The sequence below is a fragment of the Haemaphysalis longicornis genome, unplaced genomic scaffold, assembly GCF_048455015.1.
Source record: "Haemaphysalis longicornis isolate Haplotype H1 unplaced genomic scaffold, Haemaphysalis longicornis Haplotype H1 scaffold_1, whole genome shotgun sequence".
NCBI classification, from domain to species: Eukaryota; Metazoa; Arthropoda; class Arachnida; order Ixodida; family Ixodidae; genus Haemaphysalis; species Haemaphysalis longicornis.
In genome coordinates, this window is record NW_027526203.1 from 12,047,864 (window position 1) to 12,119,952 (window position 72,089).

Below are 72,089 nucleotides of genomic sequence, written 5' to 3' on the forward strand. Positions count from 1 at the left end.
ACTGAACTCTCCAGGCCATGAAGTCACCACTTACTACGTAGACCGAGGAGTCCCTCAAGGCTCTATACTCGGACCAATGCTGTTCAACCTTGCAATGAACCGTGTGGCCCGACAGCTTGAAAAGGATACCTCCGCTCGATTCGCCCTGTACGCCGACGATGTCGTCGTCTGGACAGAAGCGGCCGATACGATGGCAAGAAAGCCATGCAGTCAGAACTTCAGGCTGCCGTTTTTAGCCTAGAACGCTCTTTGTCCGCCTTCAACCTGGAACTCTCACCACAGAAGACGGAATTTGTCAGCATCAACGGCAAACGCAAAACTGATCTGTCTCATATCTTGACCCTTTATTTCGGCGGTACATCAATCTCATCCCGAAACGGAACCGTCCGACTTCTCGGTCTCCAACTGAGCAGCTGGAATAGCCCTCAAGCATGGATTCGGAGCCTTCGTACCACCTGGCGTGCTACGATGCATCTTATTACTCGTATCTCAAGCAAGTACGGTGGTTCACAACAAGCCTCTTGTTAAACTCTCGCCAGAGCAGTGGCCCATGGCCGGCTAGCATACGGTTTTGCAATATATAACTTCAGCCCCCGGCATCTGCGCGATTTGGAAATACTAAATCGTTCTATGATTCGAACCATCACGGGTCTCCCTCGACACACCAGAAATGATCTTCTAGAGTTGGCAGTTCCTCTTCCCCCGATACGACAACTCGTGCAGGAAACTCAGCTACGTTTTCAAACGCGCCTAGAATGCTCACCGCAAGGACAAGCAATCTTAAAATGGGACGCGTTAAACAGCGTCTTTGAGGAGCCACCCTTTCAAGGTACTATCCCGCCATGGGAACGTTCACCGCTTGGACTCATCAGACGACGGCCTATACGGCGCTCCAACCCGGCGGCTAGAGAGCGTCTTGTTAGGCGTATACGGCAAGACAAAGCCATTGACGAACTAGATGTTTTCACAGACGCAGCAGTGGCCAACAATGCCGCAGCGGTAGCTTGGACTTGCCATGAATTTCCACCCCTGGATGGGTCCTGCAATATCTCACAGATCCATGGCCTAGTAGCAGAAGCCGAACTTTTCGGAATTCTAGGTGCCCTTCAAAGCATCCAAAAGAATCGCCCGTCACTTCCCCAAACAAAGCTACGCGTTATCACAGACTCCCACGTGGCACTTCGTGAATTAAATCGTTCTTTCACCCCAAAAACAACTGCCACTACTATACTGAGAAAAATTCAGGAGCTACAGCAAGAATTCGTATCTGTTCGTTTGGTTTGGACCCCGGCGCACACCGAGGGTGACACAGGGAACCAGTTAGCCCGCATGGCTGCCCGGGAGAGTCTCTCACATCCTCCCGTGGTTTCTTCTGACCCACCCCCACAGGATGCGACCTGGCCTGAAAACTACCGCAAAGCAAATATCCTTAGTCGTCAGCGCCTCCAGGAATCCTCCCCTGTGGGTTTCCTCACACCTCTAAAACGTCTCCCCAGTAAAGTAGAAGTTATTGCAAACAAGATATACGCAAACTGTGCATATACCCCCGACATTCTCTTTAAATGGACCTATCCTCGTACAGCATATACTCCAAAGTGCATATTTTGTGGGGACTGCATGGGGACCGACTGCATCGCCTCTATCACCGATCCAAATTCATTTCGCGAACATGTGTGTAACCATTTTTCATCGCACTAATATCGCTTCAACTTCACTGATGTTTGCAGCTGCAGCTGTGTCACTTGCCTAGTATCACACTTCTCTTTGGTTATCTTTAGTTTTTGCTGTACTCACCGTTGTCTTGCGATTTATGTTGGTAAAGGCCTTCGTACGGCTGGCAGTATGCGTGTCTGGAAAATGCGTGTGTATGTTGTACAGCTGGGCCTTACGTGTTTTTTTTTTTTTTTTACTGTGCATACCTCTGGTGTATCTAAGTTATTGTTCTCCCAGTCTTTGTCGCTCAGTCGCACTGCCGTTGGTGCTTACTTGAATTCTATACCTTGGCCTTCCGAATGTTTTTACTGTGTTTTTTTTCTTGTACCCTGAATTTCTTGTTATCCAAGCTTACTGCATATCGGCAAACCTTCGCGTTATTACATTTGTTTGAGTTTCAGTGACTAGACATGCATTGTACGAAGTTGTGTTACTTTCTGTGTTTTCTATGCTATTGATGACCGCCCTATTACTCTTTGAAGTGTGTACCCCCCTTACTCAATGCTCTCATTGAGCTTGTAAGGTATCATAAATAAATAAAAGAATCAGTCGTTTCCAATCTTTACCACCTTATCTGGATGTGCTCTGCCTTTTCACAAGGACGATCGGAACTTTTAACACTACACTCCATCCCGTGTGATGAACAGGACCATATTAGACAAATGCGTGCTAATCCCTCTTTATTAGAGGCAATTGTAGAGTTCTCTCTCCAGAATGGTCTCTATAAAGCAGTTTGATTCGTGATTGACTCAGCCCTGTATGGGTCAGAGATTCTGTGACAAGTGCGAACTGACTTTCTAATGGGACAAAAAGTGCAAATGTGTTATCGATTACTTTTATTTTCATTGTTTTTTTTCCTTTCCCACGCTCCCCCATCCCCTTCAGGGTCTTATGACCTCCTCCAATAAACAGCCAATCAATCAATCAATTTGTTCGCGGGAGTTTTCTTTTGACACCAACGGTCGCGAAAGAACCCTTGGGTGGTAGAGGTAAAAAGCTTTGCTTTAAAATATAGTCGCCCAGTGTGTTTTGGTTCAAATCGCAATGACTGGATATGCTGCGCCGTTGACTACTAAGATGAAGTAAGCGCGCTCGCTGCAAATGTACGGCAGGACGTGTAATTAACGGTCCTCTGTGCATACACGAAAAAAAGGGCGTACAGCCATTGCGATGCGAATATGCATTTCAAGTGCCCATTCAAACGTGTGCAAATTTAGCAAAGCGAAAACAGAAATTGCGAATCAAACGTACGTCAACGGCATGGTCACTAGATTAGTTGGCCTTAATGTTTTACCTAGTCGCAATTTTTTTTCTCGTAACAGCCTCAATTTGCGCCGCACCGACCAAGCACATATTACGCAGCAAATCACTCCAATGTCATAACAACGGGATTATAATACCACCGGGGTCGCTAACACACAAAACATGACTTCACGCTCCAAAGAGCTTACACGCACTCAGAACGCACACGCTACATGGTCAGACGCAAGCTGCCGTCGGCCAAAACAAGCGCGAATTCAGGTGAACAATTCTCGCATCACGAAAACCTTACGACAACCGACTGACCATGCTACGCCGCTGATAATTATGCTGGAAGTTAAGAGAGCGCATGACAAATACACGGCCTCTTATCCAAATCAAAGCTTACGACGGAACGAACTCGCCGCTACGCGCAATGCCTACTCAAAACAAAGGGTGGACGACGGTCACGGAGGGAATACGCATTTCTTCGTAAGTGACTGCTCAAGCTTGCGCAGAATTGAACAGAGCAAGAACATGCATTTAGAAACTTACGTCGCAAAAGAGTGATGGCAGTGTCGGCCTGTAGTATTCCCGTACAAATCTATGCAACCAAACTTTCCTCCTTTCTGAGTCAAATTTCCCGGGCGGAATAACGAAGTCTTTTGCCTTCCCTGACGATATTCGCGTTGCTAATGGCCCAACACATCGGCACCGAGAAGAAACATGAATCGACACCAATGCGACATTTGTTCGGAACGAGCAGCCAATTCTTACTTTGCTATTAGCGGGCGCCTACGATAAAGCCGGCACTGAAGCTCTGTGGCTCGGGAGTCGGCAGCCAGAAATGGCACCGCAGCGGCGGCGAGGCATCCGCGAGGCGACCCGGCGGCGGAGGCAGAAGAAAAATACCACGTGACTTTTCTGTTGGCCAATGGAGGGCGGCGCTGGCCCGGGGAACGACGCCGCCGACGCCCTGGCCAAGGGTGCCCACCAGCCAGTCACCCCTGTCTCCCGGGACGTCACAGCATTCGACGCTGCACGCCAGCAGCTCGCCAAAGTGGCCCTTGCCATTCACCTAGACCGCCGTGTGGTGAGTGGCCAGACCCCTCGGGTCCTCCCGGGGCGTCTGAGCAGGGACGTCCGCAGCCTGCTGCTCCGGCTGCGGCTGAATTGTGTTGACGTGGCAGCCCGACTGCACCGCCAAGGCCGCCGCTCCTCCCCCACCTGTGCCCACTGTCCCGAGCCTGAGACGCTGGAGCACCTGCTTTGCTCCTGCCCGGAGTTTGCGGCACACCGGGGAGTGCTGCAGACTTCGCACCAACGTCTTGGGCTGCCCCACCAGCGCCTGGAGAATCTGCTACACCCAGAAGGCCCCGACGGCACCCGCCGTGACGTCTTCCGCCTCCTGCTGGCCTACTTGGAGGCTACAGGACTTGCTCAGCGCCTATAGACAATAGTCTGCTGGACGTGCCATTGCTGCTGCTTCACGGAGATTCACGTCGAGGCTCCTCGCTCTTGTTGCTCGCCTACCTATCCTTTTATCACCCCCTTTCTCCTCTCTAATCTTTATATACCCCTCCTCCCCCTCCCCCCCGCACTGGGTTGTATGCAGGTGAGCCCCCAGCTGGGCTCAATAATATCCCCAGTGCATCTCCTTTCCTTTTCACTCGAACCACTTAGTAGTAGTAGTAGTAGAAAAAGAAAATACCAAAACACGTAGGAGGAAAGGAGCGCGGGTGAGGGCGAAAGGCGGCTAGATGATAGAATGGCGCTACCTTAGTAATTTTAGGGGTTTTAGGCCAAGCTCAGTGACATCCCCCTCTGGCAAGCGTCAGTTCATGTACACTTGGTGAGATAATTCGCAAGCATGTGACTTGCACGTCCTCATGAAGCACCAGTGAAAAAAGCTTCTCACATAACGGCTTGAAAAAAAACCTGTTTTGGTTTCGGTTTTGATTTCAACACAACGGCTACCGTCCTCTGTTGTAATGTTCTAAAACGAAATTAAAAACGATATTTTCAGGGCAAAAATATCACTGTCCTATAATATTGCGTAATATGTATTGTTTTACCTACAAGTTTTTATTCCAGTTCATCAACTTGAGAACCTCACGCGCTGCAGTTTATTTAGGTGGTAAATTCTGCCTAGTGAGAACACGGCGACAGCGATTACTGCATTCCACTTCTTCCAAGCTTGCGTCACTTGCTTTCCCACATTTGCAGATCTCTACGGCATCGAGCTGCGGTGTACTAGGGGAGAGAGAGAGAGACAAAGCTTTTATTGCCGCAAGGGCTAATTCTGGGGAGGGGTGGTGACCGAGGGAGGAAGGTCCCCGGTGACTTTGGCAGCCCGGGCGACCATGGCATCCATCTTGCACAGCCGAATCCGAGCTGCCTAACGCCTTCGCCCAGAAAGGTGCGTCGTCCAGAGCTCATCGCGTATCATCCCCATTTTGCGACGAAAATTTCTCCTAAGGAACTCCTCTTGTGAGCAGCGCCTCTGGCGGGGGCTGCTCATCAATTGAGTCGCAAGTTTTGTTTCTAAATTAATGAATCTTTACTACCTAAGAGAGTTTTATTTCTCCTATTTTTGCGCGTTTTTTATACAAACATCTTAAATAATTGTTGAGTTTGGTTAAAAAACTTTTAGGTGGCGCTGGCTGCAACAGGAGTTCTCCGAAGAACGCCGGCACTACATAGACGGCACTACTTACAGTTTGATCGGATTCGATTACGGGTAAGTGGAAAACGGTTGGCATGCTGCTGAGTACGTTTTTTTCGCCTTTAACGTGTGTAGCCAGGTTTAATGATCATGCGAATGATGACGTTCACGGCTGTTCACTTCGTCGAGCAAACGTTTTCCATGTCGGCGTCTAACACCTTGTCGCGGCGACGTGCTGTTTGGAACGCTGCTAGTGCGTCCGTTGTTACCATATCGACAATGAAGCACTGGTATTTGTTTATATTCTGTGCTTTGGATTCCGGGTCCTTACGAAAACGCGTCCTCAAGCCGTGTAGAACAAGAAGTGGGTTCATGATATCATGTACGTACACTTGCGATAGCATATCGATTCTCGGATGTTTGTGCTGTGGCCGTTGTGCGTGGAAATGAGAGTATTGCTAATGCTTCTTTATACCTTGACAGTGTTTCGCTTGTGCCGCTTTTATTCGGGTAACTGTACACCCTGAGGGGGGGGGGGTAATTAAAACTTTTAAGTAGACGCAGCTATCTAGGTTCCCAGCTAGGCTGAATGCGTGATGTTGGTTCTTTCATTCGGAATGAACCTGACAGATATTAGTTGGGACGTATTGCGGCGCGCTTCAGCGTTCCAGATTGTCTCAATTAGCGCAATTTCTGTAAAAGATATGACAGAAACGAAACCTCGATGAAATCGAAGCAGCTGATTTATAAGTGCCGAGAATGACCGTATTAAATGTGGAGGAATCTTTTCGAAATTGAGGGTAAGAAAAACAAACAAACATAGGGAAGCGGAAGGAGAGGGTTTATCGATACCATTGGTGGTCGTCGTTGTACCGATTCCCGTCTAGAAAAGTCGCGAGGAAAACAAAACGAATACACGGGAGCATCTTAGCTGTGCTCAGTGGGGACCGCTCTATTTTATTCCATCGTATTACGAGCGCTTTGGAAAGACAACGGAGTGGATTGCACTGATTATAATAGCTCTCTTACGCAATTGGCGTGCGTTACTCGCCGATGGTCTTGCGAATTTTAGGTAATTTTAGGCCGCATTAGGTAAGCATGTCGATGCATATGAGGGAAAAAACACTGCTTCTCTCTCGCTGGTGTCTAAAACGCATTGGCCGTTCCGAACTGATTTCTTTGTTCCGAGAATCAGTGTATATCTTTTGCCTTGAGGTTTGACAAGTCCCAAATTTGTCTACAGCGTCGCGCTGTCTTTCTGACCCAGCTGTTCATTTAGCGGCGCCGAAATAACTACCTTCTGCTTTCAAAGTTAATTTTATAAAACCAACGATTTCGGAATAATTCTTCTCCGGCGACGGAAGGGGCGTTTGCAGCAGCCAAAGCGGGACAGCAAGAACTGTACGTGCTGCCCGGAATCTCATCAGACGGGCGCTACTCGCGCCTGCAGCGTCTTGCGCGAGGCAGGTAGGAATTACGGTGCCTGGAATCGATGCAACGTAACCGCTTGTTACTCGCACATACGACGATCGACCTCGCTGTTCCGACAGCACGCGCAGCTTCTTCGCCTGTAAGCACCACGCGTCGGTTTGCGACTTTCACGTCGTGTAAGCGTGGTTAGAGGAGGAGGCGATGCAGAGGTCACGGTGTGCGCATGGACCTCTGGTGTCAACAAATATCGGCGGGCCGGTGGCATTTCCCGCAGATGTCGGGTTGCGGTTTGCGGCGTGGTGTCTGTGTATGAGTCTGTGACGGTTTGCGTTGGAGGCAGTCAAGCTAGTCCTACACGTTTCCCTTTATTTTCTCGGTCCCTATGAAGAAGGAGTCATAGCAGTCGGTCTCAGACTGTTGGGGTGGGGGGGGGGAGGGGGGCATTTCGTCCCCGCACGGATCAGCCCTCTCAAGAACAGTTCACGCCGATCTTGGGCTATATTGCAAGCAGTTGGATTGCACCGGCATATTGCTTGCGCTTCGCCTTTCAGAAAAAGACGGCTCTCTTTGAGCATTCGCCACACAACGTGTTTTCCTCTCATGACGTTTGCAAGAGGCGCAGAAGTTGGGTGTCATTTTGCAATGTTCGCAAACAGCACAATCCCGGTTTGAAGAAGATATTAATGAGGGGAGGGGTTAGGACGCGGGGAGGAAGATAAGTAGCGCCACTAAGGGTTCAGTTTTCATTTTTCGTTAGTTCCTCCCCACACTGCGCTATTATCCGTATTACATCCAATAGCTAGGGTTTCGTGGATTGTTCACGTGCGTAGGCATAACTCAGGTCCAGTCGCGTCTCGTGCCCCACTCGAGGCCAAGCCGCGCATTCCATCCGCCGAGAAAATGAACCCTCCTCTGTGTGCGGGCTGATATTAGCACGCAGCCGCCATCACAGTCGCACGCTATTCAAGCTTTACGTCACATAATTATATGAGCATTTTAAGTACATTAGTTATCAACAGGCACAGTACAACAGGACGTTGGCGCCGTCTCGTGGGTGCTTCCCAAACTACTCGGCAGTACTCGGCAGCATGCCGAGCAGATAATTCTGGGGTACTTACGCAGAGACGCTCACGGGATATGCTCACGAAGTGTTACCTAGTGATCTGCGCAAATACCTGCTCTAATTCTCTATTGAAACATAGTTCGTTAGATTTTATTTACGCCCATCTCTTCGTGACCAGCTATCACAATACGCCGAGTGCGTCGCGTGAAGGACATGGTGGTTGATATTTAGTTGTATGTCCACGTGGGGAAGACATCGCTCTTTTTTTTAACGTAGTGCCGATGGATTCTAATGGTAGTCGGCGGGGAGGATAGCAATGTGGAGCGCTTACTTCCTCAGTGGTAACCCATGGATGAATCCAGGATTTCCGTCATAAGCGGCTACGATTTTCCGACCAACCTAGTGGAAAACGCCTGGCATAGCTCCGGTTATAAACGTCCAGTCTGGTTTCTGTATTCGCTGTTTATCAGGTAATCCTCTTCCTGTGTTGTAACCTTGTGAGCCATTCTGAGCAGCGGAAATCAAAGAGTATTTTGTTCACGACTACTAATATCAATGTCGAGTTCTTTTCACCTGCACTACTTAGGTTTTTTAGAGCCATCACGGCATTCTGTCACTCCCTTCAGCAAACGACTTTATAATGAGGGTAAGGCCCACTTGTTTTGAAGTGCGTATTTTGGTACCTATGGTGAACTGCTGCCTCACCTGTTTCCTTCTTTATTGAGCTCTAATTATAACTGCGCTCGAGCAGAACTGAAAAGATTTTTTGCACCTGCCGCTTTTTTCCCATCGCCTGGGCGATTAAGAAAGTGCGGTAGCCGAACAGGGCTACCGCACCTTTTAACTGAAATATAACTAGTCGTTGGCAATATAGACAGCTCAGTCCGATGGAGCAACTGTTGAAAGTGATTCATGTATAAGAAGAAAGGTGCGTTCGATCACAACACTTGTCACCTGTCCTAGCGCTGTTTATCGCAGCTTGTGTTCCTATAGGCCAGGCGCTAAGCAGGACAGCAAACACAGCTTTTCTGCATACTGCACACCAAATCTTCCGCACTTAATTTGGCTTTGTCCATTATTCGACCGTAATCTCCACCAGCTTTTATCTCCAAGTCCCGCCCCTGCGATTGAACAGGAACATGTTAGTCGGGTGCGTGACAATCCCACCACACTAGAGGCAGTCACCCAGTACGCCCTTGAAAACGGTTTTTACAAATTGGTGTAAAGGTCCGATCGACTTTCCCGTTCTGTCTACAGTGTGAACTGCCTGCAGCGTGCACTGTCTTTAGTGCGAACCGCATTGTCTCCAGTGTGAACTCTAATTTTGGTGCCACTGGCTGACTTTAATGTGTTAATTTTGTGATTAGGACCCCAAGACTGCAACTGTGTTCATTGCGCGAGTTGTGACCTTCCCATTTTCCCCTCATCCTTGCCTCCCCCAGGGCCCCCATGGCCTCTCTTTCAATAAAGTGTTTAACTCACTCACTCACCTGAGCAGATACACGAACGATGGTAAAGAAGCGCTCAAATTATATCTACTGCAAAGTTCTTACGACGGATACTGTAACACAAAACAATTTAAAGCTCCTTCATCTAACCACAAAGATGGTTAAAACGCTAAGCTTTCTTCAGCCGCAAACCGAGTCGAATCAAAGTTCAATGTTGTGACGGAGTCGGTCGTGGTCGTCTGAGTTTGGACTTTGATGATGATTGTGCCGTTAAAGCGTTTGGACCTACCCACTTGGTGGGGTTGGCCAAGGATAAAGTGTCGACTGTGCACCTGCTCTTGGTGTGCCTTTGTGGAAACTCATTGTTTAAGTTCGCTTCTCTGGAGTGAGTTTCAGACGTAGCGATTTGGATTTGGACATTGTTTTTCCACCAGAGAAGGCGCGTTTCAACCATCTTTCACTTCACTAACGATGATTATCATTGTGAGCGAATGTTGGCTTTCGTGCGGTGTGTTTTCACGTATGGTCGCCACCAGGAAGGCAAAGAAAACTTCGCTTTAAAAATATACAAGCGAGCTCTTTGTTGATGCCGTGCGTAGTATTATAAGCAACGTTCTATCCGGGAATTTCGTTAATGTCAGCTGTCAATTTTCAATTCAATTTAATCGAAACATAACTGCATTATTTTTTTTTGAAGGCCCTTGTGTTAGCTCATAAGTGCGGTTGGCCCAAGAAGGAACCAACGTGCGTTAACACTTCTTTTTTGGCGAATTTATTATGTCAGACAAAGTTTTGTTTCAAGCAGTTGCACTAACATTTACAAGTAGGCAGCGCTAAAGATAAATAAAAATTGCCACAGTTTCAACTACTGGTGCAGGGCTGGAGAAACAGCAGAGCTGGCGGACACCGTCCCGTCGTCGGAGACGCGGCTGTTGCACCTCACATGGATTTCCGGACTTGTCGCTGAATGTTCTCGATGACTGGCAGGCCCGACTCGTTCTGTCCGCAGGCTTTCACATCTCTCCCAATGTGGACCGCGTTAGGACGCGCTAAAACCCGTAACAACTAGCTTCGCGAACTCGGCGTGTGTTGCTCGAACTCGGCTTCCGTGCTCCCCACTGCAGGCGCGAGCGCACGTGAACTGGCACGGAGAACAGCATGCGGGAGATTGCGCCACGACCGCTGGGTAGGTCTCGAAGGTCGAGCTGGCCGACGCTGGCCGCTCCTCACGAGGCGCACGCTCACGTACGCTCGGTATTTTTTCTTGGTATGTTTTTCTGGTAACGCGCGACGACGGAACTTAAGCTTAAACAGCTCGGTTGTTAAAATGCTTAGAAATCCGAATTGCAGTGGTGGACTTTTTTATTAGGTTTACGTTTGGTTGACGGATGCAGCGACGTTTGACAGTGTGGTTCTGTAGTTTGCTGCAGTATTCAGACGCTTGTGAAACTTTCTTGCTTTGAGGAGTTTTATGCAGTTTTCCTCATTTGTACCCCCCCCCCCCCAAAAAAAAAAAAAAAAAAAAAATCCAGCACTGTCAATACGGCGAAATTCAGCTTTGTGCATAGCAATTATTGCTGTAGCGAACGCCGTGTAGTAGGACGCGGCTGCGACGCACGTCGCCCTAGGAATGCGTGAGAGAAACTGCTTTTTTGTGCGCAAAATACGAAGCCACCATAGCCACGGGACGACGGCGTGGCCGGTGGTGGCGCTTCCACGGCAAAGCAGCCGCCTCTTTGGGTGTCGCAAGCTCGGAATAGGCACCATTTTCATGATCAGTGGACTTTCGGGTATATAATAAACGTTTCTGAAAGACTTCCCGTTGTGCGATCGGCGGTATGTCCATGTTATGCAGCGCCTTCTTTTGTCGGCGTTTTATGTGCATGCGGAGCGGAAGGCTCGTATGGGCATGCCTGAGTGGAGTGGGTCGGGTCGACCAGTGAGGAAGTGGAGAGGGTGAAGGGGAATAGGCGATTGTGATGCGTTTAGAGGAGGGAGGGGGGATCAAGATGAGATAGGTTGTAGGGATAAGGGTAGGAGAGAAATTGGGTAGCGAGACAAGGTGAATGGAGGAGTAGGGGATGCAAACAAGGGTAGCGGAAGACGGTGGTGTCGAGGAAGGAGCAGAAGTTGGGGAAAGACTGCAAGAGTAACGGGATGGACTGGTCTCGGTAAGGACTGAATTGGAGGGGCAGGAGTAGGGCGGGAAGGGGAAAGCCGGGTAGTATACTTTTGTCCCTAGCAAGCCGGTTCACAACCATGGAGTACTTGCGGTGATCACATATTTGACAGAAACTACTGGTAATGACACATACGACAGCAACTTAGGGTGTTATTAAGCAACTCGAAGGAAACCATTAATCTGTCCAGGGGGCCATGGAAAGAATCATTGTGGGGGTAACACTTCGAAATAAGAAAACAGTAACTTGTCTTAGGGAAGAAATCGGAGTAGAGGGCGCTCCCGTTCAAATTAGGCAAAAGTTGTATGTGCATTGCGGATGACGTACAACCGGCGAACTGGCCGTTTAAGGCTATGGTTGCCAAGTGGCGGCAAACAAAATAGTGGAAGACAACGAACTAGGGGACGGATGGATAAAAGTTTTAGGGGCGAAGCTCCTTAAGGCGTGGGTCTGTCCATCCTCGACGTATGTATGTAGCCACCTCTAGTTTAGTTCTTGGATTGTTTACTAGATGGTGTGGCTACCTCTAGTTTAGTTCTTGGATTGTTTACTAGATGGCGGTACTTGTATATGATGAAAAGATGCGCTTGGATTGTTTACTAGATGGCGTGGCTACCTCTAGTTTAGTTCTTGGATTGTTTACTAGATGACGGGGAGCGTTGTAATAAAATCCGTTCGCTGTTGGCGCGCGCTCGGAGTCGCCCGATGGATAAGGCTGCAGATGTGCGAGCCCGCGAGGCAGAAGCTCTCCGTGAAGCTGCGCGACGCCGCCGCCAAGATCCTGCCGTACGAGAGCGGGAGGCCGAAGCGTGTCGTCTGGCTGCGCGACGACGCCGCCAAGATCCCAGCGTTCGAGAACGAGAGGCCCAAGCGTCACGGCAGCGGCGCGAGGACCCTGCCGTACGCGAAGCGGCACGGCTGCGGCGCGAAGAGGATCTCCAAAACGTCAGAGAACGGGAAGCGGCGAGAAAGCGCGCGTATTGGCAGGCAGACCCCGATGCAGTGAGAGCTCGTGAGGCGTCTGCAAAACGCATCAGGCGAGCTCAGCCCCAAGATGCCGACGTGCGGTTTAATTAAGCGAGACTTTCTAGACGTTACGTTCGGACACAGATGTAGTGGGCGAACTTTCACTGAAGAGTCACGGTTTTACCGATGATTTCCCCTCAGAAGCTTCCCCCACTCATCATCATTCACCCCGTGGATATGCTGTGAATTTTTTTGTCAATACATGCATAAACGATGGTGGGTTATTAGTAATGGGGTGTGGGGGCAACACCCTGGCTCTTTGCGACCTCCTTGGAAGGAACAAATGAAATTCTGGTGTAATGAGCTGACTCAGCAAACTTGACAGGAGTGACTGGAACTCTTTCGTGGAGTCATTCGTCCTGCATTGAACATCAACTGGCTTATTATAACACAGGTAGACGATCGGAGGAAAGATTGTGGATGAATAAAGTTAGGAGTGAAAGTTATGGAGAAGGTGAGGTTCCTAAAGAAGAATGTGAAAAGCGAGGAATGTTGAGAGTACAGGTGGTCCTCCCTAGCTAGGAGAAGCAAGCAAGAGCCCTGTCAAAATATCACGGCACAGAACGGTGCAATGCAAACACGGTTCCTACTTAAACAGCGGGTAAAGAAGAAAATAACATAAAGTAGGACAGTCCAAAGAAGACATTGGCCAAGGGCACCGTGGCAGCAAACAGTTATCTTACGTCACGGCGGGACAGACGGTCGTTCGCTTGCTGTCTGATGGTCGCTGCCGGTGGCGTCTTGGGCTTGGTGGCTGACGGCACCGTAATTGACTCGCCGCTGCCGACCGCCCCGCTGACAACCACCGCGAGCGGTATTACCGCTGACCTTTTGTAGGGTGCATTACCACCGCCACGACCTTTCTACAATCAGTTCATTTGTGATATTCGCTAATAGATTGCGCTGGTATACAGCTCGCGCAGTAGTTTGAACGTTTGGTGAGCTCTCAGTCCATGACGGAGAGTTCCTACAAGGGCCAACGGAAACGAGTTGGAGGGGGAGGGGAAGAGCGAGGCGAAAAGAGGATAAAAATTGTTTAATTGTCAGTGGTGGTCACGGCACTAGGACAGACGGATCGAGAGGTGAATGAAGAAGGCACGATTCCCATCTGCTCTCAATACATGGGCTTCTATGGGAGTGAAAGAGGCCGCACCATGTTTGTGTGCTAGGAAAAAAACTGGTTCTTCGAAGTTTTCTGAAGTAATCACAGAGACATAGTCAGTAAGATCACACAAAAAATGGCGCAACCTGCACCAGTGGTGCAAGGCTGGAGAAACAGCAGAGGTGGCGGCCCCTTTCCCTTTGCGGGAGACATGGCTGTTGCATCACCATCATCATCAACATCCTATTTAGGTCCACTGCAGGACGAAGACCTCTCCCATCGACCTCCAACCGCCCCTGTCCCGCGCCACTCGAGTCCATTCTTTGCCTCCAAATTTCCTTATTTCGTCCCTCCATCGAGTAATTGGCATTCCTATTTTTCTAGACCCGTCTTTCGGTGTCCTCTCTGTCACCCTGGTAGTCCACCGATTGCTATTTCGCTTACTTTCGTGGCCGGTCCAAGTCCATTTCTTTTAGTGCGAGAACTTTTGCAGCAGCTACGGCAGTTTGACATCGGCGTCGGCGTCGTAACCGAGCGAACGAAGACAGAAAGAAAGCGGCGGAGGGATGTGTGGAGAAAGCGTGAGGAGTGAGGCAGTACACTGAGACGTTGCCCGGCGGCAACGTATGGCGAAAGTGTGTGTGTGTGTCTTTGTGAGAGGGGGGGGGGTCAGTGAGACACGCTGGGCGGTGGCGACGCGCTGCGAGATGATGCCATAGCAGCGCGTGCCATCGTGCGCTCGGCTATGATGCGCGTTCACTCCCTGAGACGCAGTTCGCGCCGCCGACGCGGAGGCGTACCATCGCTGCCATCAAGAGAACCCATGAGTGGGTGCTGCCTCAGAGCACTGCAGCACTCAGGAGTGACTGCTGAACAACGAGTCAGGCAACAGGTGGATGGTGCTTCGCGTCCTCCCCGTTGCACGGCTCATCGGAAACACGTTACATTTGCGCGGGACGTTCGAACGCGATTTACAACAACATGCTCTGCGGCGGCGACGCGCTGCGAGATAGCGGCAGACTAGCGTGCGCCGCCATGAGTTCGCTGATCACGCGATCCTTTCCTGAGACGCAGCAGCTATGCGCCGTGACTGAGAAAACTGCAGTTCGCGCTGCGCACAAATTACGAATTATGAATTATAGTAATCGTCAGCCGTTTTTTTTTATTTGAACTATGGTATATTCTACTCAACTCTGTTCTCTAATCCAGGAAGCTGTTTTTCTGCCTCTAAGTGTTGCTCCGATCATTATACGTTCCATGGCCCTCTGAACCGACCTATGTTTGCTTTCAGGTTGTTTAGTGAGGCGTTAAGTTTCCGCACCATATGTCATCACCCCACATATATTTCGGAACTTGCCGCTGAACGTTCTCCATCACTGGGAGGCCCGGATCGTTTCGTCCGCAGGCTTTCACATCTCTCCCAAAGTGGACCGCTTTAGTATGCCCCGCGGCAAAGTACAAAGTTAGTCCCCGCGCTATGAACCCAAAGGAAATGCAGTGCGCCCGAAATACGATGATAGGTCAATCAATAAGGCAATAAAGAAAAAAAAAAGCGGTTATAGCTCTATCGAATAGAGGCCGGTTTTATAACGCGAGGGACCCAGTTGCGATTACGACGACGAGAAGCGTTTATTTTTTTCTTTCCATTTGGCTGCGCATGTTATTGTTCCCCACCACTGCTAGCCCGTACCCCTCGGGCCTTCGGGACGGTGCAGTAGTTCGGCTGCCGGTTTCACGGCGTAAAGGTCCCGAGTTCGATGATGGGGCCTCCCTAACCACACTTTGTTTTGAGGCTTGGTGGTTTCTCAGTCTACCACGGACGGATTACTGCCTGCCTAAACAACTGTGCTGTTAAAACGAGAAAAATACATGCCTGTGCATTTTATGACCATATACGTGGTGTATATATAATAGCTCCAAACATTTTTCACTTCCAAAGCACCGTAGAAACCCAGTAAAATTGTAATCTCAAAGATAATTTGTCGGTGATGAACCTGGCACCAAGGAAGTGGAATAGTTCAAGCCAGCCTCGAAGTCGGCGACATTCTGTTTTCAGGTCAGTGCAGGACGGGCACTGCCGGTGCGGTGCAGAACTTCTGTTAAATGTGAGCATAGGCTACCGTTCAGTTCTAAGCTGAACTAAAAAGGCTTCATCAGCATTATTTATCGAAATAATGCTCAGAATTGATCCAAGAGAGCATTTTTCAATAGTGAAATAATACTGGAAGTGAAAGCTTGTATCGCTGGGTCTCGAACGAAGAATGTGAGCGTGAAAACCGCGTCGCCACCCGCTAGGCCATAGAGGCGTTTTCGTTCTTTATTGCCTTTCTTCGACGTAAAAAAAAAACAGAAGAGAACAAGACACCGCTAAATAGACGTGGCAGAACATTGGGTAGAGCATTGGGTTTCCTTCGTAGGAATGTTTAAGATTTGTATTTAGCATCTAAGGATCTGCTGTGCAAGGCAAGCGAAAGATCCATCGCGGAATATGCGTGCACGGCATGGAATATGCCGACAATCCGTGACAAACGGAAACTAGAGAGGGTAGAAAATTAAGCTGCCCGCTTTGTTTCAGGCAAACGGAGTGTGGTATTTACTGCAACGGGAGCGAAAGAAAGAACAGTGGCTGCCTGTAGGGGATAAGGTCCCTAAAATTACCAAGGTAACGCCAACTGCTGCCTCCTTCTTCGCTGCCCTCCTCTTTTTTCTTTCCCCTCACCCGCGGCGCCGCGGTCCCTTTAACTCCGCGGCGGTACCGCCATTTTTGTTGGCTGCTTCAGAGCAGACGCCCTCGCAACGCTTCGGACCATTCGGTGCAGTTTGCTCCTGTTTTCGTGCCGCAATAGCTCTTTGGTAGCATTTATAGGATTTCTAGAGCCCCGTTTTACCAACACGCACTGAGTGAGGGTGTTTTGCTTTATATTTTTGTCTACAAAGGGGATATTTACGGGGTGGATGCCGCTGGCGCATACGCACAGCGCGGTTTTTGTTTACTGTGCGGCATGCTGTAACATCTGAGGATAGCTCCTGAATGCCAAAGAATCTAGCGTGGACATTTCAAACTGCTCTGTTACGGTACTTCCGTTCTTGCATTCGCGTGACTGTGGTCGTGCAATCACTGCACAGAGGGCTTGCGCACGGTTCGCGGCAGTACACAGAGCGCTTCATTCGCAAATGCCGCCTTTCGAGCGCTGCGCTGGCGTCCTTGCATTCGCCTTTCTTGCGATGGTTGTGAATCATTAGCGGCGTTGACTCTGCGCCCGCTTTTACTAACGACCTACATCCTACCTTAATTCCGCGCAGTTTAGAGTGCTTTGCCGTTTTTGTAGAAATGTTTCTTTCACCTTCATGTCGTTATAGGCTGCTTGATGTTATAGGCTGCTTCTCGCTGCTGTGTAACGCAGCGAGGAGAGAACGAATGTAACGCGAAAAGCCAAACGTTGGTTATCAGTATTACCTGCAATTGAAATTAAGCTGGGCGTGGTGTTCCTTAGCGGTGAAAAAGCAGTACTTTAAGGAGTAGACTCCAGTATTTTCACAACTGATTAACCCCCCTTTTGGCCCGACATTGTCCAGGAATTATGGCTCGCCTTTTTCAAAATTGTATTGAAAGTGATCATTATGGGACAAATAAAAAAAATCCATCGAGTCACGGCACCCTCTACGCATGTGGGCAACAACGTGCTTTACATTACGCGATTTTTCTTCCTTCTTTAAACTTCGGCCCATTTTAAGACGTAAAGACGTGACTATATTAGGAATTTGGTTATGCTGAGCGAAGCACATTTCTGGAAGAGGTGATTCATGTCGGGATTTCAAAATGGGATATATGAAAATGACACGCGAAATACCACAGGACAGGCGCAAACTCACAACTGCTTAATTTTACCGAGAAATCTCCCAGAAATGCTCTTGAGCATCCACAGAAACGTATTTTAAAGAATACGTAAAATTAGCAGCACAGTATAAGCAACGACTATCGAAAAATGTCATTTATTTTCGGAAAGGTACGGGAAGAATTCGATCACACAGGCGCTTGCGGGTGTAAAATACGTCACCGGTAATGTATGAGCGATAGCGCACGGGTCGTGTGCAGTGTAATTGTTTTTTTTTCTTCTCTCTATAAGGACCCAGCGCAATTTAACAAGGGTGTGGCAAATGCACGGCTATGCACAGGTCTTGTGGCTTCTTACCCGTTTCGTGTGTGAACCTTTTATCCTTTAAATAACTACCACGCCACCTTCAAAAAGCACCCTTTGCCGTTTCTGAAACGGCGGACGACCGCACTCATCAAAAAATCACGCCATATCCACGGAATGAATGATGATAAGTGAGGCGAAGCTCGAGAGGGGGAGATCACCGGTAACCGTAACTATCCCGTGAAAGTTCGCCCATTACATCATTAAGAAAGACGTAAGACTGTGTGCGTACATTGTACAAATCAACTTTTATTTTCGGAGTCAATGCTCCCAGGCCCAGACGTGGTGAAAGACCCCGCGCCATCGAGGACTACCCCGCACCTCGACCACAATTTGTCACGTAGGATGGGACACAACGGTAAAGAACTTTTATTTAGGGCGAACTTGTGCCCGAACAAGACGAGAGGAAACGAGCAAAGGTCCTTGCGTCTCGTTCGATCTCCGAGAACGACTGCCTGCGTTCGTGGCGTGATCTCTTGCGTGATCTCCCCCTCGCAGTGCACGTGCGCTCGCGCCTCCGTTGGCGAACACAGACAAGCTCGCGCTCCCGGTGCCGAGTTTGCGCTGCCGGATGCAGCCGGTTCTTGCGCGTGCAACGCGGCCCACTTTGCGACATCTCCGAAAGCATGCGGCGGTCACGTACCACGAGACACAAGGGATGGGCAGACCCATGGCTTTAGGAGCTTCGCCCCTAATAAGAAAAGTGCGATGTGTCGAAGCAATGTTTATAACACGTTCCACACGTATAATACGTTTCACCACGCCGAAGATGTTTCGTGGAATTCAAACAGTGCATTAACCCGCAACGGCCGCTAATTATTCCGTCTCTAGAGGAAAGGCGCTATACATTACCTCGTAACACATCACCGGGGGCGAGCTCGCGCCGCCTCGGCATACGTCACCCCCACTCCCCCCCCCCCCCTCTTACACGTTCGCCATTAATTCCTCCTCCGCTTTCCTGCTCGCCCTATCTTGTGTACCTTCAGTGTCCTCTTCGTTCGCTTAATAAATTGCTTTTTTTATTAGAGCTGCGCTCTAATAGATAAATGAACAAACAAATAAATAATTAAAGCTGCCAAGCGTCAGTCACGCTTGGATTTGCTATTTGTTCATTGCATACGTGTAGTCGGCGGTTGTACAGAACCCGTACTTGTTTCATTTCTTTTTTGCCTGGATTGGCGTCGTACAACACAATGTCAACCATTCAGGTTCCTATAATAACAACTCCGCTGAACTTTTAGTTGGCAATTACATTTGTGAACTTCAATGACGCTTAATACACTCAGTAGTGTAAAAATATCGTCACCATACTCTTGTTTGGCGTACACTTGAGTTTGCAGACATCTTCTGCAAAGTAAGATGCCACGGGCCTAACGTTCACTTCGCTGTTTTTACGGCCGTTGAGATTCGCCATATAACATGGACACTTCGCCATATAACATAAACACCAATCGAAAGAATACATCGTATCTCACTTAAGATGTTTTTTATCTGCTTTAAATAGGTTTCTGCTGTCAAACGTACCCCAAGTAGGTGCGGGCCCCTGCGTTATATAGCTTGTCAATACGCTACCCGGCCCTCACGGTATTGGCAGCGGAATGTCGCGACCAAGTAGAACGAAAGACAAGGGGTGGGCATTCCATTTTGATCTGGGCACGATCCCCGCCCTCCATGGGGAATTTAAAAGCTTAAATAAAGGTGGTGAGAAGCTGCACACCGCAGAATAACCCATTTTAAACACAGCATTCTTAATGAATACAACAATGAATGATATGATTAATTCATTAATGAATACAATGAAATGATGAATGCCTTCATTAATGAAAACAATGCGGAAAATTGACATGAATGAACAATTTTTTTTTTAAATTTCACAGGACTTCAAAAACGGGAAACATAAGCTTTTTCTTGTGTGAGTGCGTGAGGAACTCTTCGTGATGTGTTAGTTTTCACAGTGTCGGCTGCATGGAAAGTGGCTATATTGCCCCATTAGAACAGTGTCATATGGCGAAGCTCGTATCGATTCACCCTTTTCGTTTGTGATGTATCTCTTCCGCTCGGTTTTTTGGTCAAGTACGTGTATGATGCCTTCGCTTTATAATCCAGTACTCTTTCTCAATCTTCCACGCGGTAGGTTCCGTTTCCTCCCGCAGGGATGGCAATAGCAAATTGTAAATTTACCTGGCCCCAGCGGGAACATCCTAATCGTAATCGTCCTGCCCCTCCAGGCTAGCGGCCCCAAGCAGTATGAGCAGGCAAAAGGCCGACGTGGACATCGAAGGCGAGGCCGGCCGGAAGGAGGCGCACAAGGCCCGGGAGAAGAGGCGCAGGGAAGAAATTAAGGAGAGCCTGGCCGCCCTGCAGGAAGCCGTGCCGCCTCTGCGTGGAATGCGCGCCTCACAAGAGCACATACTGCGGGCGGCCTCCCATTACATCCTCTCCATTGAGCGCAGGGTGACAGTGCGCAGACGCATGGTCAAGCAGCTCAAGCTGGAAAACAAACGTCTCGAGCAGGAGATCCGCGAGTTGGAGGAGGCCAGGGCTGCCAGCGGTGCCGGTGACCCGGACGGCGACCAGGACTGCGACGCCATCAAGAGTGGCTTCGCCCCCAAGGGGCGCTGATTCAGAAGTGTCCAGTGACGCTAAGGAATCGTGACGACTTCGGAAGAACCGTGACTGAGGACCGCCGCCCTGAAAAGCCTACTTCGGTCCTTATCAGTGTTTTTTTTTAATAAATACTCTTTGGAGCAGTTGGCGTATCATGCTTTATATCCCCCACCCCCCTTCTTCTTAAGAGGCGGCTGCTTCACTGTTGAATCTGATTTTTTTGGAGACCTGAATTTGAGCCCTCCGTGTTTGACTCTTCAATGTCACGCTGTAGAATTCTGAGGATATAAGCTTCCTCAGGTGGAGGCCTGAAGTGCCCCGTTCTGCTAAAAACTGCCGTCGTCGTCGTCATCGTTGTTGTCCGGTCAAGAAAACGGCCACAGCCATAAATAGCAAATAAATCTTAGAAAATCGGAGACCTTTGCGACTAAGATGTGAAGAGCGACGAAACAACGGAGCTGGTGGTCTGTGCTTTTCGTAGGTCTGCCCATCTTAACGGTAGGTCGGACACTGATCCCGCGGAGCGCACGCCGTCTCTCTCAACTAGGAGAACACCTGCACGTCAAAGCTTACGTCATCAGAAGGCGCAAGCACTCCCCAACGCGCGCCTAGCTTCCATCTGTGCCGCGGTGAACACTCCCCACACCTGCTCGTTGGCTCCTTGCCTCCTCGCCACTTCCCCTCTCATTTTTTTGCGTAGCATTTTCCCCCTCTCCACTTTGCTGCCCCGAGTTTTGAGCGACGCCAGGAACGGGTGAAACTCAAGCTGTACAAAACGCCCTCACGTGCCTGGGAAATCCGGCCGCACTCTTGGTTGGCCTTCGGCTTCTATGAAGCCAGTGTGGGAACAGCATGGAAAGCGATTGTGGAAAAAATAGCTGCAGTGCAGGCTATAGTCGACATCGGCAGCAGGCTCGCCGACAATGCCAGCCAAGAGAAAGGTTTTTGATAAACAGTATGCAAATTTGGCATCGCACTTTCAGTGAACATGCCTTATCCGATGGTATATTGTTGCGTATAGCTGATAAAGACCGGCGGACGTACTGTACAGGCTATTTCTTTTCTCCAGGTTCCCATCGCTTCAGTACGAGGGCAGTGGCTCGAAAATATGTCCCGAATATAACTGCGGTCTTCACCATATGTTATAATAAATATGGTGAGGAGCGCAACAATACTATAATAATAATAATAATAATAATAATAATAATAATAATAATAATAATAATAATAATAATAATAATAATAATAAACAATACATTTCAATAAAGACGACAAGTGCAACTTGTGCTAAACTAGGCCGACTTCTATCGTATATTGTGGGCATGCACAGATTATAGGACCGCGCTAATAGGAACAGAACAACTACAAGACATCAATAGAGTCCTGGGAAGCGGCACTGTTCACCTCGGACCTCTCCAGTCAGCGAGAACTGCTGGAAATAGCCAAGCTAGGGGCTTTCGCCACTGGAGTCCTGGAAATAGGATTCCACCCTTGACTCCACCCCATCCTCTTCTAACTTTGTGAATAAAGTTAACCACCACCACCACCTTGGAGCAATGGAGGCCGCTGGGCGTAGCTGTGAATCGGAGACACACATCCGTGTCATCCGAATGCCGAAGGGAAAACCTAGGGCCTAGAGGCTCCTGGCCGCTACGTACGAGTATAGGAGAGACTCTCTCCTTTTCACTCATTTTGAGCACGGTGAAGGAATATGAAAGGTGGCTCAACTGCGCCCGCCCAAGCATACCGGTTTAGCGTGCGCTTCGAGCAGTTTCCGATGGATGGCGCTCGCGCATGGGGAACATCGGTTCAGCACAACACATAAGGCCCAACGCTGTGAATACTCGCTCTGTTAAGCAATATAAGCTCGTAAAATAATCTACGCGTGCAGCATTTCACGGCGTTTATAAATTTTAGTAACGTTTTTCTGTGCGCCAGCGTGTAAGTACTTGTCTTGAGTGGCTTTGGCGATTTCGGGAGCCGACGCAACTATTATAGCAGCCGGCCGGCGTGATTCTAGTGATGTCTACCTCTTCTAGTTACTTTGAAATTTGACAGCGGGAACCCCCTGTGGCTAATGAAAAAGCCTGTAGCGTAATTAACAACACCTCGACACTAGTGGACGGCACCTCTCACAAGTGTTTACTTCGCTCCATGTATATAAAACAGCCTATTTCTTCACTGATTGACTTCGGCCGAAAGCAAATCAGGCGTCTATTTCCTAGTTAATGATAGTTTCAATTGGTCGCGTCTGCATTCTACCCTTCAGTAAAGCAATGTAGGCACGAAATTCGTAGAACGAGTTTTCTTGTCGAGGAGCAATTTTACGGTTTGTCACTTCTTGGGCGGTGCTTTTTGATGAACGTGTGTTTACGATGGCTGCGTCGTAGTTATGGAATAGCTGATTGCACCCGCTTCGTATAGCTAATAAATAGCTAATTGTACCCGCTTTCTATAGGCAGCCTACAGGCACTCTTTGAGAGCAAGCAAAACTAGTCTCTCGCCTCCCTCACCCCCCCCCCCTCCCCAAATAAAAAAAAGCAGATCTGTTTCATAGAACTGTGCAGCATAATGGTAAAGCGCAAACGTGATTCTGTGTGTCGCACCACAAAATAACCGCGCGTCTTTTCCTACACACCATGATTAAAGCTGCAAATAATTTCTAGGTAGCTCGTACTGCCATACAACAAAGAAAATGGCCAAAGTTGAAAGGGGCACTTCACAATCTCAAGCAAAAAAACTTGCACTTGACAATTTAATTGAACAAAGTCACACACTGACATGAAATAGTAACAAAATGAAAACATCTGAACAAAATTCGACACAGGCAAGTAATAATAACACAATGACAACAGCCGCTTCCATCGCTGCTCGGTTAGACAAGCTTTGCAAGCTTCCTGAGCTCCTGAGTTCTGCATTTCATTTGATTTTTCTTTTGCTTGCAGAGCTGCCTCATGCGCATTGATAAGTAATTGTGCAGGAGGCTGGCCATAACTTTCTCTTTGTGCTCCGTACAAGGAAACTGGAATGTGTATGTCTCCAGTATACTTTCCAATGCAAGCTCGTATGCATTTCTGCACGTTGCGTGCTCCTGAAATGCGGACTCTGCTGCCCGCAACAACATAAATGTGGCCCGTTTAGGGTGCAATAAGCCGCCTTTGCTTTTGCAGTCTACAAGGGCACTTTCAACTTGCTGGTGCACTCGAGTTTCCTCCACGAGACTCTTTCGACACTTCAAACATGTTGTGTTTGAACAAACATGTTGACTTCATCCACGTGCTTGAGAAGAGCTCGGACTTCTTCCTTAGTGGCCAGAGAACTGCTGTACTGCAGCATTGTCAAGGGAATAGACTGGCCCATCAGAACAACATTAGCCTTCATTTCTTCATCAATGTCGACGATCCTTGGGTTGGCAAACGTCGTAATTGCACGTGTTCCCGAAGGTTTTCCTGACGAGAAACAATCACGTTTCTTCGCGCGTTTCATTTGAGAAAATACAACGCTCTTCACACCGTCAAGCTCAAGTTTATGGCGCCCCCATGAATCAGAAGGCAGAAATGACTGTGGTATTTCGCCACACAAGCTTTCGAACGGCGAACAACGAGCTTCATCTGGTCCTGACTGCGTTTTCGGAGGTTCCATGTCGATGCCTGCCTGGGCTGCAGACGTCTCATCGCAACTCATGTGACAGTTCAGCGGGTCACAAAAGCTGCCTTTCAGCGGGCCGCTTCCGAGTCGTTGATCTCTTCGAGAGGTAGGGCGGGCAGTCTGGAAATATCGCGGGAACAGCGTCACACGTCAGCGATGCTCGTCATGGCACGCTCATCAGTACATTGCCGTTGTACTGAGCAGTCCATGTCTTTGTCACGAGATGAGGCTCGAAATGTCTCTCGCAAACACTGTCTGTTGCTTGTAGCGGGCGATCTTTCCTCGGTATGGCATCCTCCCTGTTCTGTGGTATGGCATGTCGCCAGAGCTTGAGTCGCTCGTCGTCTTTCGGGGCAGAAAACAACGAGTACTTCTCCTGACACGACTTGTAGCCGGTTGTGCAACGCGGGACGAAGCACTTTTTCGCCATCAGAGGTTCACAAAACGATTCATACCGCAAGAAACCGTGCAAACGCTACACATGTATACGTGTTCACCACATAAACCTGCGCGAAGGATGGTCCCTGAACACACAGCGCCGCCTCTCGGAGGATGGGCGAAACGCACGCAAATTGTCGGCGCGCAGTACGGCGAGGCGCCGCTGTTCACACACCTCTCTGCCTCCACCGTGGTTTTGAGCGTGAATAATGTTCATTGTTGTAATTCTTCTCACACCTTCTTCGTCGGCCTTTATAATGGGCGTGCAGGCTTCACTTACAACGCTGCGTGAAGACAAGAATACAGCAACGTTGAACTTCGGTAACCACGGTTACGGGCAAGCCCCTTGGCCACGCCCAGCGTGAGCCTTTCGCTGGTCTTGTTCAGCGCTTGCCTGGCGCTTGCTGCGGTGCGCACGTGGTCGGCAGCTGGCAGTGAACGTATTCTGGAGTCTGCAGTTTTCAGTAATTTACGTGGACGTCTCTGTTCGCAAATTTATAGGCTGTAAAAAGGGTTCCATTCGTTAGACACCGGAGCAGCGTTCGCAGCGCTAACAAACCAAGGAATACCAAAGACCTGTGTAAAACTCCGAGACAATATATATATGAGAAATGTACGGGCAGGGTAATCCTTCACAAGCAGAGCGAAACGTTCCCGATCCAAAGGGAGATAGCATCTCACAGGGAAATCCCATCACACCAAAATTGTTCACAGCATGTCTGGGGGGAAGGGGGGTATTCAGGAAGCTTGACAGGGAAAATCCGGGTTTGTGGATAAACTGGGAATACTTGAATAATCTAAGGTTTGCAGACGGCATAGTCTTACCCGGTGAATCGGCAGAGCTGCAAAAATTACCGAGGATCTGCAGTGAGAAAGCTTCGCGGTGGTTTTAAAGATAAATATGAGTAAATCTAAAGTACCGATAAACAGGCATGCTGAAAGCGCCCTCTTCAGCATAGGTACCGAAATACTGGAACAAGTAGGAGAATATAACTACCTTGGCCGGATGGTCACTGCTGATTCCAACCACAAGAAAGAAATCCGGCGCAGAATAGGAATGGGTTGGGGCGCACTCGGCAAACACTCACAAATAACGAAAACTAAGCTACCTCTATACCTAAAAAGAAAGCTAGATATTTAACCAATGCGTAGAAACGGTATATATATATATTGACATATGGAGAAGGAACTTGGCGCTTCAAAAAACATCTGTAAAGCAGATTCAGGTCGGCGCAACGAGTCATGGAGCGAATAATGGTAAGAGTAACACCCAGGGACAGGAAAAGAGCATCGTGGATCACGGAACAAACTCGAGTAGAAGATATCATTGCTGAAATTTGTAAGAAGAACTGAACTTGGGCTGGCCATGTTGTGAGACGAAGTGACAACACGTGGACCACGAGGGTGACAGAGCGGATACTAAGACACGAAACTAGACGGGGAAGGCCATTAACTGCATGGAGAGGTGAAATAAGAAAACTCCCGAGGCAAAGAGTGCGCCAGTGCAGCGCAGGACAGGAGCGGGTGTAGGTCAATGGGAGAGGCGTCCGTCCTTCATGCAGTGGACCGAAATTTCGGTTTATTATTTTTAGTTTACTTTGCATTTTTACATAGCAAAAAATATGCAGGGAGAGGGGACAGAAAGCTGATGCTATATCAGCTTGGCTGGGTCCCATCCCCCCTTACAAGGCATGCAGTGAGCTAGGGCAGAGTGCAGCTCTTAATGGAATGAAAAGCACTTTGCACAGTAGAGTAACAGACTGTGTAACGTTACTGAAAACAGCACTACGTTGTTGCTGTTGTTGCTGCTGCTGTTGTTGAATATGCTGTTGTTTTTGATGATGATGACCTCTTTTAACGTAAAGGGGAGCTGCGATGCCGAGCTGTTCTTTCTTGTTCATTTGTGTGGGGTGCGTGCGCTTTGATCACGAGCGGCGTGTGTCGGTCCTCCTCCAATGCGCCTCCTAGCGCTGAACCTCTCGTAAAGCGTGAACAGCATGACGCGTTTTTGCACGCGATGCGGGCGCGCCGGCGTTGCGCGTGCAATTTTTGGACGCCCGCTTCGACAATTCCGCGCGGGCCCTGAATCTTCTGCCTCGCTCAGAAAATGACGCGCGTCGCTAGCGGCACTGTGAGGAGCTTGACGACTTGCGCCAATGGGAGGCGCGCGCCTCAGGGCGGCAGTTTCGAAGCGCTCAAGCAGCCGGCTGGCTCTGCCATAGATGTTTAGGCTAACCACCACGGCAGATATTGCATGGACACTTTTAAATGCAGAGCATTTCTTTAACTCACGATGTCACCCGGCGTTGCCGGCGTTGGCGGGCCTCGGCGTCCGCAACAGCCGTTCCAGGTGCGCCCTCTCCCCCACTCCTCCTCTCCCGCATCACGCTACCCTCCTCGCTCTCAACAACAGGTCCGCACCCGTCCCCCTACACGATATAAAAAAATAATACTTACCGGCGCCTGGTTTCGATCCCACGACCCTGCGGGCGGAACGCAAGGTACATGGTGCTCTACCCACTGCGCCACAAAGCCGACACAGAATGGAAGGCTACGAACGCCGCTTATATCCTTGACTCATTCAAACTACGTCAAGAAGCTGCTGATACAACGCATTCACTACCTGTGGGCGGAACGCGAGGTACATGGTGCTCTTCCCACTGCGCCACAAAACCGACACAGAATGAAAGGCTACGAACGCGCCTTATATACTTGACTCATTCAAACTGCGTCAAGAAGCTGCTGATACAACGCATTCACTACCACCAACTCCCCAAACACTAAACGTTAACGCAATACACCCACCCCCTATGCGACGCATTTACTCGAGTCCCCCTCGCGGGGAGATGGGCCCTTTTTTACTAGCGGCACGGGTCATGTTTCATAGTACCGTTTTCGCCCCCATTATAAGCTCTTATACCGCTCAAGCAACTTCGTGCGTGCCTTGAGCGGCATTTTAAATAGCGCTTAGAAGCGGTCGCTCGTAAGGTCCCTGAATTTTAGGGACCTTAGTCGCTCGCGCTCCCGACATCACTTCGCGGCCGCCGCCGGCCGCGCCGCGCGCAGCGTGCGGGTGGTTCCGTGGCAGCGTCAGCGCGCCTGTGATAAAACGCCCCTTGCCGTTCACGCTTAACACCAGGAGGCATTCTCCTGCGCCCGTCGCTTCCGCTTGGCATATCCGCGGCCGGTTATACAAATGCGCCCTTGTGCTTGACGTAAGTAGACAAAAAAAAAAAATGGCGCTCTTTGTTTCTTCATGCTTTTTACAGCAGAGATGTTTAAGCCTGAGCTCGGTTCGGTGGCGTCAGCCAAAAAGTACCAAGAAAAAGAACACTTGCGAGAGGCGTCCTGGGCCTTAGAAAAAAAATTCCGAGCACACGTGAGCGTGAGCGTCCGGCGCCGTCCAGGCTCACGCGTGGGCTTGTGCCACGTGAGGACCTCCCGCCTACGTCGTCGTCGTCCTCGGCGCGGCGGTCGCGTGGCACGCCAGTCACCCCCCCCCCCCCCCCCTCCTTCCCCGTAGAGCCGGGTGCCATTGTGCTGCCCACGTTAAGTTTTTGGTCAGTTGAGCTTGGAAATTCCTGGCGGGGTTGTTAAGATGAGAAAGCCCCGGGTGGGTCGGAAGGAGCCGACGTAAACGGGCTTTACTCGGTGAACGGTGACGATGCTTTGGCGGCCAATAATGATGCAGAGGGTGACTGTTCTGGGTTCCCGCTCGCCGAACAAGGAACGCGCATGGCTTGCTTTTTCTGCTCCCTCTCTCCTGGGATACGCTGTCAGTGTGGGGAGAAGTTAGGCCGACCCCCAGCTCTGCTTTTTCTCCAGCCTTGCACCACAAGGGAAGCTGCACCACTATTTTTGGTGTTTTTAAAGACGAATTCTTGGGCTACTTAAACACAGAAATTTTGGTCTGTCTGTCTCTCTGTCCGTCTGTCTGTCTGTGACACCCGGCCAAAGTAAAACAAGGCCTGCGCAATAGTCTTCTCATATTCACTGCTAAATCTACCCGTCTAAGTCCGGTGTAATGTTCATACTGGTCAACATTGTTGAAGAAGAACAAGTGGTCACGCAAATATAAGACAGCAAATTAATACAGAAGGGATATTTGCAGTGTTCCTTTATAAAAATCATACATGCTTGATTTTTGCGAAATTAAATACTTCATCAACTGCAGAAAAAAAAATCACTCCGCCTTCGCCTGCTGTCGCCCGCGCCACTATAGCTTCTGGTGCGATTTTAAGAAATGATCCGGCAACAGTTACGGGAGGTTCCACTGGATAGGTTCCACGTTCTGCATGGAACGCACGTGGAGTAGGGCAACGTGGTTCTATCGACATTGAAGTATGGCGCCTCGATTCACGCTCGTCTCCGCTGTACCGCAGCGTTGGCATCGAGGCACCCGGCCTGGAGCAGTGGAACGCGGTAAATTTAAAATGATTTAAGCAAACCTTTAGCGTATTTACCTTGGGAGGAGCGCGACGCAAAATGAACAACATGAGAGTTGAGCGGAAACGTGAAGGGAGGCATTTACTTGGCAAAAGTCGATATAGACTATCGTCTTTTGTCGACATTTGCAACGAAAGGAGCAGATACGCGGCCAGTTTTTTTCAGGCGTTTTTTTTAAGCGGAGATTGGTTAAAAAACAGCTCTAGGCGTTTCTTTCACCAGTGTCGGTTGTTTATTATAGCTATGGAGCAGCTGAATATAAACGTACTAGCTTTTATTTTGCCAGGCACCCGCGCAATCACTTTTTTCTTCCTGATTATCTTTGTTGTGACGGCATTTCTTTTTGATAAGGTGATTAACAATGCCTTAGGCTTCATAAGGCAGATGTCTTGATTAATCCTCCGTGTGGTAGATTTGATTTCCTCAGGCAGCAGGAACCATATTAACCATGCAGGGAGCCCACACGTTGAAAGTCATTATTGTGCCACTTTTCCCAGGGTCCTTCGGAAAATGAGCGGCGGCAGCAACATGACGACACCCAAGAATGCCCCGGAGCGTCGACGCCGGGTGAGCTGCACGGACAGCTTTGCTGCTCTGCACGAAGCCGTTCCGTCTCTGCGGGGAGCCGAGGCTTCGCCAACTGAAATAATGAAGGCGAGCGCCAGCTATATCCGGGACCTGACACGCCAGATTCAACACCTTAAGCGGGAGAACGAGCGGTTGGAGGAGCAAATCCTGGCGACCGGAGTAGCGAGCAGTGCATTGGGGAGCGGCTGCCTGGTCGGCGACGACTGCAAGCCGGGCTCGGCCGTTGGGGGTGATTCTTCTTAAGTGGTTCCCGGCGACTCTGAGGATCCGCAAGAGTCTTTGTAAAATCGCTTGTCGTGTGCCAGTGGCATTAAATGAATTGTAGGCATACGATTTGGCTTGCCTGTAATAAAAAAGGAACGTTTTTGACCAGATAACATAGCATGCTTCATTCCTTGCCTTCTGCATGTGAACAGGTGGCAGGCGTACTGCAGAATCATCGCTTATTTAGGGCCTTTCTGAGTTTTCGCCGCTTGGTGTTTGACCCGTCAATACCATGCTTTATATTTCAATGCTCTAGGTGGTACTGATTAGCGAGGCACGCATGCGGACTGCCATGGGCTGCGATGGGCATTGCCAAGTATTTGAGGCGTCTTTTTTTTCGAAATGAGCCACATCCAGAAACCGAAACTAAGTCGGATAAAACTGCAGTTACGAAAAAAAAAACTCGGCAACTTTCTCCTGAAAAAGCTGGCAAGAAAACAGTTGAGATAACGCCTTGAAAACGTGTACGCAGATCGTAGTTCATATCGAAAATGAGCCAGATCCTTATGTTTCAGGGATCAAAATGAGCCAAATTCATTCGCCCAAGGGGGGTTCGCTTTTGGCTTGACTGTTCACACTGTTTCGTTTGTGTTTCTTGGGGAACAGCGCGAAATGACAGGGACACAAAAAGAAAGAAGCGAACAGGACAAGCGCTACTTTCAAATCGATTTAATGGAAAAGACGTCTTACCTGTACTCATACATACACAGAATCTCCCTCCGACACGCCACGTGCCCACACCATCCAAAGATATATTACCACTACCGAAACAATCCACAGTTTCGGTAGTGGTAAAGAATTGACAACGCACCCTTCTTAACACTGGGACACCTTATTGCAGCGACCGCTCCAAATAAACAAATTCTTTCTCGTGCAAGACAACTGATGATTCACTGATTGAATCACTCACCCAGTTTAGTTGCGACTGCATCTCATTCACTCGCCTTGTCCCTCCATACGGCGTTGTTGTTGTCCGTCCACACCCCTCCCCCATTCTCCTCGCCGCGCGAGCTGCGCTCTCCGCCGCTCGCCCCCTCTCCTCTCCGATAGCAAACACTCTCTCGCGAGGGGCATTGGATTGGATTCGATTGGGTTGGCGTGGCTTGGCTTGGCTTGTATTGGATTGGATTGGATTTGGATTGGATTGGATTATGTTGCGTCATAGCCGCGGTCGTTCCAGCTCCGGCGTTCCGATTTCGGGCACGTGCATAGACTTGGTCTTCGCTGGAAATTGCACGGTGGTCCCGTTACTTCACCATCCACTACCCGTACACTTTAGCGACCAGAAGGCTGTCATCGTTAACGTTACGCCGCGTGTTAAATAAAGAATACATCATACGCGTTCCTCACATGTTTCACGCAATTAGAGAATCAACCCAACGGAAACACCAAGTGAACCCCCAAGATGCGTCGCATCTCCACAGGGTTCCCCTCGCGGGAAGGGGGGGTAATTGTTCTGACGTAGAATGATTCCAGCAACTCTCTAGTACGTCTGTCTCTCTATAGTACGACCGTGGAGTGTTTTGGTCGTGTTAGTATGTCATTGGCTGGTGTGGGCACGTGGCGTAGCGGAGGAGTATTCTGTGTAAGTATGAGTAGGTAAGACGTCTTTTCTATTAAATCGAGTTGAAAGTCAGCGCTTGTCCTGTTCACTGATTTATTTTTGTGTACCTGTTATTTCGCACTGTTCCCCGAGATGAAAGTGCACCAACTAGCCCAACTTGCCATCCTGCTTCGTTGGTGTTTTCGGAAGTTTTTTTTCCTTTTTGCTTTTCGGAGCAGGCCTACTATGAATTCAGACTGAAATTAGAAGATCGGCGAAAGATCTGTCCCTAGATGTTAACGACGAAGTGAATAGAAGAAGGGAATGAAATGAAACTGAGAGATGTGAAACAATGACTTCAATTCACCTCACCCGTCCCTGCAAAATAACTCTGGTTATATTTATTTCTTCACTGTCGTATTTACCATTTAGGTACTTAACTAAATAGCCGCCGCTTACAAGCCCTGGAAGATCTACCCCCACCCATCTGAGAGTACGAACCAGTTCATTAAAGGTGAAGACAAAAATATAAGCAGCCTTCTTGCGACACATTTTGGAAATTCATGGCAAAGCATGAAGGTTTTGCTTATTTGTGAGTGCCTTCGGGCGTGCCTAAGAAAATTATCCTAGGGAAGATTTCGGAAAGAGCTGCTAATGGTGCCAAGAAGACTCACCAGCTATCCATGTAGTGTTCCACTGTTCTTGAAGCCCTGTTGCATATTCTAAATGCCTTTTTCATCAAAACTCAATCGCACCATGCTTGAAAGTGAATGTCAATAAAGTTTTAATAAGAATGCGGCACCAACTTGATTGTTTCAATTCAATAGGAGCCATATCCAAACTTATTGCCACAATATTGCTCAAATTCACGACATAATTTGTAATTACTCGTGGTCATAAACTCGTGGTCATAAGCTGACATGTAAAATATATCATATACATAATAGCTTTGACTGCGTTGCACTTAGGTCCGGTAGGAAGCTTCCGATCGTTTCTCAAAATCGCGTTAGGTGGATCTGGCTCATTTAAAAAAAAGCGCCTCATTTGTTCCTGCGTTTCTGTTTCTAAGTCGTCGTCGCAGCGAACTGGGCATGCGCAGTGCAGCCCTTGGCTACTCATCCATTTCCGCTTGGCTGCATGCGTCGTGTATTGTGTTTTCACGTGCAACACGAGTTCTAGGAAACTGTGATGCAACAACGTTCTCTAGGCGATTATTAATATTACAGTTGTCATTACTAATATTGAGGCCGGACAAAAAGGTTTGAAAGACAGCGTTTATTCGGTGAGCCACGGTTAGGCCAGAACGAACCGAGCACTCTGATGATCGTCCGCCCCAGCGGAACGAATATGAAGGTGACCAGTCGTGACTGTGCGGGGATGATTATTAGCGTTCAGAGCAGACAGGTAAACTTGGGGCAGATGCTTTCAATACGGCTGTTGGGCGGCAGAAAGGGGAAGCAGTGGCCTGGATTCGTCTTGCACGAGCCGACATCTAACAGGCCGATGGAGGAGGGGCGAGTAAAGAGAAACTGAAATGGGGGAAGAGTTTGAAGAGAAATATAACGGGAAGCAAACTGGGGAGCATTCAACGATACGACTGTAATGAATGTTGGGCCGGACCGCGTAGAGAGTCACGAGGCCCAACTACGTTCCCGCACACGCACTGTAGTTAATTCTTGATAGTCTTCTACACTAAACTTTTTTACACCCTTTTAGCCAAAAAGGGTGTAGCATAAGTGGAAAAAGGGTGTTGGGAAGCTTTTACACCCTTTTTCTTGAGTCTCAACACCCTTTTCCTAGCTCTACGCCTTTTTTGTTTGAAAAAAAAAGGGTGTTGATCAACTTCAACACACTTGGTTTTTCTTAGGGTGTTGAAAGGGTGTGGAAAAGGTTTTCAGCTGTTCATTGAATAAGGCCATGTTCGGATGCATAATAGCACTGTAAAGAAGAAGACATCCCCTCATATACTGCTCTACTCGCAAGAAATTTCCAAACGCAAAAAAAAAAAATAATTGCTCTTATGCAATGATCGCTCGTTTCCTTATTCGGTGCACCACATGCCCCAAGTTTAGCTTTGGCACGTGAAACACCAATTTGAACCTTCAAAATTAAGAAGACTGTAGTCGTGTGGCGAAAAGGATGTTTACCAACTGCAACACGCTTGGCTTTCTGTACGTTGTTGAAACGGTGTGAAATAGGTGTTCAGTTGCAAAAAAAGAACAGCGGAGCTGGGGGTCGACCTAGTTTCTTCCGGTGTTGCTAAGTTTTGTTATGTTTGCTAAGCTTTACAATGTTCTTGCTAAGCCAGGATGACCGCTGAGGGATGAGGCCGAGTTTAACCGGATTTTACAAGGCTGTTCCAGTGTGCCCCCCCGCCCCCCCCCCTCCCCATTGCCAGGAGATCCAAGAGGGAAACAAGGTAGGTCGACCCCCAGCGTTGCTGTTTCTTCAGCCTTGCACCACTATTGCAAGCTGCGCGAATTTTTTTACCTTTTAGAATCCAAAAAAGACTAGTACCTTTGAAAGGGTACATTAACAGGTGCGGATACGCATACGCCCCTTGTGCTCACACTCGAACAAGCTCGAAAGCCGACTACACTGTTATAATACCCTATCTGCGGTGGTGCACCCTTTACAGGTGCCCCAGTTCTTTTTCTTTGTATTTTTTTGCCAATGCCACCAAAACTACGTCCTGAAGCTTAAAGAACTTCACTGGTAATAAATTATGCAAATTCATATTGCTGTAAACATCGTGAGGTAGAACCCCCCCCCCCCGCTTGTAGAGAATGTTCAGTCCACCCGTGTAAACAGGTACAAAATGCCTCCAAAATTGGAGGTCTCTCCACGTTTTTTCTTCGTTGGCGGTCTTTTCTTACACCCTTTTTTTCTTTACGGCCTTTTTTTTAGTTTCGAACACCCTAATTTGTAGCTTTACACCCTTCTTGGAAAAAGGGTGTTGAAATAATGAACACCCTTTTTGAAGGGTGTTGAGGTGGCAGGGAAGGTTTGTATGGTATTTAATAAAATTCTATAAGTTACAGATTAGAAAAACTACCGCGTAATTAAAAAGTTTTTGCAAATCCGCGTGTTGGTTTGTATATTCTCGTAGTAAAATCCATACTTCCAAAATTAGCGCTAAAATAGCAGTTTTTTGCGACAAGCCCACCGACTCCATCTGGGGGCTTTCCTCTGCTGGGTATAAAAGCAAGAACAGCACATGTATTGCTAAGTAAGTATGCACTCCCTGTACCGCTTGCATCCCGTGTTCCAACTGTAACTTGTACGTGTTGGCTGTTTGTGTTAAATGCTGCGCGCTCCGCCGTTTGACATTGCCTCTGCGCATGACATCACCTCAAAAAAGGGTGTGAGACTCAACACCCTTTTTTTAGGGTGTTGAGCATCCTCAACACCCTTTTTTAAAGGTGTTGAGCTCAACACCATTTTTTCATCCATACACCCTTTTTTTGCCAAAACACCTTTTAAGGGTGTTAGCCATGGGACAAGATTTTTACACCCTTTTCGGCCAAAAAAGGTGTAAAAAGTTTAGTGTGTATCTTTGTTGTAGAGGGGGCTAATTTCCTTAGGAATGGGTGAAATTTTAGGAGCTTTGCGTTGTTCTGGTTGCAGCTCTGTTGTTCTTTGTACGAACTCGGTGTGACTGGTGTGTCCCGTTGTTCTTGGCATTTCCCCACCAGTTCTTGTTTTCAATAGCACCCACCGCGGTGGCTCAGTGGCTAAGGCGTTGCGCTGCTGAGCACAAGGTTGCGGGTTCGATTCCCGGCCGCGGCGGCCGCTTTTCTGATGGACGCGAAAAGTAAAAACGCCCGTGTGCACGAGATTTCGGCGCACGTCAAAGATCCCCAGGTGGTCAAAATTAATCCGGAGCCCTCCACTACGGTGCGCCTCATCGCCTGCGTTGCGTCGGCGCGTTAAACCCTACAATCAATCAATGTTTTCAATAGCCTCTCTTTTTGTGCTTCCAGGGTGGCTTCTTGGAAGGTATTGCAGATGCCGAGGTTGTAGAACTTGTCGTTGTAGGTATAGATGGGTAACCCGAGTGTGATCTTGTAAGCCGTTCTTAAATAGCGTTTACTCTTTCTGGCTGTCTTTGGTCTAAGTGGTGAAACGGTAGACTGTATGCGATCCTGATCATTATGAGTGATTGAATGAGTTTGATTGTGTCCTCTTCTCGCATACCTTCTTTGGTCCGTGTGATGCGTCTAATGACCCTCGCTAGTTGTTGCGTTTTTATTAGGTTGCTCAGTGGGGTGGTTGCTTTTCAGTCTTATACGTACATGCACAGTATTTTGACCGTCGGTTTGAATTGGACATCTTTGCCGCCTATTTGGATGCTTCTTGGGGGAATGGGCTCCTTGAATGGGCTGATTTTAATTAATTCTGATTTTTCTGGGGCGCATTTTAAGCCGTTGCCTTGTATTGGACCCTTTATGCTGCCTAGAGAGAAGAAGAAGAAGAAGCAGAAAGAAGGTTCTGTTCCTTGAGCTCTCTTGTTTTTTTCGCAAGTTTTCCTCTCTAACAACTGCTTTCTCGACACGTATCTTCAAGGATGGGGGATAATGAATCCCCCCCGTCCCCCCGACCCTGCACAGCAATCGGCGTCATCTCAGCTGCCGGGAGCCGACAACTTGGAATCCCCTGGCTGCCACAAATCCTCGGAAGGCTCCATGACTGCGGAAATGGACTTGGACAGCGAAATCACCGTCGTCACAGGGCGTCGTTTGAAGAGGAAACTCCGCCGTACCTCAACGACAAGTGAGACGATGACCGGATTGACCACTGGTCCGAAAGTCTTCACGTTTGCTTATGTGCCCGTCAAGGAGACCGATAACCTAAATACGTTGAACCGTCAGAAACTGACAGAGTACTTTTGCCGGGTTGCGGTTAACCAGGTTAAGGAAATCTGGATTAATGTCCGATTGAACGTGATAACGGTTGATGTGACCACTGACGGCATCATACACACTTTGAAGGCCATCACAGGGTTAGGAAACATCCAGGTGCGTTCGTTCTTGGCTCACGGAAAGGAAACAATGACTGGTGTCATATCTGATGTAGACCTGGAGATCAACGACAGTGACCTAGTGCAGCTCCTTTCGTCAATGGTCCGCATCGTGGACATTCATCGCATCGGTCGCTCGCGGTGCGTGAAGGTGGTGTTTGAGTGCGATTCGCTGCCAGCGTCTGTGAAGGTAGGCTACGTGCGACATCGTGTGGGTCCGTATGTGCCACGGCCCCTTCAGTGCCATAAGTGTCAGAAGCTAGGTCATCATGTCAGTGCTGCTTGTAAGAATGCCGTAGCATGCAAGCGGAGTGGTGATGCTCATGGCCTAGTTAACTGCAAAGGCACGCTGAAATGTGCAAACTGTTCGGGTCCTCACGACGCAACCTCTAATTAATCCCCAAAACTGATGCATGAGCTTCGAGCTCTCCGCACTATGGTCAGAGATAACTCTACGCACAGAGAGGCTGCAGCATCCGTTTGGAGACGTCGTCGAAGCTCCCGTCGCAGACGTCGACAGTCACGCAGTATATCTCGCCCCAGGGATTTGCAAACCACAGCGGCGCCGCCGTTGGCGCCACCCCCACAAGTGTTGACACAGGAAGAACCACTACCTCCTCCGGTTACTCCTCGTCGGGCAAATATTGCGTGTGAAACTGTATCTGCCGATGACTGGCCTCCCTTGCCGCAAACGGCTTCTTCTGCAAAGAAGTCAGCCATTGTAGTGAAAGGCCCACATGAAAAGCACAGCAATGAAGAGAGGCTCGCCGATCAGAAGGTGTTACGCATGCTTAAACAGCTGCTAAACACTATGCCAAAACTGATCGCTGGTCCGAAAAGTCAATTTGCGAAAATTCTGGTGCAGGTTCTGATGATGATGATGGTTTGATGTTTATGGCGCAAGGCCAACTGGGGCAAAGAGCGCCAAAACAATAGTCATATATGAGAGGTGATACCTTAACACTAAGTAAAATCATCAAAAATAAAAGTAAAATCACAAAACGACAATGAGCATGGCTGGTGTATAGGGCCAGATTTCATGATGCGTGATGGAAATGAGGTTTGAAAACTTGACTTCTGACAAATACTCAAACACACGTTTCACGGAAACAATGGCTTCGTCACCTAGAAAAAACGATGGATGTAGCGGAATATGTTGTCTGTAGAGTTCTCTGAAGTGTTTGTGTCGTGTTGTGTGAAGTGCCTTGCATGTGATTAGTATGTGCACTACGGATAGGGCCTCTCCGCACCTGCTGCACTGGGGTCTAGAAGACCCCGTCAGCAGATACGAGTGCGTCGCATGGGTGTGCCCTATCCGCAGCCTACCCAAGGCGACTTCCGTGTGTCTGTTGTGTGAGTCAGATGTGTACCGTCCCAAGTGTGGCTTTATTACATGTAGTTTGTTGTCTGTCTGTTCATGCCAGTGTGTTTGCCATTTCCTACGAAGGTATTGTCGAATTTGTGGCTTAAGGTCACTTAAGTATGGTTTAAGTATGGTTAAGTATTTGTGGCTTAAGTATGGTTATATCTACTGTGTTCCTGAGTGCAGCAACTGCGGCCTTCTGATCCGCAACCTCATTGCCAGCAATTCCAGCATGGCCTGGAACCCAGCACAACACCAGAACAAGTTTTTGGGCATATATAGACATGATAGTGTTGAAAACCATATGGACAATTCTGTTTTTGCATGGCTTGTATGATGCTAATGCGCGCACAACGCTCAAGGAATCTGTATATATGATGGACTTCGAGATTTTGTGTTCAAGAATGTGTTGTGCAATGAGTAAGATGCCATATGCTTCAGCTGAGTAAATTGTGGTGTATGTGCTCATGGTTCTGCATGCATCAAAGTTTGGTCCATGAGCAGCGCAAGACACTATGGTTGCAGTTTTTGATGCGTCACTATAAAACTCTGCACATTGATACTTGTACTGCAGGGAGAAGTGCTGCAAAATTGCAGTTTGTGGTACCCTGGTTTTATCAATATTTATGAAAGACAAGTCACAACACACAGGTTGAAGCTGCCAGGGTGGTAAAACATCAGTAAAGGAAGATGTGTAAATGTCTGAAAAGGAGATGTTGAAATCCGAAGCTTCCTGTCTCACTCTAAGTGAGAATGGCAAAGGAACGGACGGTCGATTTACAAACACTAGTGATGTGGATGCATCATTAAAAACAGGTTTAAAAGGATGGTTATTCATCGATGAAATTTTGAAAGCGTAGAGCAAGTCCATGTACGTTCGTTGGTCCTGAAGGCACCATTTGTTACATTCAACGTATAGACTCTTTGCCGGGCTAGTGCGGAACGCACCCGACGCAAGGCGGAGGCCCAAGTGGAGTACTAGGTCAAGCATTTTTAGTGCGGTTTTTGATGCCGACCCATACACAACGCTGCCGTAGTCTAACCGGGACCCGACTGAGGCGGTAAAGACCCGGAGAAGTAGCTCCTTGTCTGCACCATAGGATTGGTGGGAGAGCACCTTGAGAATGTTTAGTGTTTTTAGGCATTTATGTTTAAGTGCTTTGACGTGAGGTATGAACGTGAGCTTGTTATCAAATATGACACCTAAAAACTTGTGCTCCCTTTTAACAGGAATAGATGCACGGCCAAGAGCAATCTCAGGGTCCGCACTAAGCCCGCGCTTGCGGGAGAACAGAACACAAATACTTTTGCCCGGGTTTAGTTTAAAACCGTTAAGGTCCACCCATCCAGCAAGCTTCTTAACACCGAGCTGTACTTGACGTTCGCAAATTGACAGGTTACAGGATTTTAAAGATATTTGAACATCGTCTACATAGATGGAACAGGAAATGGTTGGTGGCAATGCCTTTCGGAGGGAGTTCATCTTAACTATAAACAATGTGCAGCTTAAAACTCCACCTTGCGGCACACCATTTTCCTGCACATGTATCCCGGACAGGGATGACCCAACCTTAACACGAAATGTCCTCGTGGACATGTAGCTAGAAATGGTATTTAACATGTTACCTGACACACCAAAGGACTTCAGGTCGCTAAGGATGCCGTATCGCCAGGCTATGTCGTAAGCCTTTTCAAGATCAAAGAATACCGTAAGGCAGAACTGCTTATGAGCAAATGCATCTTTTATGAAGGATTCCAACGCAACAACATGATCGTTGGTGGATCGCCCCACCCTAAAGCCTGCCTGGCAGCTCTCGAGAAGACCGTTGTACTCAAGGAAGTACACGAGCCTGCGATTTATCATCTTCTCGAGCAGCTTGGACAGGCAGCTTGTCAGGCCGATGGGACGATAACTGGCGGGAGAGGAAGGGTCCTTCCCTTCCTTCAGGAACGCCACTACTATGGCCTCCCTCCAAGAGTGTGGAATCTGCCGCGAAAGCCATATTTTATTGTATAGGTGTAGGAGTGTTTCAAGAGTGTCTGGGTGTAGGTGTTGTATCATGGTGTATGTAATCTTATCTGCCCCTGGAGCTGAAGGTTTACATGTGCTCAGGGCAACCCTCAACTCATAGAGTGTAAATTCAGAATTGTAACCAGATTTTGACCTGTTAGTGTCATGTAGGGACTTCTTTTCACAAGTATTTTTATGTTTTAGGAAAGTGTTTGTGTAGTGTGCAGAGCTGGAAACGTGTTGGAAGTGTTGTGCAAGTGTTAGCCTGGTCTGCTAGTGTGTCCCCTGTTGTACTGACCAGGGGCAGGCTGTGTGTCTGTCCTCCTTTAAGGTTACGTATTCGTGTCCAGACTTTGTGAGTGTCGGTGTATGAGTTGATAGAAGTGAGGAAGGTGCGCCAACTCTCCCTTTTCGCCTCACGACGCACACGCTTCCCAAGAGCCTTTGCCCGTTTAAAGGAAATGAGATTATCTGGCGTGGGGTACCGGCGAAGGACACCCCACGCCTTGTTCTGGGCCTCTCGCGCCCGCCTACAGTCCTCGTTCCACCAGGGCCTCCTTGGGTTGCGGGACGCACTGGAGGCCTGGGGCATGGACTTTTCGGCGGCGTCGAGTATGTGTGCCGTGATGAGTTGGGCTGCTTCGTCCACGTGTAGGTGTTTTATGGTTGTGTGGTGTAGTTTAGATGTTTCTGTGAATGTACTCCAGTTTGCTTTTGATTCATTAAACCTGTCATGGGAAGATGGACTGCATGGGCCTTTACCTATGTAAGTTAGGGAAGTGGGGAAGTGGTCACTACCATATTGGTCCGTGCCCACGCCCCACTCAAGACATGGAAAAAGAATTGCGGAACCAATAGCCAAGTCAAGATGTGAGTATGTATTGTGTCCTACGTTATGGCATGTAGGCTGTTTTTTGTTGAAAAGGCATGCTCCTGAAGATATAAGGAATTTCTCTATCAGGCGACCTCGGGCATCCGTTCTGGCGGAGCCCCAAAGAGAGTTGTGCGCATTCAGGTCGCCTGTTAGAATATATGGTTCGGGCAGCTGGTCGACCAGCGCCTCGAAATCAGAGCTCAGAAGTGCAAAATCAGGAGGAATGTAAATGGAGCATACCGTTACCAACCTATTAAATATTATTGTACGGATTGCTACAGCCTCGAGGACAGTGTTCAGAGTGACAGGATGGCAGGCTACTGATTTCCGGGCGACAATTGCCACACCTCCTGAAGAGTGTGTGCAGCCAACCCTGTCCTTTCTGAATACCATGTACCTATTTAAGAAATTTGTTTGTTTAGAATTGAGGTGGGTTTCCTGGAGACACATGATACTTGGCTGACTGGCATGCAGAATCTCATACACATCGTCAAGATTTTTAAGGAGGCCTCTGCAGTTCCATTGGATGATGTTTTCTGTTCCCATTATTTAAGTTTAAGAATAACTGGAGTGTGTGTGTGTGTTTGTGTTTGTTCATGTGTCGTCTTTCGGGGCTGTTATTCTAGGATTTTTAGGCTTTTCTGTCGGCTTGGACATCGGAGGCCGCTCCTTGCGCTGCGTAGCAGGCAGGAACGGCGTGACATCCATCTCCTCGTCGGATGCCCGAAGGGTGCCCGGCGGACCAGGCCCCCCGGACTTGGCCCCCTTTCGGGAGCCCTTCGTTTGAGCTGCCACCGCCGAGGGCGTCCGGGGCACCAGAGGTGGCACGGGATGGGCGGTGGCGGCGGGAGCCGATGCGGGGCCCCCGGTGTCCATCCGGTCGGCAACCTCCAACGCACTGGAGGACGGGGAGGCAGAGGCGGGAGCGGCACCGGTCCCCACAGAAGAGGTTGTCACCACAACCGCTGCTGCCTCAGCAAGCGGCGTGGCAACGGATTGGGATGCCTGAGGCACCCCGGGGGGGGCAGGGGAAGGACCAGATCAGACTCGCTGAACTGGGTCCCTGTGGACACCAGACGCCGCTCCGCCCCCCGGCGAGCCGCGTCGGCGTACCTCCCCAGGGGGAAAGAGGCAAACCTCTTTCGCGCCTCTGGGAAGGTGATGTTTTCAGTGACTTTGATGTTGATGATTTTCTTTTCTAGTTGAAACTTTTCACATTTTCGAGAGTAGGGGGCATGGGGTCCCTGGCAGTTGGCGCAGGTGAGGGTTGATGATGGACAATTGTCCGATGGGTGATCATGCTGGGAGCACTTTGCGCAGGTCAGACGGCCGCGGCAAGAGTTGGTGCTGTGCCCGAACCGCTGGCACTTAAAGCAGCGGCGGGGGTTAGGAATGTATGGCCGAACCGAACATCGAATGTATCCTGCGTTAATGAATTCTGGTAATGTTGATCGATCAAATGTTAAGATGAGATGTTTAGTAGGAATTTCTTTGTCTTCTCTGCGTATCGTTACGCGCCTCACTGCTGTTACGCCCTGACTTTTCAGGCCCTCCTGCAGATCGGTTTCAGTTTCAGTCATGAGGTCAGGATCTGAGATCACGCCCTGTGAGCTGTTAAGGCTTCGGTGGGGCGTGACCGTGATGTCAAGATCTGCAATGCGTGTCTGGCTCAGGAGATTTGTTGCCTGCTGCTGGTTATTGACTTCGACCAACTGTTCTCCCGTTCTCTGTTTCTTTGCTTTGTAGGATTTTCCTATTATACCTTCTATGAACTTTGTGACCGAGAAGACGGACAGAGAGGCAACAGGCTTTTCTTTTTCAACGGATTGAATGATCAGGAAGCGGGGATAGTGGGCTGGCTTTGGAGTTGAGATCGTTGGTAAGGACGGAAATGATACTTCGGTGCGGCCCCTTTTCAGGGACCGATCACGTTTGGAGGGGGGGTTTGATAATACCATAAAGCATGTATAGAAGCAGGGGACGGGGGTACTTTCTTCCACAACCTTACCCTGATAGCTGAGGAGGTCCCGGAGCTCCCTGCCTGGTAAACAGACACGGAGCCCATCCGCCGGAGCTTGACCTGGGCTCCGACGGCCACCGTTCGTGGTTTCTAACCCTCCACCTATAAACACATTGCCACGGTTGGATCCAGCGTATGTTTGGGGTCTCGGGGTCCGCGGTGTCGCCAGTACCGTCACCAAGATTGCTCAAGGTGCCCCGTGCGGGGTGGTGCAGGTTCTAGATGCTTTGGAGCCGCTCATTGAGGCACTCCAGTGATTTATTATGGCGTAACAAACCGGCATAACTTTACTGGAAGGGAGACTTCACAATTCTTTCGTGATGCAATGGAACGCAAGAGGACTACGAGGGAGGATGTCAGATTTCCGGCAGCGCATGTTTAAGCACAAGTTCCCCGTCGTGGTTATATGTGAGCCAAACATATCTGCCCCGTTTCGTCTCTCTGGTTACGTTCTCTTGTTGTCACAGAAGGAAGGAATACCCAGCAAGGTATTGTTATGCGTACGAGAGGACATACCTTACGTCAGACATGCGCTTTCTGCTCATGCTTCAAATGAATATATTTGCGTTACGTTAACCCACAAGCGTCGAGTCATTTCGGTCATCGGGTCTTACATACCTCCACGCGCGGACGTTGACTGCACGTACCTGAGCTCTGTGGTGCACACTTGCCCCGGTCCAAACATTATCGTCGGTGATTTTAATACGCACCACCCTCTGTGGGGAAGTGCGGCTACTAACAAGAAAGGAAACGACCTGGCAGACTTTATTCAGGAAGAAAGCTTCGTCGTTATTACGACAGTCCCCCTACCTTTCTTCGTGGGCTTTCATACAGTTTTTGCTTGGACCTTGCAATCGTTTCAAGGACTCTGTCGTCATCTGCAACTTGGTGTTGTGATGTTGAGTCAATTGGGAGTGACCACATTCCAACCTACGTACAACTGCGCTGGTTCCACACGTCTGATGTCCCTAGGATCCGTTGTACTGATTGGCGGAAGCTTACGTTGATGGTTGAGGAGTCATGCGGAACTATTACGTCGGAGTCCGATGTAGAAAGCGCCATATTGTCTGCTATGACGTGCACCATGAAGTACGTTAGCACTCCCAAAAATCGGCACCCATAGGTGCCGTGTACGAACTCCGTGCCATAAGACGCCGCGCAGAGAGGAGGTATGAAGGGCCCAGGCTGAAGCAGATGCCGCCGCAGCAGATGCCGCCGTCATTTAGAAAAGCTTGGAAGAGAGTAGTGGAGGCGATTTCGCTCATTAGATCCGAGCAAGCCCCTTTCAAGAATTTGCCAAGTGGTGCGAAGTCTTTAGTACCACCCGAAGCAACTGTACCCTTTTCGTGCTTTGGCTCTAAGCACAGGAAAAAGCGAAGTAGAGGTAGCCGAAGCATATGGTAAAATGCTTGTTGATGGATCCCACGCCGTACACCACAGGCGTACACCGCAGACCACAGACGACCGCCTCAACGTTCCGTTCTCGATGCAATAACTGGATGCCGCTCTTTCAGCCTCCTGCTGTTCATCTGCTCCAGGACCTGATGGTGTACGGTACTGTGTACTGCGAAACCTTGGCAGCGAAGGTCGGAAAGCTCTCTTATCATGGTTAGATGCAACGTGGATCTCCAACTCTGTCCCCAACCACTGGAAATGCAGTCGAGTGGTTGCTCTACTGAAGCCAGGAAAATCCCCCTTGGAGCTTTCCTCATACACACCCATCGCCTTGACAAGCTGCATCAGAAAGGTTATGGAGAGAATGGTGCTGGCCCGACTCGAATGGGTTCTTGAGAAAAACAACATTTACCCCGATATCATGACAGGATTCCGAAGGGGACGATCCCGTATAGACAGTGTCATCGATCTGGTGTCTTCAGTGGAGCAAGAAAGAAACCCTCGGCGAATCGCGGGCGCATTGTTTTTTGACATCGAAGGTGCCTATGACAAAGTGCTCCACAATGCTATTATGGATGCTTTAGGGATTGTGAGTGTAGGCGGTGGACTCTATGCGTGGATTTCCAGTTACCTTACTGGTCGCACAATCTTCATGTCCACGTCTGCCGGTGACACAGGACGCCACTAGGATTAATCGCGCTGTTCCACAAGGAGGAGTACTGAGCCCCACCCTATTTAATATTGCCCTAATCGGTCTCGTGGACGAAATGCCTGAAGTCGTCAGAGTCACTATGTACGCTGACGATATCTGCATCTGGACTTCTGGTGTAACTCGACCGCAGCTGCGAGCAAGTTTACAGCGAGCCGCAACAACGACGTCTCGGTACTTGTGCCGTCAAGGTCTGGGTTTAGAGCCAGAAAAATGCGCCGTTCTTGCATTCACCAGAAAGTCGATGCTCCGATATCCTATCAACATTGAGGGGACACTGATATCTTACGTCACGCACCACAGATTTTTGGGAGTGACTGTAGACCGCAGTCTGTCATGGACGAAACACATCGCTTCGTTGACGACTAAACTTGCAAGCCTGGTAGAAGTTCTTCGCTTCGTTGCGCGGATGAGATGGAGTCCCTCTGAGAGCGCTCTCCTCCAGTTGTATCGGAGCCTGTTTTAAGTGCAAATGCACTTCTTAAGCGAGCGTGAATCGTCCGCCGCCGTCGTCCGCATAGCAACAGCTGCGGGTGCGCGCGCTCCTCGTCTTCCTCCTCGTCTTCCCTAGCAACGGGGGGAGATGGGCGCGCGCTACTCTCCTCCTCCTCTCTCCGCTCAGTGACTGCGGGTGTTGGGCGCCTCCTCTCCACTTCGGGCGGGAGAGCTCTCGCTCGCGTAGCGGGCGCTCCGCATTCCGACGCGTGAGGGCGCTCGTGTAGCCCTCACCGTAACGGCGGGCGCTACTCTCCTCCTCCTCTCTCCGCTCAGTGACTGCGGGTGTTGGGCGCCTCCTCTCCACTCCAAGATCACGATATCCACCGTAATCGCGCAATCAACAACCGTGCATTCTCACTTATACACTCTCCCCCTCGGGGAAGTGCGAGGGAATTTTTTGGGGGCATCTTCGTTACACATTGTCAGCCATTTCAAACTTCCGAACTTCTTCCCGGCGTACATTGGAGGGTTTGCAAGCACAAGCCCTCAGAATATGCATGGGACTACCACGGGGTTCCTCTACTGTGGGCGCAATTGCGGAGGCACGTGTATTTCCAGTGGATGAACTTCTTTTGTGCGAACCCCTTCGAGTCTTCCTTAGATGTTTCACAAGGCATGAACACCATCGATTATCAGCTCTTCCTACTACGTGTTCGAGAAGTAGTTTTGCGCAGCCATTTTGCGACACCAACATAGGATTCCATCAGGTTTCACCCAATGGTGGTTTCCCAGAATCCTCTGTGGGTACTATCAAAACCATCAATCCACCTTTCCATCCCAGGAATTGTGAAGAAGTCCTCTTTGCCGTCAATAGCCCTCAAACAGTTGACTCTAGCGTTCTTGACAGACAAGTACGCCGGAACTGTACATGTATATACTGATGGCTCTGTGACTGCATCCAGGTGGTCTACCGCGGCTGTGGTTATTCCAAGCCTATGCGTTACCCGAGGATTCGCAATAGACCACAAGACAACTTCTACTGCTACTGAGTTGGTTGCCATATGGGAGGCGATTCCTTTAGTTTCCCGTGAATCACCTCAAGCTTGGACCCTGTTTTGTGACTTCAAGCCATCACTCTAGGTCCTCAACGGAGTTATGAGGCAAGGACCTTATTATGCCCTTGCTGCGGAAGTACTCAAATTATGCTCATTGACACTGCATCAAGAACATGTCCTCACCATTCAGTGGATACCAGGCCATTGCGGGCTAGCTGGTAACGATTGGGCTGACCAGGAGGCAAAGAAGGTTTCTGCAAATGCAGATGTACGTCTGCGCTTCGCAAGGACGGACACGACCACCCTTCTGTCTACCATTCTCCGACACGCCTCGGCGAGTCACTGGTCCCATCCTGACAATCGTCATAGAAGACTACACCGTCTGGACCCCGACTGCAAGTTTCGGTTACCTCCTGGTATTTAGCGAAACAACGCCACGCTGTTTCACCGACTACGGCTTGGCGTAGCCTTTACCCGTCGCTACAAGCACCTCATTGGCGTTACGAGAGACCCCGACTGTGAAACATGCCGTGTACCAGAGACTATTTGGCATGTTTTCTGCCACTGTCCACACTATGCGCATCCTCTAGAACAATTAGCGAGATCATTGGCCCGTTTGGACTGTCGTGTGGTGTCGTAGGAAGTACTGCTAGGACATTGGCCGCACGCGCAGCGTTCCCTGAAGGCATTTAAAGCTGCGCTGACACTTCTGTGCAGCAGCGGCCTCTCAGAGATATTGTAGTTGAGGCCCGTCCGGCTGAACTTTGACACATGCACAGTATAAGTATAGGCATCTTCTGTACATAGCCATTTATTCATTTCTTCGCCATCTTCATCTCCCTATCCATGCTCTTTCCTCCACTTTCCCTTCCCACACACAGAATAGCTGGCCAGATATACTACCACCAGGCCGACCTTTCTGTGTTTTTTCATTTCAATAAAACTCCCCTCTCTCTATTATGCTGCCTATGGCCTCTTGTAGAGTATTTAGCTTTTTGGTTAGAGTGCGCTCTTTGGTCCAGGTTGTAGTATCATCTGCGTACACGGACTTTCCAATCTATGTGTTCACTTCTAGCGTTCTTCCTATTGCTAGCATGGTCTGGTTGAAGGGTAAAGGGAAATAACAGAGCCCTGTGGTGTTCCTCTGTTAGGCATCTCGAAGGGTCCGGATCTAGTAATCCCAATTCCTATAGTGGCTGTCCTGTTAGAAAGAAAGTTGGCAATGTAGTCGTAGATTTTCCTGCCGCATCCTGTTTTCTCCACCGCCTTAAGTATCGGCTCGTGTGACACGTTGTTGAAGGCCCGTTTCAGGTCGACTACTAGGATGATTTAATCTTTGGACTGAGTGTTTCCTAGTATGTCGTGTTTTAGCTGCAGGAAGGCACCTTGGACAGAGAGTCCGCTTCTAAAGCCTATCACGCGGTCTCGGAACGTGTTACTTTCTTCTAGGTGTCTCGTTAGTCTAGTCGCGATAATTTGCTCATGTACTTTTTCTAGGCGGGATGCGAGATATATATTGGCTTTAAATTTTCTATGCCCAGAGGCTTTCCTGGTTTCCGTATTGTTGTTATTATGGAGTGTTTCTATTGCGGTGGTAGGTAGTGGGGTTTCCACATGTTGTTGCTATGTTTCGCAAGGGCTTCCACGTGTTCTTCTGCAAAGTTTCTTATGATCATGTTGCTGACGCCGTCTTCTCCTGGTGTGCTTCTCTTTTTGCACTCTAGTTTAGCTTGGTATACTTCCTCTTTTGAGATGTGTCGGTCCAGCTTCTCGTTTTCTGTGCCCTAATATGGTCTTGCGATGGGGGAATCTTCGTGTTAAGGTCGAATCTTTCTTTCAGTGGTTTTATGAGTTCCTGGCTTGTCCCCTCAAACTGATGGAGTTCTCTGTTTAGGCTATGCCTCATTCCCTCCTCGTGTTTTCTGGGCTAAGTATACCTTTGATTATGGTCCACGTTTTCGATGTGCTTATGGTGTTCTTTAGTGGGGCAGAAGTCTTTGCAGTTTTGTTTAGCTCCTTGGTTAGCATATTCTCTGGCTTGCTTTGTTAAGTTTTTCATTCTGTCTTATTGTCTTTTGTTGCGTCTCTTCTTTTTCCACCTTTTAGTGAGTTTCCGCTTGTTGCTCCATAGACTTATAAGGTAGTTGTCGACGCAGAGGTTTTCAGTTTCTTGTACGAATTCCTTGGTCGTTGTTTTGAGCTCTTCTTATAGTTTCTGGCACGAGGTGTATATATTCTCTATCTCTATTTTTGCACTGAGCTTTTTTCCTGGAGGTATCTCAGATTGTTATCATTTATTTCCTGGCTGTGCTTCTGAAGTTGTCCGATTACGTGTTAATCTCTATAATATCGTGGTCGCTGCCCAAATTGTCTGCTGTGTTCTTCTGTGGTGTGAGTTTATGTGTGATTGGTACTATGGTCAGATCTGGGCATGTGTCCCTGCATCTCTGGTTTCCCATTCTTGTGGGGTTGGTTGTATAGTTCATAGCTTGTAGGTCAAGATGTTCCATAGTGTCTACCAAATTTCTTCCTTTAACCGAGTCGAAATTGTAGTTCCACTGGCCGTGTGGTGCATTCATATTCCCTTGTATTATGAAGTTGTTCTTGTTTGCGCTTTGCGTGGCCTCTTGGAATAGGTGCACGAAGTTTTCTCTCTTGTTCGTGGGGGAACTGTATACGTTTAGCATGTAGTCGCCCTTTTTGTTTGTTTTTTTAGGTCGGTAGTATCTCTACTAGGTTTGCCGTGGGCTCCTTGGTGTTTAGGTGATGCTTTCTGCTGGTCATTCGGGTTGTCTCGACACCTTGGCATACCTTAAGAGCGCAAGGTAAGCGCTCTGCAGGCGCCACGGGCGGGGAGAGGCTCTACACACTTCCGCGCAACCAGAGCTCCGCCCTCTCTTTCCGACCAACCAGACCGGCAGCTTAAACTACGGAAGTTGAACACTGGAAGTCGCCAACGCCTGAAAATGCCACTCCGCTCGGCATTGTTAGTACTCCAAAAGCCCTCACATGCCCCAGGCCAATCACTGCTAATTGAATCTCTAAAACTCGGCCGTGACTCCTCGTATCATCCATAAATGGACAGCCCCCACTAGTTCTTTACCCCAGCGTTGCCCCAACTGCAACAACCACTGCACGCTGAACTTGTTTCATTTACTCTGTAAATGCGCTAATTTTATCCCTGGTTGAGGCAGACTCCTAACAAATGTTTCCCCACCAGCGACACAAGCAGAACACCTTCAGCGAGTGAGAACGGATCCCTCCTTGAACATAGGGAGTTCCCAGTTCACACAATTTCTTAGTAACCACACGAGGCTTAACACGGGGCAGAAGGACCGTGCATGTGCATTCTGCTACACCAGTTCAAAGAGACCATTCTCCAGATGACATTGAATGATACAGTTGAGGGTTGGGGCACCTTGGCGTACTCGAAGGATGTGTTCGGATTCATACGTGGGTTCTGGGTAATAGCTTAAATCTCTGCATGACTTCCTTCAAAGATGAGGCAGAGACAGATGAGATGAAATAAATGTGGTGTGTTACCGCTACGAACCAGCAGTGGAAAATTGAAGAAGCGCAATATTGAATGGAGACTGCATTCCTGCCCATGTTAAGATCGGTCACTCCGAAACACCTCCAGTGCCTCAAATGCATGAAGATTGGTCACGCGGCTGCAGTTGCGGGAGTGCCACTGTATGCCACAAAAGCGCTGAGCCCCACAAGGCTAGCGACCGCACTGAAGGTACTTTCAAGTGTACCAACTGGTAGGGGACCTCACGATTCCTTGTGGAAGGTGTGTTCACGTATGAAGAGGGAGGGGCACTGCTGTTTTGAAGAAGGTGGCGAACTTCATGCACACGGGGGCAGCCGGGACGGCACATCGGCGATGCCTGAACGCCGGAAACCTTGAAAGAATGTTGGCTATCGTCCAAACCACGAGTCAACGCAAGCAGCTGTTTCGTCGGGACACTGCTGTTTCCACCATTGCTACTCACGCCGGTCTTATAGGAATTGCCGAGCAGGCGTCGTTTTAAAGTTCGACAACCCTTGTCGGTTGGCTTGTGGCCCCCACTGTCACTGATTGTGCCTCCGACTGAACCACTGGATTTCCCGCGCCGGATGCATTTCGAAATCACGTAGTCGTCCTGCGGCCCCTCACGTACGAGGAGCGATCCTGGAATCCCTCATGAATTGCGGCGAACATTGTTGACGAGCATAAATGCATCATCTGCGTTGAGTGAACTGCATTCACTAGAGGCGCTGGATCCAGTATTTGAAAGCCACGCGTTCGGAAGTGCCATGACCCGCGCACGCCCATCATTGAGTGAAGACGTCAAGGAAGCTTCCATTTATGCCGTGGTATGCCAGAGGTCTGACGTCGCCAACTCTGACCTTCGCCACTTTGTGTTCATGAAGTCAACCCCCATCGTCGTCATCTGCAAGCCAAACCTCGATAAACAACACAAGCTGTTTATATTGCAGTGGACTTTTTCAATAAGCCATCTACGTTCTTTTCACCAGAGGTGATCTCATCTACGTACAATATCCCGTGCAACCTTACAGGGTAAATGGTAAGACTGCCTGAGCACCAGAGAGCGCGAACTTACCTTCACACTTGTGGGTATACAGAAACACTTTACACATCCGTTTATTCGCAAGAAGCTGGAGGACACATAAGGCACAACTAGTGGTCCGTGTGCTATCACTGGCGATTATAATGAGCACCGCTTGCTTTGGGGAAGCTCAAGTATTAACACCTAGGGACTGAGCTTGGTGCCCTTTGCATCAGACTCAGTGCTGTGCTTACTCAACGATGGAAGTCGCACGTGGAACACCGGCACGTGCATTTCCCTGTGGCACAAGGCCTTGAAATATGTGCAGTGTTCAAAACTGTTCACTGACTGAAATGGTTCAGTTGATCAGCCGATTTATCCCGTTTTGTCCTCTAAACCACCGTGCAGGGGCGCGCATCATCGGGGTATGTACCATTTCTTAGGCTTGAGGCATCAGCATTGGATTTTGCCACGGCCCGCCGCGTTTCACAAGATTCATTCACCTTTACGTAAAAATTAGGCTCAATTATGTGCATTGAATCAGCAGGAGGGTTTGCGCTAGCAGTGGGACTCTGGCTGCGTGGCTGATCTATGTAACGGAATTGAATTGACTGCACACACCATCCCACCACCCCTCCAGCATTGTCACCACACTGCACTCGCGCCCGTTTTAGCTGAGGCTTCCAACAAACTGTGATGTAGAGGGTACGTTGTTGCGAAATAACAATTGCACTGCTAGCGCAATCAAAAAGTCCTTGCTTGATAAGCAGGTCAGTGGCAAAGCCTTAATGTTTTTCTTTCGCTGCGTCTAGATTGCTGTCCTACGGTACAATAAGCACTCCACTAAAGCGACGTGAACCAGTCTTTCGATAAAAAATTACCACGTCTGGCATAACTTTTCCTTGCATTAACGTCTCGTAACGTAACGTAAACTAACCTCGAATAACCGAAGCAATAGAAAAAAGATCGATTAAAACTCAGAAAAGTAACCTAAACCATGAAAATTATATTAAAACTTAAGATGTAAAAAAAGAAAACTAAAGGAGGCAAGAGCCTGGCTCGAACCACAGCCAGCACCACGCTAAGACGGACGAAACCTCTACACCACAATGACCGACGCCCTGGCCTGTCCCGGCCAAGTCTGAACAATTAGAATGTCGCCGGATGGCACTCCAGCCATGCCTGCAGCGCTGAGCTGGGGGGCCGTCGGACGGCAATCAATACCTCCCCACATCCCACCAGACTTCACCTCTTTGACCGGAGACACTTTTCTCCACTTTGCCGTTTCTGTGGAGAGATTCAGACTCTCATACACATTGTGGGTGGCTGCGACAAGTCTACTCTAGACCCCCCCTACTATCCACCTTTCCATTGAGCTTTGGGAGAAAGCCTCGGCCAGCTCCGGCCTCGAAGGTCAGCGGCGCCTGATCGAATGGGCTGTCGACGCGGCTAGCTCAAGGCATCCTGGAAGGAAGACACCTCTCTGAAGTATTTCTTTGATTTAACCAAAGTTTATTCACTCTCTCTCTCTCTCTAGACACTTCGTTAAAAGGACATTTCACGGCTCTTTCACTACACGCAGGATGAGCAGAATAAATGCGGACAAAATGAAAACCACACTGGCCTTTATTTATTTCTTTATCATCATCATCACCACAGTGGTTGTGCCCAGTGCAGGACGAAAGCCTCTCGCAAACATCTTCAACCACGCCTATCGAGTGCGGGTTGAGTCCATGTTTTCCCCACGAATTTCCGCAACTCGTCTCGCCATCCTGTCCTCGGCCGACCCCTTTTGCGCTTGCGGTTTATTAAAGCCAATCTGTTAAACGGAAGGTTCACCGGTTGTCCGTCATGCGCATTATATGACCCGCCCATGCGCATTTCTTTCGCCTAATTTGAACTAGAAATGTCCTCCAGCCTAGTCTGTTCCCTAATACACGCGACTGGTTTCCCCTTCCGTTAGCATGATCCCTAGCATTCTCCTTTGCGTAGCCCTTTGTGCGGATCTAAGTTTCCTTTCAAGTCGCTCAGTAAGACCCCAAGTTTCCCGCACGGGGCACCTTGAGTATTCATGGTGACGGTGAGCAGCGACACCGCGGACCCCGAGCTCCCATACATAAGCCGTGTCCAACCGGAGCGAGGTGTTTAAAGGTAAAGGCTAGAAGCTGTAAACGGTGGCCGTCGGAGCCTTGCTCAAGCTCCGGCCGATGGGCTCCCTGCCTGTCTACCAGGCAGGGAGCTCCGGGACCTCTTCGACGACCAGGGTAAGGTCAAAGGAGAAATTACCCCCGTCTCCCTGCTTTTTCCTATGCAATATGGATAATTCAAAACCCCCTCCCAAACGCGATCGGCCCCCGAAAAGGGGCCGCACCGAAGTTTCCTTCCCATCCCTACCAGCCATCAACATTCCGAAACCTGACAACTATCCCCGTTTTTTATTCCTTGAATCAGTAGATAAATCGAAACCCGTCTCCTCCCAGTCTGTATTCCTCGTCTCCAAGTTCCTTGAAGGAATCATTGGCAAATATTTCGAGGAAAAAAAAAACTACGAACAGGCGAAGTACTAGTTGAAGTAAAAACTCAGCAGCAATCCCGAATCCTCCTGAAACAAACCCGCATGGCAGATCTGGAGATCAGGGTCACACCCCACCGAAGCCTCAACAGCTCTCAGGGTGTGATCTCTGAGGCAGATCTCATTTCTGAAACTGATGCCGGCCTTTTGGAAGGATTAAGGGATCAGGGCGTCACGGCTGTAAAGCGCATATCTATACACCGCGATGACAAACAAACAGCCACTAAACACATCATCCTTACCTTCGATAGATCCACCCTTCCAGAATCTATAAATGCCGGGTATATACATTGCAAAGTCCGCCCGTACATCCCGAACCCACGGCGCTGTTTCAAGTGCCAACGGTTCGGGCATGGCACAAACTCTTGCCGTGGCCGACTTAGCTGTGCTAAGTGCGGTCAGCATGACCATCCCTCAGAAAATTGCAAATGCGAAACCTTCACCTATGTCAACTGCCAGGGACCCCATGCAGCGTACTCGCGAAAATGTGAAAAGTTCAAGCAGGAAAAGCAGATAATTAATGTCAAGTTAACGGAAAACACCACCTTCCCAGAGGCGCGGAAGGGGTTCGCCTCTTCCTCTGGGGCGGGGCGGCGTCTTGTTTCGGCGGGAACCCAGTACCGTGAGTCAGACTTCATCCCGCAGCCCCCCCCCCCCCCCCCGGGTTGCCTCCGGTAGCTCAACCCACCACCGCGCCGCTTGCTCAGCCAGCAGCGGCTGTGGTGGCATCCACGTCCGTTGGGGATGCTGCACCCTCTTTTTCCTCCTCTTTCACCTGCCCAAAGCACACTCGAGGGCCCGGAGGAGATGGAGACGGAGGAAACCGCAGCAGTTCCCACCTCCGCCGCACCGCCTGTGCCACCCGGGGGGCTCCTGACTCCCTCGGCGGTCGCGGCCAAAACGAAGGGCACCGCAAAGGGTGCCAAGTCCGGGGGGTCCCGTACGCCGGGTACCCCTTCCAAATCTGATGATGAGGTGGATGTGGGACCCTGCCTGTCTGCTTTGCAGCGGAAGGAGCGGGTCCCTCCATCTAAAACTCCAGAGGAGGTAAAGGAACCCCGTCGAAGAGTCCAAGCCCCGAAAGACCCTACATAAATAGTCACACTCCAGTAGCTCTAATACATCATAATGGGAAGAGAAAATATCGTTCAATGGAATTGCAGAGGCCTTCTAAATAATCTTGACGACGTGTATGAGATTCTGCATGCTAATGCGCCAAGTGTAATGTGTGTTCAGGAAACACACCTGAATTCCAAGAACACAAATTTCTTGAATAGTTACCTCGTATACAGAAAGGACAGGGTTAGCTGCACACACTCTTCTGGCGCTGTGGCCATAATCGCCCGCAAATCCTTAGCATGCCACCCTGTCACCTTGAACACTATCCTTGAGGCTGTAGCCATCCGCACAATATTATTTAATAGGTTGATAACGGTATGCTCCATTTACATCCCTCCTGATCTTGCACTTTCGAGCTCTGACTCTGAGGCGCTGGTCGACCAGCTGCCCGAACCATACATCCTTACAGGCGACCTTAATGCTCACAACTCTCTTTGGGGCTCTTCTCGCATGGATGCCCGAGGTCGCCTGATAGAGAAATTCCTTACATCTTCAGGAGCATGCCTTTTCAACAATAAACAGCCTACATACCATAACATAGGTCACAGCACATACTCACATCTTGACCTGGCTATTGGTTCTGCAATTCTCTTTCCATGTCTTGAGTGGGGTGTGGGCATGGACCCATATGGTAGTCAACCTTTCCCCACTTCATTAACGTATATAGGTACAGGCCGGAGCAGTCCATCTTCCCATAAAAGGTTTAATGAAGCAAGAGCTAACTGGAATACATTTACAGAGACATCCAAACTACACCACACATTCATAGGACACCTACACGTTGAAGAAGCTACCCAACTGCTCACGGCGCACATACTCGACGCCGCCAAAAAGTCCATTCCCCACGCCTCTGGTGCCCCGCGCAACCAGCGGAGGCCGTGGTGAAATGAGGATTGTGGGCGGGCGCGAGAGGCCCAGAACAAGGTGTGGGATGTCCTTCGTCGGTACCCCACGTCGGGTAACCTCATTTTGTTCAAACGGGCCAAGGAGTAAGAAAAACATGTGCGCCGTGAGACAAAACGAGAGAGTTGGCGTTCCTTCATAACATCAATAAACTCCTACACAGACACACGGAAAGTATGGACGAGAATACGCAAACTCAAAGGACAACAAACACACAGCCTGCCTCTGGTCAGCACAACAGAGGACACACTCGAAGACCAGGCTGACACACTCGCACAACACTTCCAACACGTGTTCAGTTCAGCACACTACACAAACACTTTCATGAAACACAAACAAACGGCCGAAAAGAAGCCTATACTAGATAAAAATAGGTCAACATCTTCTTATAACTCAGAGTTTTCACTGCATGAGCTGAGGGCTGCTTTGAGCATGTGTAAACCCTCAGCTCCAGGCCCAGACAACATCACATATACAATGATACAACACCTACACCCAGACACACTTGTAACACTTCTACATCTATATAATAAAATATGGCTTTAGGGGCACATTCACACTCTTGGAGGGAGGCCATAGTAGTGGCTTTCTTGAAGGAGGGAAAGGACCCGTTGTCCCCCTCAAGCTACCGTCCAATAACCCTGACGAGCTGCCTGGGCAAGCTTCTCGAGAAGATGATTGATCGCAGGCTCATGTACTTCCTCGAATACAATGGTCTTCTCGAGAGCTGCCAAGCAGGCTTCAGGGCGGGGAGATCCACGAACGATCAACTCGTATCTCTTCAATCGTGTATAAAGCATGCCTTCGTTCATAAACAGTATTGTGTAACTGTGTTTTTGGACCTCGAGAAGGCCTACGACACCGCTTGGCGGTACGAGATCCTCAGTGACCTCAAGTCATTCGGTGTCTCGGGTAACATGGTAAACACTCTTGTCAGTTACTTGTCAGAAAGAACGTTTCGAGTGAGAGTCGGTGGTGCACTCTCAAGGGTACACATGAAATAAAATGGCGTGCCACAAGGTGGTGTATTGAGCTGCACCGTCTTCATAGTTAATATGAACTCCCTTGGGAAGGCATTGCCACCTACAATCTCTTATTCTATGTATGTAGATGACGTCCAGATATCCTATAAATCATGTAATATATCAATCTGCGAACGTGAAGTCCAGCTTGGTGTCAAGAAACTTGCCGGCTGGGCAGACAAGAATGGTTTTAAATTGAACCCTGCAAAAAGTTCTTGCGTTGTGTTCTCCAGGAAGCGTGGGGTCCATCCGGACCCAGACATTCATCCTAATGGCGTGTCACTTCCTGTGAACAAAGAGCACAACTTCTTAGGTGTTGTGTTTGACCGCAAACTCACATTCATTCCCCACATCAAGGAACGTAAAATAAATGTCTCAAAACAATGAACATACTTAAGGTTCTCTCCCACTAATCCTATGGTTCCGACAAAGAACTCCTCCTTCGCTTGTATACTGCCTTGGTTGGGTCTCGTTTGGACTATGGCAGTGTGGTGTATGGGTCGGCGACTAAGACAGCCTTGTGAATTCTTGACCCAGTGCTACACTTGGGCCTTCGTCTCTGCGTCGGGTGCTTTTCGCACTAGCCCTGCCGAGAGTCTTTATGTCGAGTGTAATAAGTGGAGGCTGGAGAACCAACAAACGTACATGGACTTGCTTTATGCTTTTAAAATTTAATCGCTGAATAATCACCCTTTTTATCCTGTCTTTAACGATACATCAACATCTCTGCTCTTTGTAAATCGCCCGTCCGTTCCTCTGCCCTTTTCACTTAGAGTGAAAGAGCGAGCCTCTGATGTCAGTGCTTCGTTTTTAGATGTGTACAGGTCATCCTTTTTAAACAGTTTACCGCCTTGGCAAGTTCGCCCTGTGTCATGCGACCTTTATTTTGTGAGACTTGACAAAAATCGGGTACCACGAGCTGCGATACTACAGCACTTTCTGTCTTTGCAGTTTAAATACACATGTGCAGAATTTTATAGTGACGCTTCTATAACCTCCACTATCCTGTCGTGCGCTGCTCATGGTCCAAATTTTAATGCAGCCACAACTATGAGTGTGCACACAACAATTTTTCAGCAGAAGCGTATGGAATTTTACTGGTTGTACGACACATTCTTGAAAATCAAATTCCCAATTCCATCATCTATACAGATTCTATACATCTATACAGTGTTGTTCACGCACTGTCATCACACAAGACCCCCCAAAACCACATAGTTAATCTTGTATTCAACACTATCATTTCCGTGTATGCACAAAACCTTGAGCTAGTCCTCTGCTGGGTCCCAGAACATGCAGGGATCGCTGGGAACGAGTTGGAAGGCGAGAGGGCCGCTGCTGCTGCACTCAGGAACACTGTAGGCATTACAACGATACCCTACACAGACCTCAAGCCACACATAAGACAACACCTGTGCAGAACATGGCAAACACATTGGGATGAACAGACAGACAACAAACTACATGTAATAAAGCCACACTTGGGACGGTACACAGCTGACTCACACAACAGACACACGGAAGTCGCCTAGGGTAGGCTGCGGATAGGGCACACCCATGCAACGCACTCGTATCTGCTGACGGGATCTTCTAGACCCGAGTGCAGCAGGTACGGAGAGGCCCTATCCGTAGTGCACATACTAATCACATGCAAGGCACTTCACACAACACGACACAAACACTTCAGAGAACTCTACAGACAACATATCCGACTACATCCATCGCTGTTTCTAGGTGACGATGCCATTGTTTCCGTGAAACGTGTGTTTGAGTATTTGTCAGACGTTAAGTTTTTAAACCTCATTTCCTATTACGCATAATCAAATCTGGCCCTATATACCAGCCATCACCATTATCTTTATTTGATTTTACTATGTCCTGTTTACACGTTTTATACCTACCTTTTGTGGTAATCATTTCTTTTCATTAAATAACTTCTCTGGCGCTCTTTGCTCTCGTTGGCCTTGCGCCATTAAACACCAATCATCATCATCAAGACCCCAAGTTGCTTCCCCGTACAATATTACCGGAAGAACGCACTGATTAAATGCCACCTTTTTAGGGGACAGCGACCTTTTACTACGGAACTAGAAACACTGGAAGAGATAATGGGGTTAACCGAAAACGCCAGTACCAAAGCACAAGGAAGAAAAGTCAGAATGGAGGACTAAGTCACGTGCACACCACTCTTTAACATTCATGTTGCACAGGAGCACAGCCTCCGACCGGGACCTGGGCACCTAACATCACCCATGGTCTGGTGCCGGCTTCCGGTCGATGTCCTGGTGCCACAGCAGGTGCTGCTCGTGGCAGTTTAGGCTGTATCTGCACAAGCCGAGCTGCCTCCACGAAAGGCACTCATTTTTCTAGGCGGAAACTCCAGGCGCACCGTTTCAGCACTGCTTCTTTCTAAATTCAGGATCTGCCACATCGAGAAACAAATCAGAGTCGTTCCACGGGATGAAAGATGCTTTATTCATTGAGCAATTAAATATTTTTAGCCAACATTTTGGTCCACCCGGCTAAGCGTGTTTCGCAACGTTTGCGATGACGTATCCTGGGCAGCTACTGAAAGGGACACTGAAGTCAAAACCGCATTTTGTCTAAATAGATAGACTGGCATCCCCAGAAAAGTATATAAGACTGTCTTGGGCAGTACCTGGAGAATAATTGCCTAAATAATCAAAAAGTGAAGCTATCCGTCGCCCAGCAGCGGTGACGTAAAGGGCGACTGAGCGCATGTTCCAAGAGTCACATGATTAAGAATAAAACGAAAACCGCTTACACAAGATCTCAAAGAAGCACACAAAATCTTTATTTGCACGTTACTTTCATAAGTCACCAAAAATAATAAATATGCAGGTATATTTCAAGCCGTGGCGACATTCGCAGGCTGTTAACCCGCGGCGCCAGTGGTGGTTACGATGCTTATTGCAGGTTCGGCGTAGTCATATGACTGGTATCTCCTTGTTTGTATCAGTTAACTGTGCGTTAAGACGGGTGTCAGGGTTATTCTAACGAAGTAATCTTTTTAACAAACCAAACGTGTTTTTTGACCCGCTGTGATGGCTCAGTGGCTAAGCCGTTCCGCTGCTGAGCACGAGGTCGCGGGTTCGATTCCCAGCCGCTGCGGCCACTTTTCTGATGGAGGCGAAAAGAAAAAAATTAGTGCCCTTCCACTCTGGGGAGATGGATGAAATGCAAAGCTAGACGCAGTCCACGGAGGGCACGAAACAAAACGCGTTTGTTCTAATTTGCGATGGAGCATAATTCCTAGCCAATTAGCAGAATGAACCTCTGAAGGATCTAAGCTTTGTTCTTGCAGATAAAGATGGCGCTGCCTGTGTCCCTAACGCGTCGAAAGCATCTTGCTGTTTGAGTAATGTACAAAACCAATCCGCTCTACCACTAAGGGCTCCGGAAAAATCCCGTTAGGACGTTTAAATTCCTCGTGTAAACCTCGCACCAGCACAACGAAGATGCCATCCATCAGTACGGGTATGAAACCTCTATCTGCGCGTGCACGCCCCTTTCCTCCCTCCCGCTATTCTCCACTACAAGCCTGTGCACGCATAAACCGGCAACCGTTCATGTGCGCGTGTTCAGAAATGACGGACGCGGTCGTAAATATCCCCTGATAGCCCTCTGAAGATGTGATATTGGCTCAAATCGGCGTTCCGAGTGGGCAAGTTGCTTTTATCCGGCGGGATTCGCCGCTACTCGACGAGCTCAACTTGAGGCACTAAAGGCGGAGCCAGCAGCTTACCGTTGTTCTTGCGCCCGTTCGCACTTGTGTTGGGGCCAAAGCTTGGATTGTTGCTCTTCCGCGAAACGAACAGCACACGTCTGTCCCATAACGATTTCGACCTGGAAGCCCTTGAGCTCTTCTCTCGCGAACAGACACTTGGCTGTCTGTTCACTTGCTTCTCGTAGGCATATTACTGTCTGTATAACATATCTGTAAAACATCAGCCCACATAAGGACCACTCAATAATGAAGGGCAGCCGACTAAGCGCATTGAGCCATGTAATTTCGACATCTATATCTCCCACCAGCACAACCAGCATCTCATCCGTAGCGGCATGAAGCATTACTGTGCGTGCACGTACCCCTTTTTCCACCCACAAACCGTGCACGCATAAACCAGACACCGGTGATGTTGCGTTCTTAGGCGTGAAAGATACCAGCAAAAATGTCACTCGGAAGGCCTCCCAGGCTGAAACAGAAATATGGGCTCATGCCGCAATTCCAAGTGGGCAAGTTTCCCCTCAACCGGGAGGAATTCGCAGCTACTTGGCGAAGTTGAATTTGAACTGAAATGGCGATGGCGGATTTCGGTCGTTTTAGGGGACAGCCCTTTGGCAGCCGTTACCTAGGCTTTGCGAGAGCGGCGTCTGTTTATGTGCGCGTTACCGAGTGAGCGAACGCAGCAGCGACGAAAGAAAGAAAACGGAGAGGAGCGTCTAGGGAAGGGTGCGGTGTAGTACGACACGTGCGGCTACGGCGCCATCTTTCTCATGGCTTTTCCCTCGCACATGTCTGATGCGTCACCACCAAGGAGCACCCTCCCCCTGACACCTTCCCAAAACGCTGTTCCAATGCCTGCTAATCCAACCACGTGACATTTCAGCGGGAGGTTCAAACACAGTTTCCAACAATATGCTCGCTGTTCCCTTGTGCGGTGCTAATCGGAACCACGTGACCGTTGCTCGGTAGGTTCGGGCAAGATTTGCAACATGCTGGCCGGCGGCGGCGGCGCCTGCTAGGTAGCAGCAGAGTAGCGCACGCCGCCGTGGGTTCGCTGATAACGCGAACACTTCCTGAGACGCAGCAGAAATGGGCCGTGACCGAGAATACTGCAGCACGCGCTGCGCACAATTTTTTATAAGGGGAGTATAGCAATCGTCAGCGCATTTCTTATGCGCACCCGTGCTTCTGTTTATTTTTCGCAATCATCTGATAACCGTACTACCACTGTTAGCTGCCGACAGCGCAACTTGCCGACGTGGATTGGCGGAGGCAAGGGGAAAAATATTTGTGAAAGGGGTGACAGCGGTGGTGAGGACGAGCCCCGAAGCTGCGCCGTGTAAATCGATGGCACCGGCATAAAAACTGGGTCGGGGGGGGGGGGGGGGGGGAGGGAGGGCTGGACATATACTGCTTTGCAGTAAAAGAAATATCGGCTCAAGGCGGCATTCGAACTGGGGAAGTTTCTCTTCTACCGGAAGGGATTCGCAGCTACTTGGCGAAGTGAATTTGAGTGGAAACGGCGACGGCTGTTTCCGGTTGTTTTAGGGGCAGCACTTCGGCAGCCATTACCTGGGCTTCGCGGGAGCGGCGTCTGTTTCCGTCCGCGTAACCGAGTGAGCGAACCTCAGCAGCGACGAAAGAAAGAGAACGGAGAGGAGCGTGTAGCGAATGTTGAAGTGGAGTACGACACGTGCGGCTATGGGTTCATATCTCTCACTTCTTCTCCCTCACACATGCTTCTTGTGTAGCCACCAAGGATTGATTTCCTCAGACGCTGTTCTAATCTCCTCTAATCCAAACCACGTGAAGTTTGCGCGGGAGGTTTAAACACGACATGCAACAACATTCTCGCTGCTCCCTTGTGAGGGGCTAATGCGAACCACGTGATATATGCGCGTCAGGTTTAAACACGATTTGCATCATGCTGGCCGGCGACAGCGGCGCACTGCGATGTAGCAGCAGTAGAGAACGCCTCCGTACGTTCACTGATCAAGTGAACACTTCCTGAGCCGCAGCAGAAATGCACCGGGACCGAGAAGGCCGCAACTCGCGCTGCGCACAAATTTCCTATTAGGGAGTGTAGCAATCATCAGTCCATTTTGTACGCCCCTCCATGCTTCTGTTCATTTTTCGCAATCATCTGATAACCGCATCTGCCGACTGCGCAACTTGCGGACTTCGTCTCGAACCACGTGGCAGTGCTCAGAGTTGGAGACGTCTCCTCAGCCCCTATCCACCTCGGATACAGGGGGACCCTTGAAGGGTCTGCTTTATCCCCGCTGCTTTTCAACTTAGCACTACTCGATCTTCCGAGGCGGCTCAACGAGGTTCCCGATATAAAACACGCCTTGTACGGAGATGACATAACAATTTGGACTGGCTGTGATTCCCTGGGTGGCCTCCAACACAGCCATCAACAGGGAGCCGACATTCTTAACCAATATGCCCCGAAATGCAGCCTTTCTTGCGCCCCGCAAAAATCTGAGCTACTACTAGTATCGAAAAGTCACCGCCAAGCACTCCAATGACATTGAGATCGAACTGGACGGCTACACTATAAACCCTTGCAAACACCTCAAAATTCTCGGGCTAATAATCCAAGCGGATGCCAAGAACACTATCCTGGTGAACGACCTTAAGCACTCAAAAGAACAAGTAACGCACATGATTAGCCGAATCTCCAACAGACAGCGCGGCATGAAGGAGCAGGACATAATACGACTCGTGCAAGCATTTGTCATCTCCCGGATAACGTACGCAACCCCTTACACAGTCCTATCCAAGGCAGAACTAAAAAAAACAATCATCCGAAAAGCGTACAAGGAAGCTTTAAGATTACCCATGTGTACCTCCACGGCCCACCTGCTCAGTCTCGGCCTTCACAACACTGCCGAAGAACATATCGAGGCCCACCTCGCAAGCCACAAACTTCGATTAGGCTTCTTCACTGCGGGGCGACTACTGTTGGCTACATATAAATGGCACGCTCACGAGAAACAGCAACCGCAGATGCTTCCACCAGAAATCAGAAAGAATGTCTACGTCGCCAACCTCCCAAAGAATATGCACCCAGACCATCATGAGGGGAGGAGAAAAGCGAGAGCAGCGGCCCTCGACAAGCGGTATTCCAAAGACTCCTCAGCAGTGTACACTGATGCCGCCCCATACCAGCGTTACCGAGGAGCAGCGGTTGCAGTGGCCACCTCAAGGGACCAACCACTCACCAGTCTCACAATCAAGACCGGTTCCATCCAGGAAGCGGAAGAAGTGGCGATTGCCTTGGCCATAACAGAAACCACCGCGATTACGATAATCACCGATTGACAAGCGGCATGCAGAAGCTACGCGGCTGGAGCAGTTTCTTCAACAGCACTGGGCCTACTGAGCAAAACCCGTCCCTCTCGCATGGTCAGAATCGTCTGGACCCCTGCCCACTCCGATCTCCCGGGCAACGACACAGCCCTTGTATTGGCCCGCGCTCTCACCAACCGGGCCCCAAAGGAGTAGCACAGTGCAACGGTGATTGAGAGCTTACAGGAAATAACCGAATATTATAGATTAGGTAGAAGGACCTTTTCCCCCGCCCAACGGAGTTTGTCTAAAATGCAGGAAAACACATTAAGGCGAATTCAAACAAACACGTTCCCAAATCCAGTACGATTAAATCACCTATTCCCTACGCAGTACTCCCCGGAGTGTGCTTTTTGCGGTAATTCATGCACCCTCTACCACTTCGTCGGGGAGTGCGACAGAAATTCTTACCTTCCCCTCATTCCCAACCCTTCCCGTGAGCTGTGGGAGAGCATGTTGTCCAGCTGGAGCCTCGACGACCAGATGATCTTGGTTGACCGAGCGAACAGAGCCAGGACAGCCCATGGACTTCCGGACTAGGAAGCCACCCCACAATTTATCTTTGCTCATTAAAATTTATTCTCTCTCTCTCTCTCTGTGTGGAGGTGAGGGGGAAAATAGTTGTGAAAGAGGTGCCAGCGGGGGTGAGGTGGAGCCATGAAGCGGCGCCGAGTAAATCGATAACACTGGAATGAAAACTGGGTGGGGGGGTTAGACATACTGCTTTGCAGTAAAAAGCGAATGGCCATGCGAGGCACTAGCTCATTTGACGCAACATAACCTATGATGTCATACGCAACAGCTCTGCGATTGGCGGAGGCCGGCAAAAGCAAACGCACATTAGGAAGAGCCCGTAAGCTTGCTGAACGAGCTATTTGCGCTTAAATTTAGGGCACATTCTTGTATAGTATTATGAATGGTGGGATTTGGCAATAATCCCACCATTCATAATAATAATAATAATAATAATAATAATAATTTGGCGCAATAATCAAAATGTTAACTGTAAGTTATTAATTTCGCAGAGAATAAAGCTTAGTTTGCGTCCGGAAAAGTGCGGTGGGCACTATAAAACACGAAATCTTTCGAATAAAACCAACGTGTATTTTGTCTGCATGACTCCTTTAAGGATAACGTAAAAGCGCACTGGACAGCAGTAGAGGTTAGTAAAAGGAGGTTAGAATGCTGGTGGGAAAAGAGCAGAGAACAATCTTGGAAGACATGCGAACATAGAAGCCAGACTAAGACAAAAATTCTATAAAGGGTTTTATTTTGGCGAGGTGATTCTACAGTGGCCTTACAACTAAGGTTCCGGTGAAACACCACCCCTTTACAAAGGGGAGCCGCAAAGCATCATCATCATCATTCTATATTGCGCTCTGTTGCCGGAGACTATCTGCTGCTTCATAGTCATAGACAACCCCGCTTTAAAATGTGAAGATGGCTGCTGGATATTGTAGAGGTAATGTCCTGAGTAAGCCACATTAAAGCGCAGCGATGTATAATTGCTTCAGTGTGCTTGCTAAGCGCTGCAAAGCAGCGCGGAGTGGAGTCAGTTCAGTAGCAGTCGTAGAGGGCTTGTAGGTAAGTGGGGCGCAAATGATAGTGAGCGATGAAGGGATAGAGATCTCTATCGCCTACAATGTAGCCGTCACTGAGTCATCAGCGTACACATGAGCGTGGTTTCTGTAGTTGTTGATATGCTCCAAGACAAAGTACTTTAGAGCCGTGGCCTGTATGTGCGCCTTCCGCCTAAGTGCGTACACATGAGCGTGGTTTCTGTAGTTGTTGATATGCTCCAAGACAAAGTACTTTAGAGCCGTGGCCTGTATGTGCGCCTTCCGCCTAAGTCCAGGTACAGTAGCGAGAATTTGCATTGGAGGAAATAGCCAAGAATGGCGAGGAGAAGAGGCTGGAGGCTGATGCTGTGAACCAGATTGTGCTGTACTTTATTAACACAGGAGGTAGCTAGAGGATGCCCAGGCAGCTTTGCCTGCCAAGCCATCTGCTCTCTGTCATGGGTCCCACTGTGGAGGTATTCTTCGGAGCACCAAGACATATTCTTGACATTTTGTCCTGAAACACCTCGAGTACTTCAAAATTTCCTTTGGAGAGAGGAGCCACCTCTGGGAGGCTATAACGAAGCAAGCCGTCGCCGAGGGCGTCGTATAGACTTAATAGTGAGGACATGCTACATCCATCAGTGCTATTCGAAAGCATGCCAAAAAAGGGTGCAAATTACGTTTGATTCTCTTTTAGGCTATGAATGTGTGGGGCTTAAGAAGATAACACCCAAGAACCTGTGATAGTTGACGGAAGGTATCGGTACGCCTGGGGCTGTTAGCTGGTAGTTGGTGACGTTCCGCCTTGTGAAGGCAACTGCGGCGCGCTTGGTCGGTGATATATCAAGAATACGTGTCCCGAAAGATTTTTCAGTAGAGCTTATTGCACGCTAAGGCCTCGACCGGCGCACACATCTTTTGCAGTCCGAGCACCATTAGCTGATATGATCTGGTTACACGGAGATTTCAACCGATTTGGGCAGACATCTCTCAATGCCAATTGGTGAGATATTTAAAAAAGACGGGCTCAATACGCCACCCTGAATAAAACCCCGGGTCGCGTTATGTGGTGATGCTCGCCATCTGCTACAGACATGTAAATGCTCCAATCAGAGGGGCAATCAGACATCCAGTTATACATGTTTCCGCGATCATTGCTTACCTAGTTTTTTTATTGCGGAAGTTTGCTATTCAGCATAAGGGGAAATTAAATGTACAGATACACCCCGGATTCCCGAAGGAATCGGAGCAGCGGGCCATGTTGTGGTCCTTGTATCCACGCCATAAAATCTGGCGGACGTCCGGGGCGCGGGCCGCAGGTGGCGATGTGCACAGCGCGTAGGCTTCGCAGAGCAGGGCAACTGCACACCAGGTGCTCTGCTGTAGCGTGGTCAACTGGAGCGAGGCAAAAGGGGCAGGTGGAGTTGAACGGGGCATGGTATTGAGGAGGGCAGGACCTCGTCACAGCTGGCGTGAGGGCGACTCCCAGGCGAAGACGTCTGAGCAGGGCCTCATCTTGGCGAGACAACCCGCCAGGGAGATCTGTACCGCGCGGGGGTATGAGAGCGCGCGCGGTGCGCCGTAGACGTTCTTTTTCACTGGCAAGGCGAACACCGTTTGACGAATGTGCAAGAGGAGCTGGATATTGCATACGCACGGGGTGTGTTCCGGCATCTGCAGCCTGCATATCGGGGTGGCTATTCCGTTGGCGCCATGACACGCGCACACGACATGAATAAGGGTTCATTATGTCCTGGATTTCCAGCAGAAGTTCGTTGCACGTGAGAGTTTTACGAAGCTCTCGAACAGCTGCCTACGAGTCAGTGTAAATTGTACACTGGGGTAAAGCGTGGTTGATTACCAACGTTGTGTGTAGCAGAGCATCCCGCACTGCTCCGTTGTTATGTAAGTGCAGGTCACTGGATCGGGAGCCCCAGTCGGGCAGAGTAAAGCCGTATGAAGTAAGGTATCGGAAGCACTGGCGTCGACAAACATCAGCGTAGACGAAGGGCTATCAATGTCCACAGAAGGCGGAATCGGAGCACCAACTGTGCGGGGATGAATACGGGCAACAGGTCGTGTATCCGTTAATTGGTGGAACTTCCATGGGTGCCGTATATTGGTGTTTGATAGTGGTGGGGCTGGTGAACCAGTCACGTACGCTGCAAGAGCGGCGGAATCAGGGTCAAGGGCTTGTTTTTGGGGGCGGGCTTGTCGACGCTGATGCACTAGCTCATCAAATGTGTTGAGCTGCGCTTCCTGTTGCAGAATAGGGACGGGGGTGAGGGCTGGAAGACCAGTTATAGCTCGCATAGCCGAATTGTTTATTTATTCGAGTAGTTTCCAGACTGACTTTGTAAGAAAGTGGAATTGCGCTTGATAAACTATACGAGGCTGAAGAATGGCTCGTACAAGCATGCGGGCCATCTTGGAGTCCGTACCGCCAGCTTTTTGAGACATGCGATGGAACAGATGCAGCGATTGGGAAGCTTGATTCTTTGCAGAGCGAATCCAAGGTTTTGCAGAACCAGTGGCCGTAATATCCAAGCCCAACACCCGAAGGGTAGATACTGTTGGTATAGGCGTGCCTTGAACCGAAAGACGGATCGGGGAGGTTGCTAACCGCCGACGGCCCATGCGTTGGCCACAGTGAGAAGGGCTGTTTTGTTAGGCGAAAGCGTCAGGCCAAGATACCTGAACCAAGAATTTAATTCATCTAGAGCTTGTTGCAGGCGGACACTTTGGACGTGAAGGTCCTGGTGAACAGACCATACCGTGATGTCGTCTGCATAGATGATACTGTAGATGTGTGGAACGGCACCAAGTCGCCAGGCAAGAGGTATCATGGCCATGTTAAAAAATTCACCGCACCTCCCCGAAGGGAATCGTGAGGAAATGCGAATGCACCGGGATCGGCCCGGCGCCGCTGCCGCTTGGTCTCGGCCTCGCGCCTCTTCACCTGAGGATCGACCGAGCGAACGGGACAGTGGGGAGAGCGTCGGAGGAGAAGCACCGAAGCACCGCGTCAACCCTCGCCTACACTCTCCCACACACGCGGGAGCTCCGGCGAGCTCCCGCGATGCAAGCGCCCTCACACGCCCGACCGCGCTCCTCCTCTCCACTCACTCGCCGCTGATCCGCCCGCTCCACCTGCTCCGGTTGCTAGGGGAGAGGAGGAGCGCGCGCGCTCGCAGCTGTTACTGTGGGAGAGGGGGTGAGAGCGGAGAGATAACACCTGCGGGCGCGTGGACGCCGCACGGCGCCTGACATGGCTCGACTAAGAAATGCATTCGCATTTAAAAGCAAGGGGGCCAAGACAGACCCCTTAGGCACACCACGGCGGGGCTGGAAGGAACCTATGGGAGATCCGTCGAGACGTATGGAGAAGGTGCGGTTTTGTAGGTAGAAGGAAATGAAATCACATAGGCGGGATGGCAGGTGAAGGAGATGAAGTAAGGCGGGATGGCAGGTGAAGGAGATGAAGTACCGCAATGACGGCGGCGTGGCCAAGGTGGTCGTACGCTTTGTGAACGTCCGTGCCTAGCACAGAGCGAACACGGTGGGATCGGCCGCCAATAAGGATCATCTCGGAGAGGTGGCCCAGACCATCCTCCGCACCAAGGTGGGGACGAAAACCAATTTGGCATGGGTGGTATAGATGGTGCTCGTCAAGCCACCACTGAAGGCGTGTGTCAATCATTTGTTACAGTTGCTTCCAGGATAGAGTCTTGGAGAGCAAAGTCAAATGTCCTTTGATGTCACTCAAGACTGCGACGGCAATGTGCCGTCGAGTATTTACGTTCTTCACATGGGCTGCAAAAAAGGTGCAATAACATCTACGTTTGGGTCTTAACATGTATGACGGATAACATCACCTCGATTCCCAGGGAGCGTTCTGGAACGGAGTTGCTGTAATTATGAGGCATGCTTCTGGGAACTGAAGGTCAACAAAGAGAGAAAGACAAGCAGCAATGGTGTTTAAATGCCGTGGGCCAAAAGAGACTGCGGCCCTCCTTGCTTCCTTTGGCTTTACATTTGAGCGTGAAAGGTTCCGGCGGCAGGGCGTTGGTCAGTTCGAGCACGAAGGTGGCAGTGTCAGTGTTTCAAAGTGTTGATTTTGCAATGTCTGTGCCGAAGTGAACGTTCTTGCTTTTTCAGAAAGAGAGCGAGAGTGAAGATATTTGTTGCGGAAGAAATAGTGGGGTTTTTCGAAACGGGGGCAAACAGATGTGAGAGAGCTCAAAAGTGGAACTTGAAGTCTAGGGCCATTGATGAAGCCAGCTGATTGAGCACGGGTTGATTGAGCCCGTGGAAAGATCATGTTCGCAGACGTAGGATTACGAGACGTTCTTAGCTTTTTTCGGGAGGGGAATGCTGTAAGAGTGGTCGCAAGCAGCATGGCATGTAAATTCACCTACTTTTTGTCGGTGCCTCGATCTCTTCCAACCCTTGTGCCCGGGTGTCCTGATTAAGTCGTTAACTTTCTTCGTTGTGGATTGGAGCATGTCACCAAGGCGTTAAGATAGTTCGCATGTAGCCAACAGTCTAATTCCCTTTGAGAGTCTGTAATGAGGATACGCTTCTATGTTACACTTCCACTCGTCGGATTGCCAGGCGGCTTCTTGGCTTCTTGGCAACTTTGGCTTCTTTGTTCCTGTAGGTAGGAGAGTGTGGTGGTGGGGGGGGGGGGGGGGTGGTAGTCACCATCGTCAGCGTATCTACGCCCCCTGCAGGGCAAAAGCCTCTCCCATAGATCTCCAGTTATCTCTGTCCTGTGCGAACTGCGACGAATTTATCTCTGCAAACTTCTTAAGCTCATCTGCTCACCTAACTTTCTGCAGCTCCCTGAAACGCTTGACTTCTCTAGGGATCCACTCTGTTAACGGTTGTCTTGCCTTCGCATTGCATGCCCAGCCCACACACATTTATTCTTCTTAATTCCTACTAATAAGCCCTTAACACGCATTTGTTCCCTGGCTCACTGCGCCCTCTTCTTGTCCCTTAACGCTACACCTACCATCTTGTGTTCCATTGCTCGCTGAGTCGTCCTCAATTTAAGTTGAACCTTTTAAATGAGCCTCCAAGTTTCTGCCCCGGCCCGTAGGTGAGTACCGGTAAGATGCAGCTGTTGTACACTTTCCTCTTCGGGGACAATGGTAGGCTGCCATTCATTATCTGAGAATGCCCTCCACCCCTTCGTAACCTTGTAATTATCGCTACCTCATTCATTGGATTCCGAATAACTACTTGGCCTAAGTAGATATATATTGGCTTACCGCTTCCACGTCCTCGCTACCTATCTCAAAACGCTGTGGGCTCCCAAGGCTGTTGAGCAATAATTTAATTTTTTGCATATTATTTTAAGGCCCACGATTCTACTCTGCTTTTCCAGTGGAACAAGTGCCTCATTGACAAGTTAATGATTAGGACAGCTCTTTTCGAGTTAGATAATTAATTACAATACTTATTAAATCTCATTAGGGTAAATAATTTTGCCGCTACTTCACTGTACTGGAAACATTATGCACTACGCTCCTTTCGAGTTACGCCATTGCTCTTTTTTTACATATTGCTGCATGATTACTTGGACACCCTGCATATTGGCAGCTGTAGCAAGTAAGCGAATTATATATACCAGCAACTGTGGCAAGGTCTATAGCCGGAAACTTTTTTAGAGGGGGGGGTTGAGTTTTTGCAAGGGAGGACTTTTGCCGACAGGAACACTGAGGCTTGGCTTACGCGCTGCCTGGAAACAAATTTCGGAGGGAGTTCAAACCTGACGACGACACTATAGCACGGTGCTTCCTAAGGCTTCCATCGTAGTGCGCAGCGATAGTAAAGTGCATTTGCTTTGTAGCGACGACGGTACCAATGACAATGCCTACAGAGCACGCTAAGAGCGCGAAACATCATTTGGCGTTAGTGTGCGCAGCAGTCCCTCCATGAGTCATACACGAGAAAGTATCAGAGCATTATAGCGTATAATGTCCATCTAAATCGTTTTCCCAAATCAACACGCCCCCTGAGAGTTAATTTCATGGTAGCCCATAACAGGAGCGCAGTGCCGACATATTCGCGAAACTAAATGCAATCGCGCCTTGAACTAGTGGCTGTGTGTACGAGTAGATAACGCCAGCAGCAACCACCCCAGCGAGTGGCTCCTGCGACGATTATCCAACATCAACGCCCTAAGCACAGCACATCGCGCAAGTAGCACGAGTGCACTCGCGACTCGTGAGCAGCGAGCGGGGCTCATCGCAGGAGTGACGAGCGGGGCTCAGCACTCCCGAGTGGTGTGCGGGGCCCGCCGCGAGTGGCGCTCGCACTCGCAAATGCTGAACGGGTCTCGCCGCGACAGCCGCTCGCACTCGCGAGTTGTGAACCGCGAGTGGCGCTCGCACTCACTGACACTCGCACTGGTACGCCCGAAACGAACGATGTCAGGCCCACTCACCACAGTGAGTGGGGTGTGTGGGAGTGCTCTCTTGAGTGAGCCTGCCGACCTATGGTTACAATAAATCGTACGTGTAAAGCTTCTTGCGACAGTTTAGTTCAGTGCCACAATATATCTATTTCCCCACGTCACAACTACCAGAACTATTTTGCTTTAATATTATTCCAGTTTCCGTTATGCTTCATCTACAGTGCGAACAGTAACCAACGTAAAACTAGATTGACTGCTCGGAAGTGTGTCATGTATGCATTTGTTAGGAACACACGAAAGGTGAACTTGGTGCTGAAATTGGCAGTCATTGATAAATATGAATAATT

The 72,089-nt window shown here is 49.3% G+C and overlaps 1 protein-coding gene across 1 annotated transcript; it reads left to right on the forward strand.

The window, feature by feature from the left end:
* The first annotated feature begins 5,629 nt into the window (after positions 1 to 5,629).
* On the forward strand, positions 5,630 to 30,158 carry LOC144163225 (protein max-like). Its single transcript, XM_077694087.1, has 2 exons — positions 5,630 to 5,692; positions 29,703 to 30,158. Exon 2 carries the CDS (start codon positions 29,716 to 29,718, stop codon positions 30,034 to 30,036), a length of 321 nt encoding a protein of 106 aa, XP_077550213.1. The 5' UTR covers positions 5,630 to 5,692; positions 29,703 to 29,715; the 3' UTR covers positions 30,037 to 30,158.
* The last annotated feature ends 41,931 nt before the right edge of the window (positions 30,159 to 72,089 follow it).

What these genes read in the sequence shown, in the direction of transcription:
- LOC144163225 (XM_077694087.1), top strand. Translation starts at nt 29,716, where the DNA reads ATGAGCGGCGGCAGCAACATGACGACACCCAAGAATGCCCCGGAGCGT.